The 72,089-nt window shown below is 49.1% G+C and overlaps 1 protein-coding gene and 1 long non-coding RNA gene across 2 annotated transcripts in view; one reads left to right on the forward strand and one right to left on the reverse strand.

The window, feature by feature from the left end:
• Positions 1-1,680: 1,680 nt before the first annotated feature.
• Positions 1,681-29,858, reverse strand: LOC140723401 (uncharacterized). The gene is made up of 3 exons (XR_012097886.1): positions 29,751-29,858; positions 29,079-29,128; positions 1,681-1,770 (listed from the first exon to the last, which is right to left on the reverse strand). It is a non-coding gene; the product is annotated as an uncharacterized lncRNA (long non-coding RNA).
• A 39,939-nt stretch (positions 29,859-69,797) lies between these two features.
• LOC140723403 (kinesin-like protein KIF9) overlaps positions 69,798-72,089 on the forward strand; it is a 17,564-nt gene continuing 15,272 nt past the window's right edge. Inside the window, 1 exon segment of the mRNA XM_073037979.1 lies at positions 69,798-70,134. Coding sequence (XP_072894080.1) covers positions 69,798-70,134 — 337 coding nt within the window.

Consider the following 72,089-nt stretch of genomic DNA (forward strand, 5'->3'; position numbering starts at 1 on the left):
AGTGAGCTGATACACAGCCCAAGTGGTGGGAACACTCCAGGAAGCTGGACCTCTGCTTCAGACTCCACGAGGACCCAAGGTCAGAGTGCAGTCTGAGTGACTGTGGGAGTCCTCTCAGTGACTTTGGATTCTGTGAATTTCTTTCTCTGAAGAGATCTGGGTCATCAGACTGACCCTCCTCCTAACGAAAACGGAGCCCCACTGTGACATAAACTCTGATCCTACCTTTCAACCAGCCTGAGGTCCACCCAGAGCAGCGACCCCGTGGAATGACTTTATCAGGAATCTTCCATCCGCCGGTACTGAAATAACAACCAGAGAGACAGTACCTGAACTGAAGTTGTTTATTCACCCACAGAGAGACCAGGATTTGGGGCCGTATTCCTCTGACCATCGAGAAAATGTGCAAACTCCACAATGACCACAAACAAAGTCAGCCTACCAAAAGTAGTGGATATGGCCCGGTCCATTACGGGGAAAAGCCCTCCCAACCATTGAGCACATCTACACAGAGTGCTGTCACAGGAAATCAGCACTCATTGTCAAGGACCCCCACCATTCAAACCATACTCTCTTTTCTCTGCTGCCATCAGGAAGGTGGTACAGGAGCCTCAGGACCTATAGTACCAGGATCAGTCATCAGCCTCTCGAACCAGAGGGGATAACTTCACTCGCCGCATCACTGAACTGTTCCCACAACCTATGGCTCACTCGTCATCTCATGTTCTCAACATTTATTGCTAATTTATTATTATTATTTTCTCCTTTTTGTATTTGCATAGCTTGTAGTTTGTTTTTGCACACTGGTTGTTGTCCGTCCTGTTGGGTGTGGTCTTTCATGATGATATTCTGCTTTTTGGATTTACTGTGTATGCCCACAAGAAAATGAATCTCAAAGTTGCATCTGATGACATACATGTACTTTGATAATAATTTACTTGGAGCTTTAAATATTGAACCCATTTCACAGGAGCTGTGGCATGGCAGCACTGAACAACGTGGCACCATATTACACAATCTCCCTCACTGCTGAGTTTCTCACTCAACAACTCTTCATGTTCACAAGAAAGTCTGCCGATGCTGGAAATCCAGAACAACACACACAAAATGCTGGAGCAAGTCAGCAGCTCAGGCAGCATCTATGGAAATGAATAAACATTTTCGGGATGAGGCCCTTCTTTAGGACCGGTAAGGAAGTGGGAAGATACCAGAATAAAAAGGTGGGGAAAGGGAAGGAGGATATCTAGAAGTTGATCAGTGAAGGTAGGTGGGTGGGAAAGGTCAAGGGTGGGAGAAGAAAGAACCTGATAGGAGAGGAGAGTGAACCACATGAGAAAGTGTAGGAGGGGGGCACCAGGGGACCAGGGAGAGGTGATAGGCAGGTGAGGAGCATTAAGAGGAATAGGAGAGGGGAGGGGGAGGAAAATTTTATTAACCATAAGGAAAAATCAATGTTCAAGCCATCAGGTTGGAAGCTACCCAGATGGTATACAAGGTGTTGGCACAAGAGGAGGCCATGGACCAACATGTTGGAATGGGAATGGGAATTGGAATTAAAATGTTGGGCCACTAGGAAGTTCTGCTTTTGGTGGATGGGACGGAGGTGTTCAGCAAGCAATTCCTCACGTTACCTGTTAAATCTGTACCATTTTTCGCGAAGATGTTTGTCAGTCTTGAATCGACCGGTGCATTGAGTTTCATAGCAATTCGTGCTCCTCCAGTGCTGATCCAGGACAGTGGGTTTTTTACACGGATCACCAGAATCTGCAACTGAGGGACAGAAAGACATTCAGTCTTAGTGTAAAATTCACCTCATGAACTTCCCCAAACATCCGTCCCTCACTTCCAATGTCCTTGGAGCATGGTGGCATAGTGGCCAGCACAACATTTTACAGCACAGGCGAACTGGGTTCAATTACCGCTGCTGCCTATACGGATCCAGTTTGTACGTTCTCCCCATGACCGTGTGGGTTTCTTCTGCGTGCCCCAGTTTTCTCCCACAGTCCAAATACATACCTGTTGGTGGGTTAATTGGCCATTGCAAATTGTCCTACGATCAGGCTAGGATTAACTCGGGGGATTGCTGGGCGGCGTGGCTCAAAGGGCTGGATAGGCATCTCAATAAAATAAATGATTTTTGTCTCCAACCAACAATAACATCCACCCCCCCCCCACCCCCACCAAAGCAAACTCTGGGACAATTCCATCTCAGTGTTTAGCCCAGGCATGGGCAAACTACGGCCTGGGGGCCATATGCGGCCCGTTAAGCTTTTTAATCCGACCCGCAGAACTTGATGAAATTATATTAATAAACCTTGTTAACGTTTTTTTCCCCGCAATTCTGGCGTTTTCGCCACAACAAAACTAAATCCAGACTTTGATGCGCTGGCTAAAAAGGGAGACCAACAACACTGTTCCCACTGAAATTAAAAATAAGTTTCTTCGTTGTGTTATGTAAATAATGCATTTGAAAATATTTTTTTCAATAAGCCTTACATGTTACATGTCATTTCTGTTAAGTGATGGACATGAGTAGTGCGCAGGTGCACGTACGTTCTCAAAATAAAAAATGCGCTCCAGATCAAATAACGCGCTCCGCATACTGGCGCGCTGTCACTGTTCTGTCCTTGTGCTGGTCGTTGTTGAGTTTTGGCATAGGGGACAATTGAATAAGAAGGAGCAGGACAAGTAGACCTGCATCTCCTACCGTTTTTGAAATAAAGACAGTCAGGAGGAGAGTGATGATGATAATATCTTGAAGGATAACAGAATTTTCAGTGCTTTAAAATAATAACTGTTACTATTTAAAAAAAGCTGTATTTTATTCATTTAATTTTCAGTGTTTTAAAAGTCATTTCAATAAATAGCTAAATACCATGGGACTTCAAAGACAGATATTTTGTTGTAATGCATTTGTTCATTTTCAATTGAAATTAAAGCACATGTTTTCTACATATCCCATGATATTTTATTTTCTCTTATGAGGTGTATTACCAAAACACTCCGTCCATCTGCTCCTGGTCCGGCCCCCCTGTCAAATTTTAGAACCCTTTGTGGCCCACAAGTCAAAAAGTTTGCCCACCCCTGGTTTAGCCCCTTCACTCCTGACCGCACACAGGAGTAGATCATTCAGCCCATCAGATCAATACAGGCTCCCAACTGAGCAATCCCAGTGGTCCCTCTGTCTCCAAAACTCAGTTAAATGGCACTTTGTCTTTTTTAACTATTTCCTTGAAACTTCAGCTTATTGGGGCAGTCATTTATTTAGGCCAAGATGTTCTGATCCTGATGTGCCCCAGTTAACCGGAATCCACGGTACATATTTCTTATTGTAATTTATTGTCTGTTTTATGAATGGCACTGCACTGCTGCCACAAAACTACAAATTTCACATTTCTCAGTGATTCTGATTATGAAAAGATTCAAACTGACCGGATCCAAAAACTCTGGGCTAAAGTAAACCCATGCATGGTTACCAGCCTAATAACAATCCCATTATCTTCAGGACAGAAGCTTACCATTATACATATAAGGTAAAGGTCAAAGTTCAAAGTAAATTTATTACCAAAGTACATTTTTGTCACCATATATGACCCTGAGTTTTGTTTTCTTGCAGGTTTACTCAGTAAATCTATTTGCAAACTTCCATTCCTCCGGAACCATCCCAGAATCCAGTGGTATTTGAAAGATTATTACTAATGGCGGCACAATCTCTTCAGCAACATCTTTCAGAACCCTGGGGTGTAGTACATCTGGTCCAGGTGACTTATCGACTTTCAGACCTTTCACGTATCCAATCACTTTATGCAGTCCAGTGTAGGTCTGTAGTCTAGTGTAGTTGTGTGACTTTTTTCTTCTTTGTGTTGTTTTTTACGTAGTTCAGTCTAGTTTTTGTACTGTCATGTAACAACATGGTCCTGAAAAACGTTGTCTCATTTTTACTATGTACTGTGCCAACAGTTATGGTCGAAATGACAATAAAAGTGACTTGACTTGACTTCAGCCCCACATACTACATGGCATCTCTCTAACCCTCTCTCACCACTCCGCCCCCCCCCCCCCTCCACCGTTCTGTCTCACTTTCTCTCTCACCACTATTCCAGGAACTCCTCTCAGTTCTGTTAGTGGGTAAATTTGCATTTGTGGGTGAATTTGCATCTGTGGCTTTCAATATGTGACACCTGCGTGTGTGAAATGAACAGTCCATTGTTCTCAATCTGTGTGTTTTTTGTTGCTTTGATTTCCTGTTGTTTGCCTCCCACCCTTCCGAAAGAGTGGAGTGACATTAACAATTTTCCATTCCTCCCAAACCATCCCAGAATCTAGTGATTGTTGAAAGATCACTACTGATGCCTCCACAATCATTTCAGCTACCTCTTTCAGAACCCTGGGGTGTAGTCCATCCGGTCCAGGTGACTTATCGACTTACAGACCTTTCACCTACCCAAGCACCTTCTCCTTCGTAATAGCAACTACACTGACTTCTGCCCCGACACAGTCGAATTTCTGGTAAACTGCTAGACTCTTCCACCATGAAGACTGATGCAAAATACTTATTCAATACATCTGCTATTTCTTTGTTCCCCATTACTACCTCTCCAGCATCATTTTCCAGCGGTCAAATATCCACTCTCACTTCTCTTTTACTCTATATATTTAAAATAATTTTTTTGATATTCTCTTTTATATATTTAATCTTTTCTCTCCTTGAGACTTGTTCCTTTATAACAGCTTCCCAATCCTTTATCATCCCATTATTTTTTGCTCTGTTACACACCCTCTTGCTTTTATGCTGTCTTTGACTTCGCTTGTCAGCCACAGTTGCCTCATCCTACTTTTGAACTACAAAAGTACTTCTTCATCTTTGGGATGTATCTATCATGCACCTTCCAAGTTGCTCCGAGAAACTCCAGCCATTGTTGTTCAACCCTGCCTTCAGCTGCTGCCTGTGTGGAATTTGCCCATTTCCGCTCCCCCCCACGGTTTCCCCCAAGTAATCTGGTTTCCTCCCACATCAGGAGGTGTTGATAGGAATGTGGGGAGACCAGGTTATAGGGAAATTAGTGGAGGAGTGGAATTGCTCCTTGAGCTGGCGTGGGTTTAATGGGTTTAACAGCCTCTTTCACTGTTGGAAGGAAAGTGCTTCTCAACTACCCCTCTTCAATACACCTGCACCTATTCTTTCACTCACAATTACCCTCCCAACCACCTCACCAATTACACTGGCATAACTGACCCACACCAGTCTCAATTCACCCTGCCCATCTGCCCTAAATCAGTTAGCTCATGCCAAATACCATTTAAACAAATACCCCATCTCAAATGTCCCTTCTCAACAGCCCAACCTAAATGCCTACACTTATTAACCCAGGACAAATGCCCCAGCCTTTCTGCAGCATTCAAAATGTCATGCTTCAAATACTTACCATCCTACCAATTCAGATTACCACTACAAATGCCCGAAACCAAACGCAACTCCCAAGCCACCCCACAACTAGTAGTAATAGTGCAATCACATGATGAGTATGATGTTCTCCTAAGGGTTTGTGATGGAGAGAACACCTGTGCACGACTTTGTTTAATGCGGTGAGGCTGATGCACAGGGTCCTTGACAGATTGAGGGGTCAGAGTCCAATGTATGGAATGCAAGATGACTGGGGACCCTTCACTGCCATTGTGATGTGACATCTTCCACCAGCTCCACCGTTGAGGTCTGGGTTGCATTGTTCTTTGTCTGGAACCTATCCCTTGACCTTACCACCATAGGTGAACCTACTGGTAGCTCAACTCCAGATGGCATCGCTCTTGGGATCTCAGAAACTCACAAGCCTCTCCAGCACGACACATTGACAAATCTCAGAGAAGGATCCCGCTAATAATCCACCCAGATGATAACCACCCAACATCTCATCTCATGGAACCTAGCTACCCCGCCCCAATCGTCCAAATTCAACTCTTGACCTAAACTACTTCCAGAGCACCATCAAGAAGGCAACTCTTGCGAGCAGCTCCAATGGAAACCATCAAGTACTCCCATTTCAGTCACTACAGCTAAGAACCACAACTACATCTAAGGTCTGTACAGTTAGTAACATTGCTTTAAGGCGATTTTTAAAATCTATCGCTACTTCAAGTTGAACGGCCTCTGGTCACTGTTGCGGTTCCCTTTAAGGCAGCAGAAGAGAGGATGCCCTGCTGGTTTAAAAGTTCCTCTAAGGAAGCTTTCGATTACCAATCCCCATCACCTTGCTGGCAAATGTAAAATCGAAGATCTCAGAGCTAGATCGCTGTATCAAAGGACATTAGGACCAGTTGTGTTTTTTGTTTCACAGCATCTTGGTTAACCTCTTCCATTCTGGATGCAGCAATACAGCTTGATGGCTTCACAATTCACTGCTAAGACAGGACTGCTGAGACTTTCAAAGGCAGAGGAGCTGGAGTACGCTTCATGATCAACTGCTTGTGGTGTACAAGCATTGCAGTGCTGTCCCAGTCACACTCACACTCACACAACCTGGAACATCTCGCGATCAAGTGTTGTCCATTTTATCTGCCGTGAGAGATTTCAACAATCATCTTGGTAGTGCTGTAAATCCCACCTCAGGACTGTGTCAAACAAGCTCTAGATAAACTGAACAATGCAATAACTGGGAATGAAACATTGCATCCTGATGCCTTCCCTACCATTCTGGGGAATTTTAAACAAGTCATCTTGAAAAGGTCTCTAAATAATTATTACTAACAAATTGCTTGTAGCACCAAAGGAACCAACACACTGGTTCACTGTTACACCACCATCAAAAGCTCTTGTTGACCATTCATCAATGAAACTAGATAAAGACACTCACTATGCAACTCTTAATTAACCAAAGCTTATGCTTTATTGTCTCTGCACAAACAAGAAGCCCAGGCCAAAAACTAAAACATGAATTCTACTGTTCCCTTTGTACCAATACTCACCTAGACCACTTTTCCTATTTATAACACAGAAATAAGGGAATTCCATTGGCCAGATGGTCATTCCTTCTTCTCCCAGCCCCTGGCATGGGAGTTCTTCCTTGTGATGGTTAATTTCTGGAGTTAGCGCCACTTTGTATTTGAAGCCTCTGCTTACCATTCCTTACCAGTTCAAATGTTGCATTTCAGTGTTATTGGCCATGGGTCATCTGACTGACCAGTAACACCTTCTTATTGGCTCTAGTCCAAGTAAGCATCCATTTTCTGCCCCCATCTGGTAATTTATGGCTCTTTGCTCTAAATCAGTTACCAAACCAGTAACCAGCTCAAATCACTCAGGGCAGGCACAGACACCATCATTCACAAACCTGCAAGTTACATCTGATCGAAGAACACCTCACAAATAACTTCTTATTTGGAAATTATCCCTAGTCCAGCAGATTACCTGGAGCATCATTGTGTACATTTTAAAACACTGATCCAACCAAGCAAAAATAGTTCACAAAATGGAGGATGCAGAACAACTTCACAAAATGGTGGCCTCCATTCCTTCGGCTTCATGACAACAACAAAGAGAATCAGTTTATCTGCTTCCACTGTCCTTGACCTATTCGAGTTTGATGTCTTCTTCCGTATTTTAATTCCTCCATGGCCAACATGGATTTTGGAAAGTCCTGGCTGTACTTCTACTCCGAGTATAGGCAGCAACTGAAGACTGTAGCACCAGTAATGAGGACCAAGAAGATATGGACAAGGGAGGTGTAGGAGCAGTTACAGGACTACTTTGAATTGGTGGACTGGACTGTATTTAGGGATTCATCTTCGAGTCTGAATGAGTACACCACAGCTGTCACTGACTGCATTAATACTTGTATGGGTGAATGTGTGCCACAAGAACATACTGTACATACCCAAATCAAAAACTGTGGGTGAACCAGAAAGTTCATAGTCTGCTGAGGTCTAGAACTGTAGCATTCAAGTCCGGCGACCCAAGTCTATACAAGAAATCCAAGTACAATTTGTGGAGGGATACCTCAAGAGCAAAGGTACAATTCCAAATGGGGTTGAAAGCCGAATTGGCTCCCTATCAACTCTGGCAGGGTTTGCAGGCCATTACTTCCTACAAAGCAAAACCTAACATCATGATTGGCAATGATACTTCAGTTCCAGATGAGCCCCACACCTTTTTAAGTATGCTTTGAAAAAGAGAATAAAAACTGCAGGCACGAAGATTCCTGCAGCACCTGGTGACTTTGTGACCTCTGTCTTGGAGGTGAACGTCAGGCTGTCTTTCAAGGGGTGAACCTTCATAAGGCAAGAAAGGGCTCTGAAAACTTGAGCCAACCTACTGGCGGGGGTGCTCAAAGACAACTGGCAATCTCTCACTGCTACTGTCAGAAGTTCCCACCTGCTGGAGTTAACTCCTGTCTCAACAAGGACCTGGACCCACTGCAATTTGCCTATTGCCACATAGGTCTATGACAGACGTGACTCTTCACACAGCTGTCAGTCACCTGAACAATAGAGATACTTATGTCAGAATGCTGTTTATTGACTACAGCTCAGCGTTTAACATGGTCATTTCTACAACTCTGATCGAAGATTATTGGAGTATAAAAGTATAAACTTTAACTATGAAGTCAGTTATTTGCAATGCATGTACTCAATTTAGTAGAATGAAATCTTAGGAATGTAGAGGTAACTAAAGAGCTAAAGAAATGTAGATTAGAACATTGCTCAGTTCTGAGTTTATTATTTGCTATGCATGTACCCAATTTGGTAGGAGACTGCAGTCTGAAGATGACAATGGTGTGTTAAAGAAAGGTAGCTAAGAGATGTAGATTAGAACATTGCTCAGTTCTGAGTTTATTATTTTCTATGCATGTATTCAATTTGGTAGGAGACAGAGATCTTAAAAATGTGGAAGACAATGGTGTGTTAACGAGAGGTAGCTAAAGAACTAAAGAAATGTAGATTAGAACATTGCTCAGTTCTGAGTTTATTATTTGCTATGCACAGTGTACGTGCAGCACGTGTAAAATGCAACTAGAGTTTGCTTTAAAAGCTGCTGTGTCCCGAGGATCAGTGACTAGCTCAATGACTGTCTCAGCTTTGATTTGCAAATTAAAGTTTAATCCTTCTTGAAGAATCTTCTGCGTCTCTTGGTCATTTGTAAAGCACGAAAAACCACGACAAGATTCACTAGGATGATTCCTGAAATGCAGGGACTAACATATGAGGAGCGTTTATCGGCTCTTGGATTGTATTCATTAGAGTATAGAAGAATGAGAGGGGATCTCATAGAAACATTTCGAATGTTGAAAGGGTTGGACAGAGTAGATGTGGAAAGGCTGTTTCCCTTGGTGGGTGAGTCCAGGACAAGAGGTCACAGTCTTAGAATTAGAGGGTACCCATTTAAAACAGAGATGAGGAGAAATTTTTTTAGCCAGAGGGTTGTGGATTTATGGAATTCATTGCCACATACAGCTGTGGAGGCCCAATCATTGAGGGTTTTTAAGGAAGAGATTGACAGGTATCTGATTAGTCAGGATATCAAGGGATATGGGAAAAAAGCCGGAAATTGGAACTAGACAGGAGAATAGTTTAGCTTATGGTGGAGTGGCGAAGCAGACTCGATGGGCCGAATGGCCTACTTCCATTCCTTTGTCTTGTGATCTTGTGAAAAGCTCCAGAACCTGGGCCTCTGCAAATGGATCCTCAACTTCTTAACCAGAAAACCACAATCTGTGAGGATCAGAAATAACATCACCTCACTGACAATCAAACACTGGTGCACCTCAGGTGTATGTGCTTAGCCCACTGCTCTGCTCTCTCTAAACCCATGACTATGTGGCTTGGCACAGCTCAAATGCCATCTATAAATCTGCTGATGATACATCTACTGTTGGCAGAATTTCAGATGCTGACGAGAGGGCATACAAGAGTGAGATTTATCAGCTAGCTGAGAGGAGTTGCAGCAGCAACCTTGCACTCAACTGCAGTAAGACCAAAGAACCGATTGTGGACTTCAGAAGGAATAATATGTGGGAACACATACCAGTCCTCAGAGGAATCAGAAGAGGTAAGAGTGACAGCTTCAAGTTCCTGGGTGTCACCATCTCTGAGGATCAATCCTGGACCCAACATATTGATGTAGCTACAAAGAAGGCACAGCAGCAGCTATATTTCATCAGGAGTTTGAGATTTGATATGCCAACTAAGCACCTGAAAAATTCTACAGATGAACTGTGGAGTATATTTTAACTGGCTGCATCACTGTCTGGTACAGGATGGTGGGGGGGGGGGGATAGGGTGGGGTGGAATACTGCAGAGGATCAAAATAAGCTGCAGAAAGTTGTAAACTCAGTCAGCTCAATGATGGACACCAGCCTCCATAATATCCAGAATATCTTCAAGAAGCGGTCCTCAAAAGGGCAGCATCCATCATTAAGGACCCCATCACCTAGGCCATGCTTTCTTCTCATTGCTACCATCGGGTAGGAGGTACAGAACCCTGAAGGCACACACTCAGTAATTCAGGAACAGCTTCTTCCTCTCTGCCATCTGGTTTCTAAATTTTCATCACACCCATGAACACTACATCACTACTCGACTTTTTACACAACTTATTTAATTATATGAGTGAGTGAGAGTTCGAGAGAGAGTAGGGAGGGAAGAGAGAGAGGGAGGAGAGGGGAAGAGAGAGAGAGAGGAGAGAGGAGGGAGGGAGAGGGAGGAGAGAGAGATTCATGTCAAAGTTAAAAACAGATCTCTACAAAGTGATCAAAATTAATTACAAACATAAAACACAGAATAATTGATTGTTTCAGTATTCAACCCCTTCAAGTCAGTATGCACCTTTGGCAGCAATTACAGCCTTGAGTCTGTGTGGATAGGTCTCTATCAGCTTTGCACGTCTGGGTACTGCAAGTTTTTCATCTGTACAAAACTGCTCAAGCTCTGTCAGATTGCATGATGATCATGAGTGAACAGCTCTTTTCAAGATCAGCCACAAATTCTCAATTGGATTGAGGTCTGGACTCTGACTGGGCCACTTCAGGACATTGACTTTGTTGTTTTTAGTCCATTCCTGTGTAGCTTGGGCTTCATGCTTGGGGTCAGTGTCTTGCTGGAAAACAAATCTTCTTCCAAGTCACAGTTCTCTTGCAGACTTCATCAGATTTTCCTCCAGGATTTCTCTCTATTTTACTGCATTAATTTTGCCCTCTATCTTTACAAGTCCTTCAAGGCTTGCTGCAGAGAAGAATCCCCACAGCATGATGCATCACCACCATGCTTCATGGCAGGGATAGTGTTTTTGATCATATGCAGTGTTTGGCTTAGCATTTAGTTCAATGGCCAAAAAGCTCAATTTTGATTTCATCAGACTATAGAAACTTCTTCCATCTGACTTCAGTGTTTCCCATATGCCTTCTGGCAAACTCTGGCTGAGATTTCATGTGAGGTTTTTTTTTTCCAACAGTGGCTTTTGCTTTGCCACTCTCCCATAAAGCTGTGATTAGTAAGGCACTTGGGAACAGTTTTACTTGCAGTCTCTCCCATCTCAGCCTCTGAAGCTTGTAACTCCTCCAGAGTTGTCATAGATCTCTTGGTGGCCTCCCTCACTTGTCCCCATCTTGCACAGTCACTCAGTTTATGAGGATGGCCTGCTCTAGGCAGATTTACAACTGTTCCATTTTCTTTCCATTTCTTGATGATTGACAACTGTACTCCAAGGGATATTCAGTGACTTGGAAATTTTCTTGTATCCAACTACTGACTTGATTTCAATAACCTTTCCCGAAATGCTTGGAGCATTCTTTTGTCTTCATGGTGTAGTTTCTGCCAGGATACTGACTCACCAGCAACTGGACCTTCCAGATACAGGTGTATTTTTACAACAAGCTACTAAAAAACCTTGACTGCACACAGCTCACCAAAAACAGATATCCATTTAACTAATCGTTTAACTTCTAAAACCAATTGCGGCACCAATGATGATTCGGTGTGTCATAGTAATGAGGATGAATGCTTATGCAATCAATTATTTTGTGTTTTATATTTATAATTAATTTAGATCACTTTGGAGAGATCTGTATTCACTTTGACACAAAAGAGTTTTTCTGTTGATCAGTATCAAAAATTCCAAATTAAATCCACTGTAATTCAACGTTATAAAACAATAAAATATGAAGATTTCCAGGGGGGTTGAATACTTTTTATAGGCACTGTATATTTATTGTATTTCACTTTTGTTATGCATTGCATTATACTGCTGTCACAAAGACAACATATTAAACATTATTCTAACTATTGTCTCACTCCCAATGGTACAACCCAACTGCCCTACGGAACTGAACCATCACAGGGCAGAACCACCTATTTCTCTACTGTGTAACTGTGGTTTGATGGTGATGGCTCTCATTACCTCATCCCAACTGCTGCACCAAATCTGGTCCAATCCAGTTAACTGACCAACTAAAATTTGCCCCAACCCAGCATCCCCTCCCCCAAATATTTCACTCCTCTGTGGGGGGGGGGGGGCAGCACAGAGTGTAGCCAATAGACAATAGGTGCAGGAGTAGGCCATTCGGCCCTTCTAGCCAGCACCACCATTCACTGTGATCATGGCTGATCATACACAATCAGTACCCCATTCCTGCCCTTTCCCCATATCCCTTGACCCCGCTATCTATAAGAGCTCTATCTAACTCTCTCTTGAAAGCATCCAGAGACTTGGCCTCCACTGCCTTCTGGGGCAGAGCATTCCACATATCCACCACTCTCTGGGTGAAAAAGTTTTTCCGTATCTCAGTTCTAAATGGCCGACCCCTTATTCTTAAACTGTGACCTCTAGTTCTGGACTCACCCATCAGCGGGAACATGCTTCCTGCCTCCAGCGTGTCCAATCCCTTAATAATCTTATATGTCTCAATCAGATCCCCTCTCATCCTTCTAAATTCCAGTGTATACAGGCCTAGTCGCTCCAATCTTTCAACATATGACAGTCCCGCCATTCCAGGAATTAACCTTGTGAACCTACGCTGCTCTCCCTCAATAGCAAGAATGTCCTTCCTCAGATTTGGAGACCAAAACTGCACACAATACTCCAGGTGAGGTCTCACCAGGGCCCTGTACAGCTGCAGAAGGACCTCTTTACTCCTGTACTCAATTCCTCTTGTTATACTGTTATCCAGCCAGAAGAACTGCTGCCATGGTACAAGAGCCACGGGTTCAATACCGACCCCAGGTGCTGTCTGTGCGGAGTTTGCAGCTCTCCCCGTAGTTACGTGGCTTTACTCCAGGTGCTCCCGTTTCCACCCATGCTTAGAAGGTTAATTGGCCACTGTAAATTGCCCCTTGTGTGTGGGTGAGTGGGGGTAAACGATGAGCAGCGATGTTCCACAGGGATCAGAGCTGCAACGTCTGCTGTTTGTGACATTTGTAAATGAGTTGGATGGTGGGTAGGTGAGCTTATTAATCACCACGGAGACAACACAAAAATTGGTGGCGTTGTGGTTAGTGAGGAAAGTTGGCATTGGATTCAGCAGGCTACAATGGAGTTGGAAATGTGTGCAGAAAAATGGAGACAGAATTTAATCTGGATAGGTGTGACGTGCTGCACTTGGGGAGGTCAAATATAAGTGGAAAATATACAGTGAATGGCAGAGCATTGACGTACAGGAGGATCTTCGGGTGCAAGACCATAACTCACTGAAAATGGTAACTTGTGGAAAAGATGGTCTGCCATACAGAAACTTCAACAGCTGGGAGCTTAAGTATAAAAGCTGTTCAGTTGTGTTGCACCTGTACAAAACTTTGGTTAGCCATATTTGAATCAATAGTGCACAGTTCCCTGAAAGAGGCATCACAAGTACAAAAGGTGGTAAAGAAGGTGACAGAGGAGACTGGAGCTGCTGGCATCAGGAGCATCGTAGCAGAAAGAACCGTCAACCTTTCGGCTTGAAACCTTGCATTAGGACTGAGGCTGGAGAAGGAAGATAGCCAGTATAAAGGGAGCAGTGAGACAGGCACCAGTAGGTAAGAGATAGAAGACAAAGAACCTGCATGATACATTTGCCATGGTGGAAGCAGATCTGTAACTCTGAAGTTTTTATCAATTTATAACTTTTGTAAAATGTCATGTGACAAAATGGAATCTATGCAATTCCAGTGACTGGCTGGTTTCCTAGTTTGTTTGGATGGAAGTTTATAGGAAGCTGCGTCCGCTTAATGACGAGGGATGTGTGTTTAAAATCAGGGGGATGTAGTTTACGGAATGAGGAGTCTGGTTTATGACTTGGGGTGAATATATGTTTTATGATGAGGGGTGTGCTTTGTGACAGGAGATGTGTTTTTTTCCCAAAACTACTTTATTCTGGAATACTTCAAAATAAAGTTATTTACATAGAAAAAAACATTCGTTAAATCTGAGTCCTTATACAATAAATAGTCATTTATAATAAATTATGCGTTGGCTCGCTGTTCCTATTCAAGTTAAAGATGTTTACAATAAACCATTCATTGACTCAAACTTTAGGCAAGGATTAAAGACTTATTTCCAATAAAATAAAAATTATTAACAATAAACATCCAGGCGTTGACTTGCATTCCTTTACCGAAGTTTCTTTACGGTCTATACATCTCCAGCCACTCCTGGGGCACCATGTTGCCTCATCTATCCACACCCCTGATGAGGGGTATTCTCCTCCCCACCCGACCCCTCCCATTCTTGCAGGTGATGAACTTTAAACTGTGGTCCTTCCCCAACAGCCCTTCGCGGTGGCTGTGCCAAGCCTGAGTGCATCCCTCAGCACGTATTCCTGCAGGCAAGAATGCACCAGCTGGCAACACTCAGCCACGGACAACTCCATGTGCTGGGAGACCATCAGGTTCTGGGCTGACCAAAGAGCGTCCTTCACCGAGTTGATGATCTGCCAGCAGAACCGGATGTTTGTCTCCATGTGCTTCCCTGGGAACAGCCCGTAAATTACTCAGCTGCTGGGCATGAATCTTGACACCATCCCTTCCATCCTCCTCCACACCTTTTTCGTGAACCCAATGTGTGCAAAGAGGTGAGTCACTGACTCCGCCTGATTGCAGTCCTCCCGTGGGCAGCAGGGTGTGGAGACGATGTTCTGGGCGTACAGGATGGATCTGACTGGGAGGTCCCCTCTCACCGCCAGCCAGGCGAGGTCTTGGTGCCTGTTGGTGAGGTCTGGCGATGAGGCAATTTGCCAGATGAACTGGACAGTCTGCTCAGGGAACCACCCCACTGAGTTCATCTTGTCCTTCCCCTGCAGCGCCTGCAGGGCATTACGTGCCGACCACTGTCTAATAGCCTTGTGGTCAAAGGCATTGACCTAGAAGAACTTGTCTACTGGGGCACTGTGTGGGAGTGGGGCTAGACCTATCCTTCGCAGCCAGGGTGACAGGTAGAACCTGGGCATGCAGTGGTACCTTGTGCCCACGTATCTGGGATCCACACACAACCTGATGCAGTCACACATGAAGCTGGCCATCAGGGTGAGGGCGACATTGGGGATGTTCTTGTCCCCATTGTCCAGGGACTTGTGCATGACGGGGGAGATGTGTGGTTTACGACGGGAGAGGTTTACCTTATGGTGGGAGGAAGTTTTGACAACAGAGGAAAAATGGGGGAGAAGCATGTAAAGACAAAGTGACTGATTTAAGAATAAATGGCTGGAATGAGTGACGTTTGCAGGTAACAGATGAAATTACATTATGGAATGGAACAATCTAATTCACATTCTCTGTAGAAAATATAAAAGTTGTCTATTCGAGCGATCAGATTGAAGATGTTTTCCCAACGATAACGTCTGAAGTAGCTTCCCTTGCAAGGAAAATAATGAAATGTCCCTCTGATTGGATCCAGTCCGAATTTGTCGTAGTTTACTACTGTATATCAGAAGACCCAGCTGAACGGTATACAACGCCATGGTGAAAGGAGTGATGTCATCAGAGGTGGAGTAAACAAAAGGCACGAGATGATGGCGTCTGATGGAAAAGGAAGTTGGAGCACAGAACAAGATGAGGGAGATGTGGAGGGCAGATGGGAACAGTGAGAGGAGGAACCCAGTAAGCTGCGTGTGTGGTTAATTCACAGTTGCAGAAGGTAGGGGGTGGAGAAACCCGGGGTTGAATGAGCATAGGAAGTACATGGGATGATGAGAAGGAAGCAGAAAGGACAGTGGGGTAACAGATATCCAAATATTCGAGAATTCATGTTGGAATACAGACTACCGAGGTCAAATATGAGGAGCTGATATCCTAGTTTCTGATGGACTCACCCAGACACTAGAAAAGGCTGAGAACAGACAGGTCAGTGTGGGAAATGAGAAGGGATCGAAAATGGTTTAAAACTGAAATCCGGAGAGGAGCTTGTAAAAAGGTCAGAGTCTCTTCTATGTATCACCGATCTGTCACATCCAGGGCACTGAATGCAATAAATAAGGTTGAAAGAGCTGCATGTGGATTTTTGTCTCACCTGCAGGGACTCTTCAGGAGTCTGGATGGAGTCAGAGAAACATATGTGAGAACTCCTATGACTGTATGAGAAAATCGCATTGGTGAGGGGAACAACAGGTGACCTAAGCTGAGTCATGGAGAAAATTATCCCCCTGCAAAGCAGAAAGGAGTGGGAGGGAAGTAATGGAGCAGCTGGCGGAGGCTGTGAATTCTAATATGCCAGATCTGCAAGTTATTGAGGAGAAAAGCAAGGGTAAAAGGATAGGGTTATAAACCCTACACCGAGTGTGGGAATGAGGGGTAATGTGTGTGAGGGTCCTTCAGACACAGTGTGATAGGGATAGAGATGCTGCACAGAGAGTGGGAAACAGGAGTAAAGTGTGTGAGGGTCCCTCGGATACAGTGGGGTAGGTATAGAAACATAACTCATAGTCTGGGAATGAGGGGTAATGTGAGTCAGCGTCCCTCAGTCTCAGTGAGATAGGGATAGAGACCTTACACCGAGTTGGGAATGAGGGGTAATGTGTGTGAGGGTCCCTCGGACACAGTGTGATAGGGATAGAGACCCTACACTGAGTGTGGGAATGAGGGGTAATGTGTGTGAGGGTCCCTCGGACACAGTGGGAGAGGGATAGAGACCCTACACTGAGTGTGGGAATGAGGGGTAATGTGTGTGAGGGTCCCTCGGACACAGTGTGATAGGGATAGAGACCCTACACCGTGTGGGATTGAGGGGTAATGTGTGAGAGGGTCATTCGGACATAGTGTGATAGGGATAGAGACCCTACACAGAGTGTGGGAATGAGGGGTAATGTGTGTGAGGGTCCCTCGGACACAGGGGGATAGGGATAGAGACCCTACACCGAGTGTGCGAATGAGGGTAAATGTGTGTGAGGGTAACTCGGACATAGTGTGATAGGGATAGAGACGCTACACCGAGTGTGGGAATGAGGGGTAATGTGTGTGAGGGACCCTCGGACACAGTGTGATAGGGATAGAGATCCTACCGAGTGTGGGAATGAGGGGTAATGTGTGAGAGGGTCATTCGGACATAGTGTGATAGGGATAGAGACCCTACACAGAGTGTGGGAATGAGGGGTAATGTGTGTGAGGGTCCCTCGGACACAGGGGGATAGGGATAGAGACCCTACACCGAGTGTGCGAATGAGGGTAAATGTGTGTGAGGGTCCCTCGGACATAGTGTGATAGGGATAGAGACGCTACACCGAGTGTGGGAATGAGGGTAAATGTGTGTGAGGGTCCCTCGGACATAGTGTGATAGGGATAGAGACGCTACACAGAATGTGGGAATGAGGGGTAATGAAAGTGAGGGTCCCTCGGACACAGTGGGATAGGGATAGAGACCCTACACCGAGTGTGGGAATGAGGGGTAATGTGTGTGAGGGTCCCTCGGACACAGGGGGATAGGGATAGAGACCCTACACCGAGTGTGCGAATGAGGGTAAATGTGTGTGAGGGTAACTCGGACATAGAGTGATAGGGATAGAGACCCTACACCGAGTGTGGGAATGAGGGTAAATGTGTGTGAGGGTCCCTCGGACATAGTGTGATAGGGATAGAGAGGCTACACCAAGTGTGGGAATGAGGGTAAATGTGTGTGAGGGTCCCTCGGACATAGTGTGATAGGGATAGAGACGCTACACCGAGTGTGGGAATGAGGGGTAATGTGTGTGAGGGACCCTCGGACACAGTGTGATAGGGATAGAGATCCTACCGAGTGTGGGAATGAGGGGTAATGTGTGAGAGGGTCATTCGGACATAGTGTGATAGGGATAGAGACCCTACACAGAGTGTGGGAATGAGGGGTAATGTGTGTGAGGGTCCCTCGGACACAGGGGGATAGGGATAGAGACCCTACACCGAGTGTGCGAATGAGGGTAAATGTGTGTGAGGGTCCCTCGGACATAGTGTGATAGGGATAGAGACGCTACACCGAGTGTGGGAATGAGGGTAAATGTGTGTGAGGGTCCCTCGGACATAGTGTGATAGGGATAGAGACGCTACACAGAATGTGGGAATGAGGGGTAATGAAAGTGAGGGTCCCTCGGACACAGTGGGATAGGGATAGAGACCCTACACCGAGTGTGGGAATGAGGGGTAATGTGTGTGAGGGTCCCTCGGACACAGGGGGATAGGGATAGAGACCCTACACCGAGTGTGCGAATGAGGGTAAATGTGTGTGAGGGTAACTCGGACATAGAGTGATAGGGATAGAGACCCTACACCGAGTGTGGGAATGAGGGTAAATGTGTGTGAGGGTCCCTCGGACATAGTGTGATAGGGATAGAGAGGCTACACCAAGTGTGGGAATGAGGGTAAATGTGTGTGAGGGTCCCTCGGACATAGTGTGATAGGGATAGAGACGCTACACCGAGTGTGGGAATGAGGGGTAATGTGTGTGAGGGACCCTCGGACACAGTGTGATAGGGATAGAGATCCTACCGAGTGTGGGAATGAGGGGTAATGTGTGAGAGGGTCATTCGGACACAGTGTGATAGGGATAGAGACCCTACACCGAGTGTGGGAATGAGGGGTATTGTGTGAGAGGGTCATTCGGACACAGTGTGATAGGGATAGAGACCCTACACCGAGTGTGGGAATGAGGGGTAATGTGTGTGAGGGTCCCTCGGACATAGTGTGATCTGGATAGAGACCCTACACCATATATGTCAAACTCAAGGCCCGCGGGCCAAATCCGTCCCGCGGTGGAATTATCTTTGGCCCGCGAGATAATATCTAATTACTATTAAAGCTGGCCCCAGTAATCGAAGCGCCTATGGCGTATGATATGGCTAATGCTGAGTTTATTCAGGTACCAGGTTTTCAGGGTTTTTAGTGTTTATTCGGCAGTCTTGCTCGGCAGTCTTCTTCATAAGAAACGGAATTTGTAAAGTGAAACACTTTGTAGTTATAGCAGAGACTGAGACACATGAGAGCAGGCTGAAAAAACGGAGGCAACGAAAGCTGCGTTCGCACGCATCCGACTGATCCGGCCCGCATGAAGCTGCATTTTGCTCAATCCGGCCCGTGACCTAAAATGAGTTTGACACCCCTGCCCTACACCGAGTGTGGGAATGAGGGTAAATGTGTGTGAGGGTCCCTCGGACATAGTGTGATAGGGATAGAGACCCTACACCGTGTGGGATTGAGGGGTAATGTGTGAGAGGGTCATTCGGACATAGTGTGATAGGGATAGAGACCCTACACAGAGTGTGGGAATGAGGGGTAATGTGTGTGAGGGTCCCTCGGACACAGGGGGATAGGGATAGAGACCCTACACCGAGTGGGAATGAGGGGTAATGTGTGCGAGGGTCCCTCGGACATAGTGGCATCGGGACAGAGACCCTACACCATGTGGGAATGAGGGGTAATGTTTGTGAGGGTCCCTCAGACACAGTGTGATAGGGATAGAGACCCTACACCATGTGGGAATGAGGGGTAATGTGTGTGGGTCTCTCGGACATAGTGGCATCAGGATAGAGACCCTACACCGTGTGGGAATGAGGGGTAATGTGTGTGGGTCTCTCGGACATAGTGGCATCAGGATAGAGACCCTACACCATGTGGGAATGAGGGGTAATGTGTGTGTGGGTCTCTCGGACATAGTGGCATCAGGATAGAGACCCTACACCATGTGGGAATGAGGGGTAATGTGTGTGGGTCTCTCGGACATAGTGGCATCAGGATAGAGACCGCACACCGTGTGGGAATGAGGGATGATGTGTGAGGGTCCCTTGGACATAGTGGCATCGGGATAGAGACCCTACACTGTGTGGGAATGAGGGGTAATGTGTGTGAGGGTCCCTTGGACATAGTGGCATCGGGATAGAGACCCTACACCGTGTGGGAATGAGGGGTAATGTGTGTGGGTCCCTCGGACATAGTGGCATCGGGGTAAAGACCCTACACCGTGTGGGAATGAGGGATGATGTGTGTGAGGGTCCCTCGGACACAGTGGCAACGGGATAGAGACCCTACACCGAGTGTGGGAATGAGGGGTAATGTGTGTGAGGGTCCCTCAGACATAGTGGCATCGGGATATAGACCCTACACCGAGTGTGGGAATGAGGGATGATGTGTGTGGGTCCCTCGGACATAGTGGCATCGGGGTAGAGACCCTACACCGTGTGGGAATGAGGGATGATGTGTGTGAGGGTCCCTCGGACATTGTGGCATCGGGGTAGAGACCCTACACCGTGTGGGAATGAGGGATGATGTGTGTGAGGGTCCCTCGGACACAGTGGCATCGGGATAGAGACCCTACACCGAGTGTGGGAATGAGGGGTAATGTGTGTGAGGGTCCCTCAGACATAGTGGCATCGGGATATAGACCCTACACCGAGTGTGGGAATGAGGGATGATGTGTGTGGGTCCCTCGGACATAGTGGCATCGGAGTAGAGACCCTACACCGTGTGGGAATGAGGGATGATGTGTGTGAGGGTAACTCGGACATAGTGTGATAGGGATAGAGACCCTACACCGAGTGTGGGAATGAGGGTAAATGAGTGTGAGGGTCCCTCGGACATAGTGGGATAGTGATAGAGACCCTAAACCAGGGGTGGGCAAACTTTTTGACTTGTGGGCCACAAAGGGTTCTAAAATTTGACAGGGGGGCCGGACCAGGAGCAGATGGACGGAGTGTTTTGGTAATACACCTCATAAGAGAAAATAAAATATCATGGGATATGTAGAAAACATGTGCTTTAATTTCAATTGAAAATGAACAACTGCATTACAACAAAATATCTGTCTTTGAAGTCCCATGGTATTTAGCTATTTATTGAAATGACTTTTAAAACACTGAAAATTAAATGAAAATACTGCTTTTTTTTAATAGTAACAGTTATTATTTTAAAGCACTGAAAATTCTGTTATCCTTCAAGATATTATCATCATCACTCTCCTCCTGACTGTCTTTATTTCAAAAACTGTAGGAGATGCAGGTCTACTTGTCCTGCTCCTTCTTATTCAATTGTCCCCTGTGCCAAAACTCAACAACGACCAGCACAAGGACAGAACAGTGACAGCGCGCCAGTATGCGGAGCGCGTTATTTGATCTGGAGCGCATTTTTTATTTTGAGAACGTACGTGCACCTGCGCACTACTCATGTCCATCACTTAACAGAAATGACATGTAACATGTAAGGCTTATTGAAAAAAATATTTTCAAATGCATTATTTACATAACACAACGAAGAAACTTATTTTTAATTTCAGTGGGAACAGTGTTGTTGGTCTCCCTTTTTAGCCAGCGCATCAAAGTCTGGATTTAGTTTTGTTGTGGCGAAAACGCCAGAATTGCCGGGAAAAAAACGTTAACAAGGTTTATTAATATAATTTCATCAAGTTCTGCGGGCCGGATTAAAAAGCTTAACAGGCCGCATATGGCCCCCGGGCCGTAGTTTGCCCATGCCTGCCCTACACCGTGTGGGAACGAGGGGTAATGTGTGTGAGGGTCCCTCGGACATAGTGGGATAGTGACAGACACCCTACACCGAGTGTGGGAATGAGGGGTAATGTGTGTGTGGGTCCCTCGGACACAGTGGGATAGTGACAGACACCCTACACCGAGTGTGGGAACGAGGGGTAATGTGTGTGAGGGACCCTCGGACATAGTGGGATAGTGACAGACACCCTACACCGAGTGTGGGAACGAGGGGTAATGTGTGTGAGGGTCCCTCGGACATAGTGGCATCGGGATAGAGACCCTACACCGAGTGTGGGAATGAGGGGAAATGTGTGTGAGGGTCCCTCGGACACAGTGGGATAGGGATAGAGACCCTACACCGAGTGTGGGAATGAGGGTAAATGTGTGTGAGTGTCCCGAGGTCACAGTGGGATAGTGATAGACACCCTACACCGAGTGTGGGAACGAGGGGTAATGTGTGTGAGGGTAACTCGGACATAGAGTGATAGGGATAGACACGCTACACCGAGTGTGGGAATGAGGGATGATGTGTGTGGGTCCCTCGGACATAGTGTGATAGGGATAGGGACCCTACACCGAGTGTTGGACTGAGGGGTAATGTAAGTGAGGGTCCCTCGGACACAGTGGGATAGGGATAGAGACCCTACACCGTGTGGGAATGAGGGGTAATCTGTGTGGGTCCCTCGGACATAGTGGCATCGGGATATAGACCCTACACCGAGTGTGGGAATGAGGGATGATGTGTTTGGGTCCCTCGGACATACTGGCATCGGGGTAGAGACCCTACACCGTGTGGGAATGAGGGGTAATGTGTGTGAGGGTCCCTCGGACATAGTGTGATACGGATAGAGACGCTACACAGAGTGTGGGAATGAGGGGTAATGTGTGTGAGGGTCCCTCGGACATAGTGGGATAGGGATAGAAACCCTACACCGAGTGTGGGAATGAGTGGTAAAGTGTGTGAGGGTCCCTCGGACACAGTGGCATCGAGATAGAGACCCTACACCATGTGGGAATGAGGGTTAATGTGTGTGAGGGTCCCTCGGACACAGTGTGATAGGGATTGACACCCTACACCGAGTGTGGGAACGAGGGGTAATGTTAGTGAGGGTCCGTCGGACACAGTGGGATAGGGATAGAGACCCCACACCGTGTGGGAATGAGGTATAATGTGTGTGAGGGTCCCTCGGACATAGTGGCATCGGGATAGAGACCCTACACCGAGTGTGGGAATGAGGGGAAATGTGTGTGAGGGTCCCTCGGACACAGTGGGATAGGGATAGAGACCCTACACCGAGTGTGGGAATGAGGGTAAATGTGTGTGAGTGTCCCGAGGTCACAGTGGGATAGGGATAGAGACCCTACACCATGTGGGAATGAGGGGTAAAGTGTGTGAGGTTCCCTTGGACATAGTGGGATAGTGATAGACACCCCACACCGAGTGTGGGAATGAGGGGTAATGTGTGTGAGGGTCCCTCGGACACAGTGGGATAGGGATAGAGACCCTACACTGAGTGTGGGAATGAGGGATGATGTGTGTGAGGGTCCCTCGGACATAGTGGCATCAGGATAGAGACCCTACACCGAGTGTTGGACTGAGGGGTAATGTGTGTGGGTCCCTCGGACATAGTGGCATCGGGATAGACACCCTACACCGAGTGTGGGAATGAGGGGTAATATGTGTGAGGGTCCCTCGGACATAGTGTGATAGGGATAGAGACCCTACACCGAGTGTGGGAATGAGGGGTAATGTGTGTGAGGGTCCCTCGGACACAGTTGGATAGGGATAGGGACCCTACACTGTGTGGGAATGAGGGATGATGTGTGTGAGGGTCCCTCGGACATAGTAGCATCGGGATAGAGACCCTATACCGAGTGTGGGAATGAGGGGAAATGTAAGTGAGGGTCCCTCGGACACAGTGGCATCGGGATAGAGACCCTACACCGTGTGGGAATGAGGGGTAATGTGTGTGGGTCCCTCGGACATAGTGTGATAGGGATAGAGACGCTACACAGAGTGTGGGAATGAGGGGTAATGTGTGTGAGGGTCCCTCGGACATAGTGGGATAGGGATAGACACCCTACACCGAGTGTGGGAATGAGGGGTAAAGTGTGTGAGGGTCCCTCGGACATAGTGGGATAGGGATAGAGACCCTACACCGAGTGTGGGAATGAGGGGTAATGTGTGTGAGGGTCCCTCGGACATAGTGGCATCGGGATAGAGACCCTACACCGAGTGTGGGAATGAGGGGTAAAGTGTGTGAGGGTCCCTCGGACATAGTGGGATAGTGACAGACACCCTACACCGAGTGTGGGAACGAGGGGTAATGTGTGTGAGGGTCCCTCGGATACAGTGTGATAGGGATAGAGACCCTACACCGAGTGTGGGAATGAGGGTAAATGTGTGTGAGGGTCCCTCGGATACACTGGGATCGGGATGGAGAACCTATGCAGTTAGATGGAAGTACTTTATGTTGGCATTATTGTGAGCACTGATATGGTGGGTTGAAGGGCCTGTTCCTCTGCTGTTTTGCTCTACGTTAGGACTATCTCGAGAATAAAAGATGCAATCGATGTAGGATTATGGTAAATGGGTGGCTAAGGGTGCGAATCAGTGGGCCGAAAGGCACGTTTCTGTGCCTTATATCCCAACATGAGAGCAACACTCCCACCTCGGGAGAAACAGGGAGTTCAGAATTGGGGGCTTCAGGTTCTGCAAGGCAGATCAAAAACAAATCAAGTGGGCAGAATCAGGGAGCATGGGAACAGGGACATAAGGGAGTGGCCACGAGATCAAGAACAGGGGATCTGGGCTTTGACAGGCAGCTTGGGAATGGGGGCGTCAGGGATTTGTAAGGAGAGTGAGGACAGTGCATTTGAGCAGTGACACAGCCTACGAACAGGGTCCTTGGTGTGGCAGAGAGAGCTCGTACAGAGGATCTGAGCAGTGATAGTGAACCTGGGATCTGGTGCCTCGGTGTGGCAAAGAGAGCTCGTACAGAGGATCTGAGCAGTGATAGTGAACCTGGGATCTGGTGCCTCGGAGTGGCAGAGAGAGCTCATACAGAGGATCTTGGCAGTGGCAGGGTGTCTGTAAACAGGGGCCTCGGGGAGTGGCAGAGAGAGCTCGTACAGAGGATCTGAGCAGTGGCAGGGAGTCTGAAAATAGGGGCCTCAGGGAATGGCAGGGGGAGCGAGATCAGAGGAACTGGGCTTTGACAGGGAGCTTTGGAACAAGTCAGCAGTGAGAGCAAGAACTGAGGAACTGGCCAGTGACAGTGAGCCGGGGACCAGAGGCCTGCAGAGTAGAACGGAGCTTGGTATTTGCTTGACCTCAGCAATCCTAAGACAAACGAGCAGAATTTGGCTATTTTACCTTTCCAATCTGCTCCACCATTTCATCATGGCTGATATATCATCCTTCCGAACCCCATTCTCCTGTCTTCTTCCCATAACCTTTTACACTCTGACTAACCAAGAACCTACCAACCTTCGCTTTCAATGTACCCAATGACGGCCTCCACAGCCTCTGTGCTAATGAATTACGCAGATTTACCACCCTCTGGCTAAAGAAATTCCCCCTCATCTCTGTTCTGAGAGACACCACTCTGGTCCTAGACTCCCCGTAACAAGAAACATCCTCTCCACATCCACTCTATCTCTGGAACTGTGAAGCAGGGACACTAATTTCAGCTCCATCATCCAACTCATCTGTAATACTGTATCTCTGTAATGCTAGTGTATTTGAGAAAACTGAGGAGAGTGCATCCTAAAGACAGTGACGCAGTAGCACAGCTGTTGGCCTGACTATTACAGCACTGAAACCAGGTTGAATTCTGCCACTTTCTAGAAGGAGCCTCTATGTTCGCCCCATGGCCCCACAAGTCTCCTGAGTGCTCTGGTTTTCTCCAAGACCCTAAGGACATATGGGTTAGTAGGTTACTTGGTCACGTGGATATAATTGGGCAGTGCAGGCTCTTTGGGCCATGAGGGCCTGTTACCATGCTGTATCTTGAAATAGTCGAAACTTCCTCACCTCTCAGGGTGAAAGTAAAAATGCAGGAATGAATGCACTGCAAACTCACACACTTTAAGTGCAATGGACAATTAAAATTATATGTAACGCTTAAGCGACGGGCTGGTATATGTCTAGGGGGAAAATTCCAGCCACTCACCAACCCCGCCTCCCATATATCCAGATGCTGTGGAAAACAAGTTAACACAGCATCGCACACTCAATATCAAGCTCACACCGGATACAGTGATAGAATATACTTTAAGGACTTTACTAGAACTAAGTGATTACTAACGATACAGTATATATGAAGGAAAAGAAAATAAAGAAAAAGGCGCCAAAACTTATCAGAGTTCAGTCAATTTAGTGCACATCGTTGGAGCTCAACCATCGAACCGTTCGACCCTTCTTCGCTCTCCTTCGACCTCCACAACCTTGCACCTGGGACCACCCGAAGTGGTCAACCAAGCAATGTGGCACACGTCCACCTTCTTCGGCGTCTTCTTCCCGACTCTCGAAAAGACCGCAAAATCCCAGCGCCCATACCCACAAGAAAAAAAATAACATCCAACCCCATTGGTTAACAAATGAATACAATCCCCGTTATCAGCAATTCTAAACCTAAACAGGCTGCGAGAAGCTTCGAGAATGCTCTGCCAGACAACTCTCTCTCACCAGTTAGCATAACAAAGAAGCAGTTTTACTTTTAACAAACAAAGAAGCCATTTTGATTAACATACGCAGTACATATATATGGAATAGTTTAAATGAAATAGCCCTGTTTGAGTATGGCCTATCAGATTTCCTTCATCCCCTCAACAGCACAGGTCACTCTCAAACCGTGTCCAGGAACACTGACACCTCCTTTCCCTGGCTCCTCCCTTCGCCTGACCCAGCCGCTGGTGGGCCTGCTGCAGTTCCAGCCACACCTCTGCATGACCATGATGTCACCCAACACTGACCCTGCCTCAGTACATCTCCCACCGCTATTCTCAACCATGCTGTTGTCACCTCAGGCATGATTCCCCATCGCCCACCAACGCGCACCCCGCACCCCCCCCACCACAAACTCCAGTCCATGCATAAAACTGTCCCCGATTACCTTCACCCATCATCCTGTGATCAATTACCTGGATAACTAATTATTCAGCTGAAAGAGAGTCAAACTTTATTTTACATCTCAACACTGTGATCGCCTCCAAACATAGACATCCCTTTAACTCCACCTTCTCAGTGTTTTCTCTTCATTTTAACCTGTGTCTTCTTCCTCAGCCTTCAAGCCTGAAATTCTCTGCTGTAACCTCTCTGCCTCCCTATCTCCCTCCACTCCCTCGTGTTGTTTTACCACACCAGATGCCCAGACAAGTGTTAGATTACCAGCTCTAATACCTTGTGTGTCTTGGGTGCCAAATTTTGTTTGATAATGTCTCCAGCAGGTGGCGGGCCTACCAAAGGAGGTGTAAGGCACTCCCTCCCTCCGCTTGCCTGCAGGTCACCTTCGGGCAAGGTGTAGCACCTGCTTAGCTCCCTCCCCACCCTGACCGGGGTCATATGAAGCCAATGAAGCAGGTGGATGGTCGTAGGGGCAGCGATGCATATCACAAACTCTGGTTATGTGACCTCGGAAGCCAGGCAGACAATCTCTGAAAAGTATTGATAATGGCTGCGGTCACCAGAAGACGGCAATGGCAAACCAGTTCTGTAGAAAAGCTTGCCGAGAGTAATCATGGTCATGGAAAGATCACGGTTGCCCACATCATACAACATGACACATAATGACTAAACAAATGTTCCTGAGATCCCTTCAGTGCTTTTTCCCCCAACCTCAAGTGGCACTGAACTATTACCACTGCCCCTCTGCAACAATAATAAAACCTACTTCCTCTTACTGTCAAAGCATATAGTTCACCCCCGTTGGAAAAGGCACTGAACAGACATTTTGGTATTGCCCCCTGCAATGGATGTTCACTTTCACTGCCAACCTCAGCTTTCTAACACAGCAGCTTTATCTTTCCAAAGGGCCAGAGTTGTCTGCCACAAAGTTAAACTTCTAATCAATATCCCTTGCTCGGCTTCTTGTTGTGAACAAGTAAACAGCGGGACCTTGTCGGTCCATGTTCAATAAATGTAAAACAATGGCATTATATTCATTAGTATAAAACCAAGCAACAGCAACTAAGTTATTTGCATCGCTGTGATAGAGATCAAGGAAGGATCCAGACCGGGTTTATTTTCTCATTTAGTACATCAAACAATGAGTACGATCAATCAATCTTTGGATATTTGTCTACTCATAGAGTCAGTCCTCACAACAATCTTTTTGGGTGTCTGGCATCTTTGTTCCCAGAAACCTTTAGACCACCAGTGTGAATTAATTTGTCCCAGCAAATGTATCTGAAAAACTATCACATGCAGATAACGTCAACTAGTACAAGAACAGGATAAATATTAGAAAGCAGTGCAGGTTGTTAGGAATGCAAAGGAGAATGACAGAAAGAACTCAAACTTATTCCTCGATCTTCGATTCCTGTGATAGACAACTCACCCACCAGCTACTCGTTGGTATCTTCTTTTAGTTCATAAGAATTGTGCACATGTTTGGAAATCCTTTGTAAATATTTTGGAATTTGAAAATCTTTTATAAATCAGAAATCCTCTGCGGGTGCTAAATGTGTGTTAAGCACTATTTCTCTAAATGTAAACGTGCACCATTAAAAATAAAATAAACTGTGTGTAAACTACTTCGCTAGCTGGAACTATTTGCTCCTTGGTGGTGGGGGGGGGAGAGGGACCTACTACCACAAGTAGTAGGTATTGGCAGCTAGACCTCACCACAGAGTCTGGACAGGGAAATAAACTAGTCTTTGAAGAGTAGGCTGATGCAGTATAACCTTCCTGTAGTGAGGGTATCAGTAGTTACCTATATCAGTGAACCCAACGCCATCACACCCTCTGCAAAAATAATAAAATCTACCTCACTGCACACAGTTAACCCCAGTAAAGTGTACTGACAGACACGTTGGCACTGCTCCTCTGCACAAATAACAATAAGTCAAAAAGTACATCCCCTTTCTCCATACAGCACGCAGTTGACCTGTATCGGCACGGACTAGAAGGGCTGAGATGGCCTGTTTCCGTGCTGTAATTGTTATATGGAGATTACTCACCCAGGGAACCCAGAATCAGAAGCAGAACCCTCATTTTGCCTGGTGACATTCTGAAAATCAAAGAGAAAATAAAATCAGAGGGAACTGAGTCACTGAGGGTCAGCGCAAGTTTCAAACCTGGACAGGAGCTGAGGACCAAAACGATCACCCCCGTGGTGGCTGAGATACATCTCTCTTACTAGTACTTTATAGACCTTCACTGAAACCTTACAGAGGTGTGATTCCCCCTCCCCACTCTCTCTCTGGGACCCTGCAGACAGGTGAGATCTCCCCCTCTCCCTCACTGCAATGCTACTAACAGAGGCAAAGTCTTCCACCTCTCCTCTCTCAGTGTGAGTATAGACATTTAGGGAGGGATGGGTTGGGAGGGAAAAGAGGGAAGCTCCATTTTCTTTCTTTTACTTAATGAAGACCATTTCATTACTGCTTGCTTTCCATGTACATAATCCTTCTCCCTCTCTGTTACTTACACACACACACACACACACACACACACACACACACACACACACACACACACACACACACACACACACACACACACACACACACACACACACACACACACACACACACACACACACACACACACACACACACACACACACACGTGTTAAAACAAGGGGCAAAATTCTGAGTTTGATCAGGGCTCAGAAATGATCACTGGCTTACCCAAGTCCTGGGGCGAGGTGTCAACGTGTGAGATAGAGGAAGGTGGGATGGTGGGACCACTTCCACACTATCCAGCTCGGTTGGTGAGTGGCGTTAGGCTCGGCGACAGCTCACTGACTACCTTATAAGTCGGTTTCCTGAGCGACTGGTGGGAGGGCTTGATGATGGCACTGGGTGTGTGAAGGAAAATATGCAAAGCAGGTAACATGCAACATGCACAAAATGCTGGAGGAACTCAGCAGGCCAGGCAGCATCGATGGAAAAGAGTAAACAGCCGAGACCCTTCATCAGCACTGGAGAAATAAAGATGAAAAGTCAGAGTAAGAAATTGGGGGGAGAGGAGGAAGAAACACAAGGTGATAGGCGAAACCAGGAGCAGGGAGAGCGGTGGTGAGCCACCCACCGACTGACCCAGATACTGTGTAAGTGGTCCCACCTTCCCACCTCCTCCATTTCACACATCGACACCACCTTCTGAATGAAGAAATAACTCCACAGATTCCCTTCAAATATTTCACCCTTCACCCTCAATCAATGACATCTAGTTCTACCTAACTTGCTTGCAATAAATTCCACTGCCATTTTCAGTCTTTTTTTTCGCTGGTCAATCTTTGATAGTCTCCCTCACTGTCCACTATGCCCCGAGTTTCGGTTGCATCTACATATTTGCTGATCCAGTTTACCACATTATCATCTATATTAGTGATTGCTATGCTGAACAACAGACCCAGATCTCTGCAGTACACCATTAATCACAGGCCTCCAGTCAGAACGACAACTATATACTACATCCCATTCTCTGGCTTCTCCCGCTAAGCTAATCCAATTGACTGCTTCATTCTGAACCTTCTGGACCAGTCATGACCTACCATGCAAAAAGCCACATTGACTATCTCCAGTCAAGCAATGTCTATCCAAGTATTTACATACTCTGTTTCTTAAAATACCTTCCAATAATTTACCCACTACTGACATCAGGCTCACCGACTTATAATATTCTTAGAGCCTAGCTTGAGCAATGGAACAAAATTACCTATACTCCGATCTATCAGTGCCTCACTCGTGGCTAAAGATATTTTATATTTCTCTGCCAGAGATCCTTCAGCTTCCTCCCATAAGGTCTAAAGGGACATTTGTCAGGCCCAGGGGATTTAATTTCCCTCAAAGCAGTCAGCACCTTGTCTTCCATAATCCAGACATAGCCCATAATCTCACTACTCTTTTGCCTCATTTCTATAGTCTGTGCCTGTCTCCGAAGTAAATGCAGATGCAAAAAAATTTTTAGGATCTGCCCCATCTCTTTCAGCTCCATGCACAAATGACCACGCTGATCTTCAAAAGGACCAATTTTGCCCTTTGCTATATTTTTGCCCTAAGTACATCTGTGGAAGCCTTGGAATTGTCCTTCACTTTGTCTCACAGAGCACACTTATACCCTCAGCTCTGGAGAACTCCCATCCACTGCCACAAATCTCATAGCTCCCTTACCCCTGTTCATTTCTACCTCCTACCCAAGATCCGCAAATCAGACTGTCAGGTAGGTCTATTTTCTCTGTCTGCTCCTGCCCCACTGAACTCATGACCTCATACCCCGATTCCATTCTATCCCCCCCCCCCCCCCCCTTGGTTCAATCCCTTCCCACCTACATCCGCTCTCAGTAACTTTCAATTCCCTGGCCCTAACTGCCTCATTTTCACCATGCACAATACATTTCACAATGCAAAGGGTAGCCATGTTGCACCCGTGTGGGCCCCAGCTATGCCTGCCTCTGTTGTTGGCTACACAGAACAGTCTATGTTCAAAGCCTTCCCTGGTTATCCTCCCCAACTATTCCTCTGCTCATTGACCACTGCACTGGTGCTTCTTCATGCACCCATGCTGAGCTCATCGATTTCATCAACGTTGCCTATAACTTCCACCCTGCCCTTATCTGTGGAGTTCTCTGCCCAATGAAGCAGTGGAGGCTGCCTCAGTGAATATATTTAAGACAAGGTTGGATAGATTTTTGCACGGTAGGGGAATTAAGGGTTACGGGGAAAAGGCAGGTAGGTGGAGATGAGTCCATGGCCAGATCAGCCATGATCTTATTGAATGGTGGAGCAAGCTCGACAGGCCAGATGGACGACTCCTGCTCCTATTTTGTATGTTTTTAAATTCACTTGTTCATCTCTGTGTTACGTATTCGGGCAACAATAATATAGATGAGTTAGACAAGGGGTTTTATAACGAATAACACGTTTATTAAACACTGATAACAAACCCCCTTCAAATGTAAACAAACCCAAACAATGACCCGAAACCAGCTGCTGGCAGCTGAATCAAACAGTTCTTAATAGCGTTGCAGTCCCAAACAGTCTTTAAAGCAGTATTGAAAAGAACTCAGTTCTCTAAAGCGAATTGCCGAATGAAAACAGTTCAAAGAACGATATGCCGACGGTTCAAAAGCTCACGGTACTTTTAAAAGGAGAGACTTTTTAAAGCGATTTAAATTCTCTTCCACGTCGATGTCCTTCGATTCCCAGCGTCGAACTCCCACGTCGAATTTTATTAAATATAACAACTTAAAGTGACTGACCTCTCTTCCACACTATTCTCAAACCCTTTCTGGTCATCCCAGGGGTCAACAGCGAGAATAGTCAACGAAATCCTTCCGAATGAGGATCACACAAGGTCGAAGTCAATCCATCGAAAATCGATTTTTCTTGATCTCCAAACTTCACTCTCCATTAGCAAAGAAACCGTTGGCTCTGACCTTTTAAACTTTAGGCATTATATAAAACTTCATTTTTAACTAAACTGCGTCATCACATTAAATCACACAGTAACATGAAGTCATCTTGGCAAATCCAGCCACGAACTGCCCCACCTGACAGGGTGGGTCTTCCTTTTATACCCTGTAGAAAAAACCTGTCACATGACCTCTACTGGCGGGAAAATGACATCACTCCACCATTACCTCATGTCCAGTATAACTTCAACCCCAGTCACGTGACAAGGGTACCACTGTCACGTGTCACGGGTACGTAACACCTCCCTCCAAAAAAAACATTTTTGGTCTGACAAGAACAAAAATTTTAACAATTACTTACAAGAAAAAAAAACAAATGTATAAATCATATAACATACACAATATACAATACAGTAGGAGTGTTACAATAAAAAAAAACCACTCCAAAAAAAAACATTGTACATTCAATATCGAGATAGACAATCAGCAACCACATTATCTTTACCTTTAATATGAGTTATCACAATATTGTACTCTTGTAACATCAAACTCCAATTTAACAATCTTCTGTTTTTGTTTTTCATCTTACTCAGAAAAACTAACGGATTATGATCAGTGTAAACAATAAGTGGTTTTTGAGTTGTACCAACATATACCTCAAAATATTCCAAAGCTAAAACAAGAGATAACAATTCTTTCTCTATTGTTGAATAGTTTCTTTGATGCTTATTAAATTTCTTAGAAAAGTAAGCTACTGGATGATCAACCTCATCACCCTCATTCCTTTGCATCAATACTGCTCCCGCAGCTTCATCACTAGCATCCACAGCTAATGAAAAAGGTTTTTCAAAGTCAGGTGCCTTAAGCACAGGTTGTTCACATATCATTGTTTTCAATTTTTCAAATGCTTCCTGACAAAACACTGTCCACACAAACTTTACATTCTTCTGCAGAAGGTTAGTTAATGGAAGGGCAACATTAGCAAAATTCTTACAAAATTTTCGATAATATCCTACCATTCCCAAAAACCTTCTGAGAGTTTTTTTCCCCGTCGGAGTGGGAATTTCCAAAATTGCCTGAACTTTTGCCTGAACAGGAGCTACCTTACCTTGACCCACAACATAACCAAGGTAAGTCACAGTAGCATGTCCAAATTCACTCTTGGCTAAATTAATAGTCAAGTTAGCTTTTGAAAGCTTTTCAAACAATTTCTCCACCGCAATAATGTGTGCTTCCCAAGTATCATTTCCTGTCACTAAATCATCAATATAAGCATCAGTATCTTTCAAACCCTGAATCACAGAATTAATCATCCTCTGAAAAGTACCTGGGGCATTCTTCATCCCAAATGGAAGAACATTATACTCATATAACCCAGATGGAGTTACAAATGCAGAAATCTCTCTACCTCTGTCCGTTAACGGAACACACCAATACCCTTTCAATAAATCAATCTTTGTAAGGAACTTTGCTTTTCCAACTTTATCTACACAATCATCTACTCTAGGAATTGGATATGCATCTGTTTTCGTTACAGCATTCACCTTTCTATAGTCCGTACAAAACCTAATACTACCATCAGGTTTTGGCACCATAACACATGGCGAACTCCAATTCGAGTTAGAATGTCTAATAATATCATTCTCTAACATGTATTCAATTTCTTTCTCAGCAAGTTCACATTTTTCCATGTTCATCCTATATGGATGTTGTTTAATAGGTTTAGCATCTCCAACATCTACATCATGTGAAGCTATAGTAGTCCTTCTCGGAACATCTGGAAACAAATCCTTATACTTAAAAATCAATTCCTTCATCTGTTGTTTCTGCTCTAGCTGTAAATGTGCTAATTTCTCATCCATATTTCCCAAAATAGTCGAATTAGGTAACCTAACAGAAACAATGTTAGATTTAGAATGAAAGTCAGATGAATCATCTATCATGTTCCCAGTTAAATCCAACTCATTCTCACTAACCACAACAGTCACAGTATCAGATTGTTTCTCAAAATATGGTTTAATCATATTTATGTGGCAAAGTTGTGTTGACCTTCTACGATCTGGAGTTTTTATTACATAATCCACATCATTAACTCTAGACACAATTTCATAAGGTCCATGAAATCTAGCTTGTAAAGGATTTGTCTGCACTGGGAAAAAAACCAACACCTTATCTCCAGGCTTAAACATCCTCATCCTAGCTTCCTTATCATACCAAGTCTTCATTTTCTCCTGAGCCAACTTTAAATTTTCCTTGGCTAAGCTACAAGCTCTATGTAACCTGTCCTTAAATTTCAAAACATAGTCCAACAAATTAGTATGCACTTCCTTACTAATCCACTGTTCCTTCAATAAAGCTAAAGGTCCTCTAACTCTATGCCCAAACACAAGTTCAAATGGACTAAAACCTAAAGATTCCTGTACCGATTCCCTTACTGCAAATAAAAGTAAGCTTATACTCTCATCCCAGTCACTTTCATTCTCCACACAATATGTCCTAATCATATTCTTGAGAGTAGAATGAAACCTCTCCAAAGCACCTTGCGATTCTGGATGGTACGCAGACGAAGTAATTTGCTTAGCTCCCAATTTATAAACTATCTGTTGAAACAATCCAGACATAAAATTACTACCTTGATCAGTTTGTATTTCCTTAGGCAATCCAAAATAAGTAAAGAATTTTATAAGAGCCTTCGTCACAGTTTTAGCTTTTATATTCCTAAGTGGTACTGCCTCTGGAAACCTAGACGAAGTACACATGATAGTCAACAAATACTGATAACCAGTTTTTGTCTTTGGTAATGGACCAACACAATCTACAATAACTTTAGAAAACGGTTCACCAAATGCTGGAATAGGTTGTAATGGAGCTACTGGTGTAACCTGATTTGGTTTACCCACAATTTGACAAGTATGGCACGTCTTACAAAACATCGCCACATCTTTTCTTAAACCAGGCCAGTAAAAATGTTTTAAAATCTTGTCCACAGTTTTCCTTACCCCTTGATGTCCACCTAAAGGCACACTATGAGCTAAAGTCAAAATCTCATTCCGATAAACTTTAGGAACAACTACCTGATAAACAACATTCCATTCCTCACTTGCAGGAATTGTAGGCGACCTCCACTTCCTCATCAACACTCCTTTTTCCAAGTAATATCCTACTGACACCTTCTCAATTTCACTACCTAGTAAAGCTTGTTCCCTTAATTTTACAATCTCAGGATCTCTATTCTGCTCTGCTATCATTTCCTTCCGAGACAGAGATAAATCTTCATAGTCAAACTTACTCCCAGAATCTTGTTCAAACAACGAAGGTAAGAAAGTTTCTGACACATCCTCAAAACTCAAATCCTGAGTTGAACAGTCATGAGTAACAACCTCATTCTGCACATCAATCTTTTTAGCCATAGCTCTAGTCACAACACAAGAAAAATCTGTGTTAGAATTCACCTCAGGTACCTCTGATTCCATTGTCAAATGCACTTCAGGAAAAACTTGTCCACCTGCCAAGTCATTACCTAACAATAAAGAAATACCCTTCACAGGTAAGCTATGCTGTAATCCTACCTTAACAAATCCTGTAACTAACCCTGACTTTAAATTTACTTCATGTAAACGTACAGGCATAAAATCACTTCCAACACCTCTTATGCAATTCACCTCACCAGTATCACTCTCTTCATTAAACTTCAACACACTATCTAACATCAGTGATTGAGAAGCTCCAGTATCCCTAAGAATCTTTATTAGCACCAGAGTAGATCCTTCTTTCAAGGATACAAACCCTTCAGTTATAAAATGATCATATCCCTTTCTAACTTTGTCAGACTCTAACAAATCCTCATTTGTGTTTACCAAACCCTGTAACTTTACAGGTGCTTCAGTATGTTGCACACAAGCATCTGGAACTGCTTCCTTCTCTTTCTTTTTCAATTTGAAACAGTTAGCTATTACATGGCCAGGCTTCTTACAATAGTTACAAATAAGACCAAACTGTCTTTCCTTCACAGGTTTTCCTTCCTCCTTACCTCTCTCATTAACCTCTAATTTAATTTCTGATTTACCTTGAGTCTCCATATTATTTTTCCTCTTAAAAATTCTACCCTGAGGAAATTTATTCTTATGGATTAAAACATACTCATCAGCTAATCTAGCACAGTCCTGCAATTTATCAGTATCCCTCTCATTTAAGTAGGTCCTTACTTCAACAGGAATGCTTCTTTTAAATTCCTCCATCAAAATCAGCTCTCTCAATGTATCATAGTCCTCATTTACATTTTTAGAAGAAACCCATCTCTCAAAACACATAGCTTTATCATAGGCAAATTCCACATAAGTCTTTTCCACAGACTTTTTCAAACTCCTGAATCTTTCCCTGTACGCTTCTGGGACCAATTCATACGATTTGAGAATATTTTCTTTCACAATATCATAATCTAATGCTTGCGCAGCAGTTAAAGCTGTGTAAACCTGTTGTGCCTTGCCTTTAATCACACTCTGTAATAACACTGACCATTTATCTTTCGGCCACTCTAACATCCGAGCAATAGTTTCAAAATGTTGAAAATATCTTTCCACTTCTGTTTCACTAAATGGAGGGACCAATTTAATTTCTTGGCTAGCAACAAACGGTTTTTTAGAATCAGCAGACTGTTCCTCAGACCTTAATTTCTCCATTGCATATTCAAAATCTCTTTGCTTTTGCTCAATTTCCAATTTACACCTTTCTAACATCATTTGTTCAATTTGCAACTGCATCTCCAGATTACTTATTGGAAACGATTCTAAAATCGATTCTTCAAAATGACCCGAAGCCACAAAATGTGATGCGATCTTTCTCTGTATTACAGCTTTTGATGTAGTTGGCAAGATCCCTTTAAGATGCAAACGATTAGCAAGTTCAGAGACTTCAGTTTTTTTCGCCTTCGCTAACAAATCCGCGACTGGCGAATCCAGAAACTCATCAATATTCATCGTTGCCGAATACCACTCACAAGCCAATCAAACAAAAAAAAACCGAGCAATCCCCGTTACCAAAACACCGATTCAAAATTCAAAAAACTTTTTAAACTCAAATAATTCAATTCCGAACGAAGCCCCCATAATTATGTTACGTATTCGGGCAACAATAATATAGATGAGTTAGACAAGGGGTTTTATAACGAATAACACGTTTATTAAACACAGATAACAAACCCCCTTCAAATGTAAACAAACCCAAACAATGACCCGAAACCAGCTGCTGGCAGCTGAATCAAACAGTTCTTAATAGCGTTGCAGTCCCAAACAGTCTTTAAAGCAGTATTGAAAAGAACTCAGTTCTCTAAAGCGAATTGCCGAATGAAAACAGTTCAAAGAACGATATGCCGACGGTTCAAAAGCTCACGGTACTTTTAAAAGGAGAGACTTTTTAAAGCGATTTAAATTCTCTTCCACGTCGATGTCCTTCGATTCCCAGCGTCGAACTCCCACGTCGAATTTTATTAAATATAACAACTTAAAGTGACTGACCTTCCTTCCACACTATTCTCAAACCCTTTCTGGTCATCCCAGGGGTCAACAGCGAGAATAGTCAACGAAATCCTTCCGAATGAGGATCACACAAGGTCGAAGTCAATCCATCGAAAATCGATTTTTCTTGATCTCCAAACTTCACTCTCCATTAGCAAAGAAACCGTTGGCTCTGACCTTTTAAACTTTAGGCATTATATAAAACTTCATTTTTAACTAAACTGCGTCATCACATTAAATCACACAGTAACATGAAGTCATCTTGGCAAATCCAGCCACGAACTGCCCCACCTGACAGGGTGGGTCTTCCTTTTATACCCTGTAGAAAAAACCTGTCACATGACCTCTACTGGCGGGAAAATGACATCACTCCACCATTACCTCATGTCCAGTATAACTTCAACCCCAGTCACGTGACAAGGGTACCACTGTCTCGTGTCACGGGTACGTAACATCTGCACCTCCCCCTCCTTTCTCGATCTCTCTGTCTCCACCCCTGGAAACAAACTGTCAACTGACACCTTTTATAAGTCTACCGATTCCTCCAGTTATATTGACAATACCTCTCCCTGCCCTATGTCCTGTAAAAATGTTTTTCACTTTTCTCAGTTCCCTTGTCTCCACCATAGGACATCAGAATTGGCCTCCTTCTTCAAAGAATGTGGTTTCTCTCCCTCCACTATTGACGCTGCCCTCACCAGTATCTCCTCTAATTTCCATACAATCGCGCTCGCCCTATCTACCCGCCACCTTGAGTGATAGAGTTCCTCTTGAACTTGCTAACCATACCATCAGCCCCCACATCATCCTCTGCAGCTTCCACCACCTCCAAAGGGATTCCACCACTAAACATATCTTCACCTCCCAACTCCTCTCTGCTTTCTACAGGGATCACTCCCTCCACAATTCCCTTGTCCATTTGTCCCTCCCAGCACTTATCCCTGCAAGCGGCCTAAGAACTACACATGTTCATATACCTGCTCCTTCACCTCCATTCAGGGCCCCAAACAATCTGTCCAGGTGAGGCAACACTTCACCTGCAAATCTGCTGGGGTCGTCTATAGTGTCTGGTGTTCCTGATGCAGCCTCCTCTACATCGGTGAAACCTGACGTAAATTGGGGGAACCACTTCACCAAGCACCTCAGGTCCACCCACCATAAGTGGAACTTCCTGGTGACCCAACATTTTAATTCCAACCTGTCAGTCTATGGCCTCCTCATGCTAAGACGAGGCCCATCTCAGGGTGTAGGAGCATCACCTTATATCCGTCTGGGTAGCCTCCAACCCGATGGCATGAATATCGATTTTTCCTTCCGATAAACCCCTCCCCCTTTCCTCGATTCCCCATTCTGATTTTGTACCCATCTATTGCTTCCTTCTGATGCCCCCCTTCCCTTTCTCCTATTTCCACTCTCCCCTCCTGTCAGATTCCTTCTTCTCCAGCCCTTGACCTTTCCCACCCACCTACCACCTTACAGCCAGCCTCCTTCCCCTCCCCCACTTTTTATTCTGGTGTCTTCCCCCTCCCCTCTCAGTCCTGCAGAAAGATCTCGGCCTGAAACCTTGACAGTGTACTAATTTCCATAGATGCTGCCTGACCTGCTGAGTTCCTCCAGCATTTTGTGTGTTGCTTCTTCTTTTATCCATCCTGATTTATTATATTTCCTAAACACCTCATTTGATCCTAACTGCCTATACCTGATATGTGCATCCTTTTTCTTTATCAGTGCCTCAATATCCCTCCATGACTAAGGTTCCCTAAACCTGTTAGCCTTGTCTTTTATTCCTATGGGAACATGCATTTTCTGTGCTGTCAATATTTCATTTTTGAAAGCCTCCCGCTTGTCAATACTTCCCGTGCTGGAAAAACAACCTATTCCAATCCATGCTAGCCAGATTTCATTAGCTCCATTAAATTGCGTAACAAATTTCTGTGTCCATCTCTCTCTGTACTACGTCCCCACCCTATTCCAGTAACTCCTCTCAGCGCTTTCTCTGGGTGAATTTGCATCTGTGGCTTTCAACACATGATACCTGTGTGAGTGAAATGAACAGTACTGAGTCTGTGTGTTTCCTGTTGCAAACATGGTGTCAGAACAAGACAGGATTAAACTGCACAGTGTTTCTATTCAAACTCCAGTGGCTACAGAAAGCAGAGTAAATTACTATAAAACCATGATATAGGAGCAGAATTAGGCCACTCACCCCACCATGTCTGCTCTGCCATTCCATCATGGCCGATTTATTATCCCTCTCAACCTCCTTCATCTGTCTTCCCCTCATAACTTTGATGACTAATCAAGAACCTATCTGCCTCTGCTTTAAATATACCCAATGACTTGGCCTCCACAGATTTCTGGCAATCAATTCCACAGATTCACCACCCTCCGGCTAAAGAAATTCCTGTTCGTCGCCATTCTAAAAGGACGCCCCCACATTCTGAGGCCATGCCCTCTATTCTTAGACTTTCTCACCACAGGAAACATTCTCTCCACATCCACTCTATCAAGGCCTTTCACCACTTCAATGAGGTCACCTCTCATTCCTCAGAATTCCGGTGAATACAGGCCCAGAGCCATCAAACGCTCTTCATATGACAAGCTATTCAATCCTGGAATCATTTTCGTGAACCTCCTTTGAACCCTCTCCAGGTTCAGCACATCCTTTTTAAGGGGCCCAAAACTGCTCACAAAACTGCAAGCAAGGCCTCTCCAGTGCTTTATAAAGTCTCAACATTACATCCTTACTTTTATATTCTAGTCCTTTTGAAATGAATGCAAACACTGTATTTGCCTGCCTCACCACAGACTCATCCTGCAAATTAAACTTTAGGGAATCCTGCACAAGAACTCCCAAGTCCATTTGCACCTCAGTTTTTTGCACTCTCTCTCCATTTAGATAATAGTCAACCCTTTCATTTCTTCTGCCAAAGTGCATGACCATACACTTCCCGACACTATTCCATCAGCCATTTCTTGGCCCATTCTCCTAATCTAAGTCCTTCTATAGCCTCTCTACTACCTTAAAACTGCACGTCCCCACACATACCTTCTTATCGCCCGCAAACTTCGCAACAAACCCATCAATTCCATCATCCAAATCATTGACACATATCATAAAAGGAACAGACGCAGACCCGTGGAAACGCTAGTCACCAGCAGCCAGCCAGAAAAGGCCCACATTATTCCCACTCTTTGCCTCCTGCCAATCAGCCACTACTGTATCCATGTAGAATCTTCCCTGTAATACCAAGAACCTTCTCTCTAGTAATGGTAACTTCACACACTTCATGACCCCTGACACCTGGAACTTCCACCATACCACTATTGTCTTGCACCGTGAAGACTGATGCAAAATACTTATTCAGTTCATATGCAATTTCATTGTCCCCCATTACTACCTCTCCAGCATCATTTCCCAGCAGTCTGATATCCACTCCCACCTACCTTTTACACTTTATCTGTCCGAAGAACCTTTTGGTATCCTCTTTAATATTACTGGCAAGCTTACTTTTGTATTCCATCTTTACCTTCTTAATAAATTTTTGTTGCCTTCTGCTGGTTTTTTAAAATGTTTCCCCAACCCCCTAACTTCCCACTAATTTTTGCTCTACTACAAGCCCTCTCTTTGGCTTTTATGCTGGTTTTGACTTCTCTTGTTAGCCACGGTTGTGTCATCTTATCTTTAGAATACTTATTCCTCTTTGGGATGGATATATCCTGTGCCTTCCGAATTGCTTCCAGAAATTTCAGCTACTGCTGCTCTGCTGTCATCCCTGTCATTGTTCTTTATCAACCAATTCTGGCCAACTCCTCTCTTGTGCCTCTGTAATTCCCTTTACTCCACTCTAATACGGATACGAGGAGATGAGGAGGAATGTTTTTTGCCAGAGGGTGGTGAATCTGTGGAATTCATTGCCATAGAAGGCTGTGAAGGCCAAGTGATTGGGTACATTTAGAAGTGGAGGTTGATAGGCTCTTGATTAGCAAGGGTGTCAAAGGTTATGGGGAAAAGGCAGGAGAATGGGGTGAGGGGGGGTAACAAATCAACCAAGACAGAATGGTGAAACAGACTCAAGGGGCTGAGTGGTCTAATTCTGCTCCTATGTTTCATGGTCTTATTATACATTGAGTGGCTAAATCTAAGAGGAGAGTTAATAGCTCTGTTGGATAGAAGATCCTTCGGATCAAAGTCTACAGCTCCCTGAAGCTGGCAACACAAGTAGGTAGGTTGATAAAAGCAAAGCCTACACTTACCTTCGTCAGTCAGGGTGCTGAGTTTAAAAGTTGGGAAGACATGTTGCAGTTGGAAAATCATTGGTTCCGCCACTTTTGGAATATTGTGCGCAGATCTGGCTTCCACATTACAGGCAGGTGGCGCAGAAGGGGCTCACCAGAATACTGCCTGGATTAGAGAATATTAACATTAAGGAGAGGTTGGACAAACTTGGATCATTTTCTCTGAGGTGTCGAAGGATTAGAGGAGATGACAGGATGATTTGTCTTTGTTCTGGGGTGGAATACAAGAGGGCACAGCTTTAACATGAAAGTTTAAAGGAAATTTATGACGATTGCTTTTTCAAGGAGTGGTAGGTCTCTAGGACATGGTGGTTGGAGAGGTAGCAGAGCAAACAGATACTGTGGCGTTATGCAAGAGACTTTTGAACAGGCATCGGCAGGGAATGGACCATATGCAGGGAAACGAGGCTAGTTTCGCTTGGCATCATTGTTGACATCAGCATTGTGGGTCGAATGGCCTGAAACTGTCCTGTTCAGTGTTTTGTGTTCCAGACACCCCCACGATGGGAAAATAATTCATATTACCTACTCTACCACCTCATAACTTACTGTCATACCCAGTGAGGAAGGATGCCCAAGGATACAGAGCAACACCAATCAGTTAAAAAGGCTGAGCGGAGGGTGGCAAATGGACACCCTTAATACAGACACTCAAGCTTCTCCACTTTCAGGAGGTAATTCATTAAGCCATACGGATTGGAAACAGGCCACTCAGCATACCAAGTCCGTGAGAAAGCCATCTCGGATCAGTGTCTGCACTAACGCGGTACCTTCCCTACCACTGACGTTAGTATCACACTTCCATAATAGAGTCATAGAATACAGTGGCACAGAAACAGACCCTTCACCCATCTAGTCCGACCTGCACCCGGACCATTTCTTTCCATACCCCTCCCATCCATGTACCTACCCAACACAGATCTTAAAATGTTAAAATCAAACCCACAACTTGCGCTGGCAGCTCGTTCCACACTCTCACCACTCTCTGAGTGAAGATGTTCCCCTTAAACATTTCACTTCCAACCTTAACCTACGACCTCTAGTGGTAAACTCACACAACCTCAGTGGAAGCTTGCTTACATTCACCCTATCTATACCCCTCATGATTTTGCGTACCTCCATCAACTCTCCCCTCAATTGCTCAACCTCTCAATTACCTGCCGAGGGGCAGCAAGCTCTCACTACATTTTTGTTTTATTTTTCGCACCATTCTCTGTAAACTCTGGCGGCTGTTGAAAGTGAAAATCCCAGATGATCAGCGATTTCCGAGACACCAATGTCAACATAGCGTGCCCACAACTCGCAAACCCTAACCCATATACGTCTTTGGAATGCGGGAGAAAACCAGTCTACCCGGACAAAACCCATGCAGTCACAGGGGAAAATGTACCGTACGTACTCCTTATAGAGAGCAGCAGTAATTGAATCTGATATACTCCATACAGACAGCAGCGGTGATTGAAGTTACACCTGGCACTGCAATAGCTACCCACTAGGTTACTGTGCCTCTCTGAGGTAAAGAAAGCATGCAGCAAACAACGCTTTACAGTACAGGGGTTTATACGTTCTGCCCGTGACCACATTGGTTTCCTCCGGGTGCTCCAGTTTCCCCCCACAGTCCAAAGGTGGCCCAGTCATCGAAAACTATCCCCTGATTAGGCCAGGATGAAATCGGGGGATTGCTGGGTCGCATGGCTCAGAGAGCCATTTAATTCACGCTGTATATTAAATAGACTCGCCTTCGTTGATTGAGGTATTGAGTATCGGAGTTACGGCTGTATAAAACTCTGGTCAAGCCACACTTGCCCTGGTCACCCCATCACAGAGGGGGCAGAAGGGGTCACCAGGACGCCGCCTGTATTAGAGGGCATGAGTTGTAAGTAGAGTTTGGAGAAACTTGGGATGCTCTCTCTGGAGTGTCGGAGGCCGTGGAGACCTGATAGAGGTTTATAATAGACAATAGAGGTGGTGTTAGAGATTGTGGTGGCATTAGCAATGATCTTTCAAAAATCATTGGACTCTGGCATGGTGCCGGAGAACTGGAAAATTGCAAATGTCACTCCACTCTTTAAGAAAGGAGGGAGGCAGCAGAAAGGAAATTACAGAGCAGTTAGCCTGACCTCTGTGGTAGGGAAGATGTTGGAGTCGATTGTTCAGGATGAGGTTATGGAGTACTTGGTGACACAGGAGAACATAGTACAAAGTCAGCATGGTTTCCTTCAGGGAAAATCTTGCCTGAACAACCTGTTGGAATTCTTTGAGGATAGTAGGTTAGATAAAGGGATGCAGTGGATGTTATATATCCACTGGTGCAGAGCCAACAACCTGTCTCTGAATGTGAATAAAAGAGATGGTTACATGAGGAAATCTGCAGATGCTGGAAATTCAAACAACAACACACACAAAATGCTGGTGGAACGCAGCAGGCCAGGCAGCATCTATAAGGAGAAGCACTGTCGACGTTTCGGGCCGAGACCCTTCGTCAGGACTGACCGAAAGGAGAGATACTAAGAGATTTGAAAGTAGGAGGGGGAGGGGGAAATGCAAAATGATAGGAGAAGACCGGAGGGGGTGGGATGAAGCTGAGAGCTGGAAAGGTGATTGGTGAAAGTGATACCGAGCTGGAAAAGGGAAAGGATCATGGGATGGGAGGCCTAGGGAGAAAGAAAGGGGGGGGGGGGAAGCACCAGAGGGAGATGTAGAACAGGCAGAGTGATGGGCAGAGAGAGAGAAAAACAACTAAATATATCAGGGATGGGGCAAGAAGGGGAGGGGGGCATTCCATTCCCATTCTGATATGTCTATCCATGGCCTCCTCTACTGTCAAGATGAAGCCACACTCAGGTTGGAGGAACAACGCTTTATATACCAGCTGGGTAGCCCCCAACCTGATGGCATGAACATTGACTTCTCTAACTTCTGTTAATGCCCCTCCTCCCCTTCTTACCCCATCCCTAATATATTTAGTTGTTTTTTTTCCTCTCTCTCTGCCCATCACTCTGCCTGTTCTACATCTCTCTCTGGGGCTCCCCTCCCCCTTTCTTTCTCCCTAGGCCTCCCGTCCCATGATCCTTTCCCTTCTCCAGCTCTCTATCCCTTTTGCCAATCACCTTTCCAGCTCTTAGCTTCATCCCACCCCCTCCGGTCTTCTCCTATCATTTCACATTTCCCCCTCCCCCCTCCTACTTTCAAATCTCTCACTATCTTTCCTTTCAGTTAGTCCTGACGAAGGGTCTCGGCCCAAAACTTTGACTATACTTCTTCCTATAGATGCTGCCTGACCTGCTGAGTACCTCCAGCATTTTGTGTGTGTTGCTTTGGATTTCCATCATCTGCAGATTATCTCGTGTTTGTGAGTCTTCTCCTGCTCCTATTTCTATGTTCTGACATTGTACAAGATGTTGGTGAGGCCAGATTTGGAATACTATGCTCAGGTTTAGTCACACTGCGACAGGAACAATATCATGAAGCTGGACGGAGTGCAGAGGAGATTTACCAGGATGTTGCCAGGACTCGTGGGACTGAGTTATGGACAGAGGGTGAGCAGGTTGGGACTTTTTGTTTTGTCCCCACTGGAGTGTAGGAGAATGAGTGGTCATCTTATAGAGGTGTAGACAATCATGAGGGACATACACTCAGTGGTGGAGGGGTCTCGGGAGGTAATTCTAGAGCAGAGGGTCATGGTGGACAGTGTTGTAGAGATTAATTCAGGATAATAGGGGCAGGGATGGGACAGCAGTGATATCTCAGTGGGGAGTGAGACCAGAGGAAATGTTCACCCTCCCAGTCTCAGCTCCATCTCTCACCTCAGCCTGGTTTCCATCTGTTGTTCGATGTTCCCCTGTGGCTCCTCACCAGACGTTGCCTCTGCCTCTGACACGGAGAGTCCATCGCTCTCAGTCTGACACCTTCCTGTAACAGACCCGTCATCAGTGGACTCTGACCATTGGGACTCTGCCCACCTCAGACTCGTCCCTCACCCTTGGGAGCTCCCTCTCAACACACCGTCCCTCACCCTCGGGAGCTCCCTCTCAACACACCATCCCTCACTCCCAGGAGCTCCCTCTCAACACAGTGTCCCTCACCCTCGGGAACTCCCTCATCCCAGACTATACTGGAGCTCACTCAGATCCATCCCTCACCCCAGAAAGCACCCTCATGTCAGACCCTTCCACTGCTTCAGAACTTCCCTTAATCTGAGGAGCTCCTAAAGCCTCAGAACCCCATCCATGATCCCTCACCCCAAGATCCCCTCTAACCTCAGGAGCTCCCTTGTCATCAGACCCTCCCCTCTACCTCAGAACCTCCTTCAATTACCATAAGCTCCCTCACCTTCAGTAAAACCCTTAGCTCAGACACTTCCTCAAGCTCAATTCGACCCTCAGCATCAAACCTCTCACCCCAAAACGCTCACTGCACCACAGGAGCTCCCTCATTCTAGATGCAGACCTCAGAGCTTGTGGTAGGTTCAGAGGTGAGGGAGAGCCGGAGAGGAGGGAGCTTTGGCCACAATGAGGATCCATGTGTCTCTGCAGATTCTCAGCCCCCACAGGAGTTGAGGTGGTCGTCTCCCTCAGTCTGTCACATCTTAAGGAATTCCCTCACCTCAGACCCTCCCTTTGTTTGCACACTGGTCAGGTGAGCTAAGCAATGACTCCGGGTGCTCCCTCCTTCCCTTCCCACCATCCCTCTATCCCTTTCCCCTTATTCCCCCCCCCCTCTACCTTTCATGAAAGAGGGACCTAAAGGGGATGATCAAGGTGGCTGAAGAGGAATACGGGAGGGAGCTGGAGAACAAGCTTGGGCAGAGGAGCACCAGAGGTGTGGAGAGGCACGAGAAACATCACTGGCTTCAATCAGCCGAGCTGTCGAGCCTCAGAATCAGTGAATGAGTTAAACCAATCCTTCAATAGCTTTGATAATTGCCCTCCTGTGCACACACCCCCCTCAGCACAGCAGTCCAGGTGCCGAGGCACCCAATCCTCCCTCAGCACCAACTCCTCCCCCCTCCAGTTCAACACGTAGATGAATACAGGCCACCACTGTCTACCATCCACACCTCCACATACCTACCACTAGTGTCACCACTAATCCACCCCACCCCACCCCACCCTCCCCGGCCATCGCAGACTCTCCGTCAGTACTGAGCAGGCGAGAAGGTCTCTGGGGAAACTCGGACACGGCAAGGCACAGGGACCGGATGGTGTGAGCCCCACGGTCCTGAAGGAGCGTGCTCAGCGGCCGTGTGGAGATCCCCAGCGCATCTTCAATCCGAGTCTCGGCCTGGGAAGGGTCCCGGCTGTGTGGAAAGCATTATGTGTGGTCACGTCACCCAAGAAGAGCCGACCAAAGGTATTGAATGACTACCGTTCAGTGGCCCTGACCTCACACATCATGAAGACCCTGGAGAGGCTGCTCCTGGCTCACCTCCGACCCCGGTCAGACCAGCCCTCGACCCTCTGCAGTTTGCCTACCAGGAGCACACTGAAGCTGGCGATGCCGTCATCTACCTGCTGAACAGAGCCTACTCCCCTTTGGAGAAGCAGTGCAGCACGGTGAGGATCGTGTGTTTTGATCTCTCAAGTGCCTTCAACACCACACAGCCCTCGTTGCTGGGGGGAGATCGGCACTTCCCTTGTGTCCTGGATAATGGACTCCCTGACTGACAGACCACAGTTTGTGGGGCTTCAGAGACTGGGTCCCTTCCTGTTTACCCTGTACACCTCAGACTTCAGATACACCACTGAGTCGGGTCACCTACAGAAACCCTCTGACTCGGCAATAGTTGGGTGCATAAAGAGAGGACGTGATGATGAACACAGGACCTCGGTGGTGGACTTTGTCAAACGGTGCGAGCTGAATCATCTGCAGCTCAACGTCAGCCAGACAAAGGAGGTGGTGACGGACTTCAGGAAGACCGAGCCTGCACTGCTCCTGTTAGTACTGATGGGGAGGGCGTGGACGTGGTGAGGTCCGACAAGTGCCTGGGGGTGCACCCGGGTGACAGACTGGAGCGGAGCCCCAACACGGAGGCCGTGTACAAGAAGGGCCAGAGTCGCCTCTACTTCCTGAGGAGGCTGAGGACCTTTGGAGTGTGCAGGCCTCTCCCTCACATGTTCTACCAGTCTCGTGTCGCCAGGACAATCTTCTTATGGTGGTGTCCTGGGGCAATGGCGCCAACACGGGGGATGCCAACAGGCTCAGTATACTGATTAGAAAGGCTGGCTCTGTAACAGGAGTAAAACCGGACACACTGGAGACTGTGGCAGGACAAAGGACCCTCCGGAAAATCCTGGCGATTCTGGACGATGTTTCTCACCCTCTGCAGGCCACCCTGGCTGAACAGAGGAGCACTTTCAGTGACAGTCTAGGACAACAGCGCCGCTCCAAAGGGCGCTCGCTATGTGACGTCATTCTCACCCTCGGCCGCGAGGCTCTGTAATGAGTCAACCGAGAGCAGGGGAAATGATGCCCCTCCTGTTGGACTACTGAAGGTAACATTTTCAATTCTTTCTGCTTCTCGTCTAATATTTGCACATCTGTGTGTGCACTTGTAATGCTACTGTGACACTGAAAAATCCTTTGGGATCAATAAAGCATCTACCAATTTTTCCATCTCATGTCAGTCCCCTTCTCTCTCAGTCCACTCTTCCTCCCCGTCACACCCTCCATCTATCTCCCCTCCAGCACTTCCTCACCCTCGTTCCTTCCTTCCTTTCTACCATATTTCACACCAAACAATCCTTCCCTCCCTACGTCCCTCTCCACACAATCTCTCTCTGTCTCTCCTCCAATACAAACCACCCTCCCATCACTGACCCACAATCCTTACCAAACCTCAGACTCCCTACGCCACAGACCCTCACTAAACAGGGGACACTCCCTCACCTCAGACCCTCCCCTCGAGACCCTCACTAAACACCGGTCACTCCCTCACCTCAGACTCTCCCCGAGACCCTCACTAAACACCGGACACTCCCTCACCTCAGACTCTCCCCGAGACCCTCACTGAACACCGGACACTCCCTCACCTCAGACTCTCCCCCCGAGACCCTCACTAAACTCCGGTCACTCCCTCACCTCAGACTCTCCCCGAGACCCTCACTAAACACGGGACACTCCCTCACCTCAGACCCTCCCCGAGACCCTCACTAAACACCGGTCAATCCCTCACCTCAGACTCCCCCCGAGACCCTCACTAAACACCAGTCACTCCCTCACCTCAGACTCCCCCCGAAACCCTCACTAAACACCGGTCAATCCCTCACCTCAGACTCTCCCCGAGACCCTCACTAAACACCGGTCAATCCCTCACCTCAGACTCTCCCCCCGAGACGCTCACTAAACACCGGTCACTCCCTCACCTCAGACCCTATCCCTTCCCTCCGAGACCCTCACTAAACACCGGTCACTCCCTCACCTCAGACTCTCCCCCCGAGACCCTCATTAAACACCGGTCACTCCCTCACCTCAGACCCTATCCCTTCCCTCCGAGACCCTCACTAAACACCGGTCACTCCCTCACCTCAGACTCTCCCCGAGACCCTCACTAAACACCGGACACTCCCTCACCTCAGACTCTCCCCCCGAGACCCTCACTAAACACCGGTCACTCACTCACCTCAGACTCTCCCCCCTAGACCCTCACTAAACACCGGTCACTCCCTCACCTCAGACTCTCCCCGAGACCCTCACTAAACACCGGTCACTCCCTCACCTCAGACTCTCCCCCCGAGACCCTCACTAAACACCGGTCACTCCCTCACCTCAGACTCCCCCCGAGACCCTCACTAAACACCAGTCAATCCCTCACCTCAGACTCTCCCCCCGAGACCCTCACTAAACACCGGTCAATCCCTCACCTCAGACTCTCCCCGAGACCCTCACTAAACACCGGTCAATCCCTCACCTCAGACTCTCCCCCCGAGACGCTCACTAAACACCGGTCACTCCCTCACCTCAGACCCTATCCCTTCCCTCCGAGACCCTCACTAAACACCGGTCACTCCCTCACCTCAGACTCTCCCCCCGAGACCCTCATTAAACACCGGTCACTCCCTCACCTCAGACCCTATCCCTTCCCTCCGAGACCCTCACTAAACACCGGTCACTCCCTCACCTCAGACTCTCCCCGAGACCCTCACTAAACACCGGTCACTCCCTCACCTCAGACTCTCCCCGAGACCCTCACTAAACACCGGTCACTCCCTCACCTCAGACTCTCCCTGAGACTCTCACTAAACACCGGTCACTCCCTCACCTCAGACTCTCCCCGAGACCCTCACTAAACACCGGACACTCCCTCACCTCAGACTCCCCCCGAGACCCTCACTAAACACCGGTCACTCCCTCACCTCAGACCCTATCCCTTCCCTCCGAGACCCTCACTAAACACCGGTCACTCCCTCACCTCAGACTCTCCCCGAGACCCTCACTAAACACCGGACACTCCCTCACCTCAGACCCTCACTAAACAAGGGACACTCCCTCAACTCAGACTCTCCCCTCGAGACCCTCACTAAACACGGGACACTCCCTCACCTCAGACTCTCCGCGAGACCGTCACTAAACACCGGTCACTCCCTCACCTCAGACTCTCCCTTGAGACCCTCACTAAACACCAGTCACTCCCTCACCTCAGACTCTCCCGCCGAGACCCTCACTAAACACCGGTCACTCCCTCACCTCAGACCCTCCCCTCGAGACCCTCACTAAACACCGGTCACTCCCTCACCTCAGACTCTCCCCAAGACCCTCACTAAACACCGGTCACTCCCTCACCTCAGACTCTCCCCCCGAGACCCTCACTAAACACCGGTCACTCCCTCACCTCAGACTCTCCCCAAGACCCTCACTAAACACCGGACACTCCCTCACCTCAGACTCTCCCCGAGACCCTCACTAAACACCGGTCACTCCCTCACCTCAGACTCTCCCTGAGACCCTCACTAAACACCGGTCACTCCCTCACCTCAGACTCTCCCCGAGACCCTCACTAAACACCGGACACTCCCTCACCTCAGACTCCCACCTCGAGACCCTCACTAAACACCGGTCACTCCCTCACCTCAGACTCTCCCCCGAGACCCTCACTAAACACCGGTCACTCCCTCACCTCAGACTCTCCCTGAGACCCTCACTAAACACCAGACACTCCCTCACCTCAGACTCTCTCCGAGACCCTCACAAAACACCGGTCACTCCATCACCTCAGACTCTCCCCCCGAGACCCTCACTAAACACCGGTCACTCCCTCACCTCAGACTCTCCCCCCGAGACCCTCACTAAACACCGGTCACTCCCTCACCTCAGACTCTCCCCCCGAGACCCTCACTAAACACCGGTCACTCCCTCACCTCAGACTCTCCCCCCGAGACCCTCACTAAACACCGGTCAATCCCTCACCTCAGACTCCCCCCGAGACCCTCACTAAACAACGGTCACTCCCTCACCTCAGACTCTCCCCTCGAGACCCTCACTAAACACCGGACACTCCCTCACCTCAGACCCTCCCCTCGAGACCCTCACTAAACACGGACACTCCCTCACCTCAGACCCTCACTAAACACGGGACACTCCCTCAACTCAGACTCCCCCTCGAGACCCTCACTAAACACGGGACACTCCCTCACCTCAGACTCTCCCCCCGAGACCCTCACTAAACACCGGTCACTCACTCACCTCAGACACTCCCCCCGAGACCCTCACTAAACACCGGTCACTCCCTCACCTCAGACTCTCTCCCCGAGACCCTCACTAAACACCGGTCACTCCCTCACCTCAGACTCTCCCCGAGACCCTCACTAAACACCGGGCACTCCCTCACCTCAGACTCTCCCCGAGACCCTCACTAAACACCGGTCACTCCCTCACCTCAGACCCTCCCGTCGAGACCCTCACTAAACACCGACACTCCCTCACCTCAGACTCTCCCCCCGAGACCCTCACTAAACACCGGTCACTCCCTCACCTCAGACTCCCCCCGATTCCCTCACTAAACACCGGTCACTCCCTCACCTCAGACTCTCCCCGAGACCCTCACTAAACACCGGTCACTCACTCACCTCAGACTCTCCCCCCGAGACCCTCACTAAACACCGGTCACTCCCTCACCTCAGACTCTCCCCCCGAGACCCTCACTAAACACCGGTCACTCCCTCACCTCAGACTCTCCCCCCGAGACCCTCACTAAACACCGGACACTCCCTCACCTCAGACTCTCCCCGAGACCCTCACTAAACACCGGTCACTCCCACACCTCAGACTCTCCCCCCGAGACCCTCACTAAACACCGGTCACTCCCTCACCTCAGACTCTCCCCCCCGAGACCCTCACTAAACACCGGTCACTCACTCACCTCAGACTCTCCCCCCGAGACCCTCACTAAACACCGGTCACTCCCTCACCTCAGACTCTCCCCCCGAGACCCTCACTAAACACCGGTCACTCCCTCACCTCAGACTCTCCCCCCGAGACCCTCACTAAACACCGGTCACTCCCTCACCTCAGACTCTCCCTCCGAGACCCTCACTAAACACCGGACACTCCCTCACCTCAGACTCTCCCCGAGACCCTCACTAAACACCGGTCACTCCCACACCTCAGACTCTCCCCCCGAGACCCTCACTAAACACCGGTCAATCCCTCACCTCAGACTCCCCCCGAGACCCTCACTAAACACCGGTCACTCCCTCACCTCAGACTCTCCCCGAGACCCTCACTAAACACCGGTCACTCCCTCACCTCACACTCTCCCCCCCGAGACCCTCACTAAACACCAGTCACTCCCTCACCTCAGACTCCCCCCGAAACCCTCACTAAACACCGGTCACTCCCTCACCTCAGACTCTCCCCGAGACCCTCACTAAACACCGGTCACTCACTCACCTCAGACTCTCCCCGAGACCCTCACTAAACACCGGTCACTCCCTCACCTCAGACTCTCCCCCTGAGACCCTCACTAAACACCGGTCACTCCCTCACCTCAGACTCTCCCCGAGACCCTCGCTAAACACCGGTCACTCCCTCACCTCAGACTCTCCCCGAGACCCTCACTAAACACCGGTCACTCCCTCACCTCAGACTCTCCCCGAGACCCTCACTAAACACCGGTCACTCCCTCACCTCAGACTCTCCCCCCGAGACCCTCACTAAACACCGGTCACTCCCTCACCTCAGACTCCCCCCGAGACCCTCACTAAACACCAGTCAATCCCTCACCTCAGACTCTCCCCCCGAGACCCTCACTAAACACCGGTCAATCCCTCACCTCAGACTCTCCCCGAGACCCTCACTAAACACCGGTCAATCCCTCACCTCAGACTCTCCCCCCGAGACGCTCACTAAACACCGGTCACTCCCTCACCTCAGACCCTATCCCATCCCTCCGAGACCCTCACTAAACACCGGTCACTCCCTCACCTCAGACTCTCCCCCCGAGACCCTCATTAAACACCGGTCACTCCCTCACCTCAGACCCTATCCCTTCCCTCCGAGACCCTCACTAAACACCGGTCACTCCCTCACCTCAGACTCTCCCCGAGACCCTCACTAAACACCGGTCACTCCCTCACCTCAGACTCTCCCCGAGACCCTCACTAAACACCGGTCACTCCCTCACCTCAGACTCTCCCTGAGACTCTCACTAAACACCGGTCACTCCCTCACCTCAGACTCTCCCCGAGACCCTCACTAAACACCGGACACTCCCTCACCTCAGACTCCCCCCGAGACCCTCACTAAACACCGGTCACTCCCTCACCTCAGACCCTATTCCTTCCCTCCGAGACCCTCACTAAACACCGGTCACTCCCTCACCTCAGACTCTCCCCGAGACCCTCACTAAACACCGGACACTCCCTCACCTCAGACCCTCACTAAACAAGGGACACTCCCTCAACTCAGACTCTCCCCTCGAGACCCTCACTAAACACGGGACACTCCCTCACCTCAGACTCTCCGCGAGACCGTCACTAAACACCGGTCACTCCCTCACCTCAGACTCTCCCTTGAGACCCTCACTAAACACCAGTCACTCCCTCACCTCAGACTCTCCCGCCGAGACCCTCACTAAACACCGGTCACTCCCTCACCTCAGACCCTCCCCTCGAGACCCTCACTAAACACCGGTCACTCCCTCACCTCAGACTCTCCCCAAGACCCTCACTAAACACCGGTCACTCCCTCACCTCAGACTCTCCCCCCGAGACCCTCACTAAACACCGGTCACTCCCTCACCTCAGACTCTCCCCAAGACCCTCACTAAACACCGGACACTCCCTCACCTCAGACTCTCCCCGAGACCCTCACTAAACACCGGTCACTCCCTCACCTCAGACTCTCCCTGAGACCCTCACTAAACACCGGTCACTCCCTCACCTCAGACTCTCCCCGAGACCCTCACTAAACACCGGACACTCCCTCACCTCAGACTCCCACCTCGAGACCCTCACTAAACACCGGTCACTCCCTCACCTCAGACTCTCCCCCGAGACCCTCACTAAACACCGGTCACTCCCTCACCTCAGACTCTCCCTGAGACCCTCACTAAACACCAGACACTCCCTCACCTCAGACTCTCTCCGAGACCCTCACAAAACACCGGTCACTCCATCACCTCAGACTCTCCCCCCGAGACCCTCACTAAACACCGGTCACTCCCTCACCTCAGACTCTCCCCCCGAGACCCTCACTAAACACCGGTCACTCCCTCACCTCAGACTCTCCCCCCGAGACCCTCACTAAACACCGGTCACTCCCTCACCTCAGACTCTCCCCCCGAGACCCTCACTAAACACCGGTCAATCCCTCACCTCAGACTCCCCCCGAGACCCTCACTAAACAACGGTCACTCCCTCACCTCAGACTCTCCCCTCGAGACCCTCACTAAACACCGGACACTCCCTCACCTCAGACCCTCCCCTCGAGACCCTCACTAAACACGGACACTCCCTCACCTCAGACCCTCACTAAACACGGGACACTCCCTCAACTCAGACTCCCCCTCGAGACCCTCACTAAACACGGGACACTCCCTCACCTCAGACTCTCCCCCCGAGACCCTCACTAAACACCGGTCACTCACTCACCTCAGACACTCCCCCCGAGACCCTCACTAAACACCGGTCACTCCCTCACCTCAGACTCTCTCCCCGAGACCCTCACTAAACACCGGTCACTCCCTCACCTCAGACTCTCCCCGAGACCCTCACTAAACACCGGGCACTCCCTCACCTCAGACTCTCCCCGAGACCCTCACTAAACACCGGTCACTCCCTCACCTCAGACCCTCCCGTCGAGACCCTCACTAAACACCGACACTCCCTCACCTCAGACTCTCCCCCCGAGACCCTCACTAAACACCGGTCACTCCCTCACCTCAGACTCCCCCCGATTCCCTCACTAAACACCGGTCACTCCCTCACCTCAGACTCTCCCCGAGACCCTCACTAAACACCGGTCACTCACTCACCTCAGACTCTCCCCCCGAGACCCTCACTAAACACCGGTCACTCCCTCACCTCAGACTCTCCCCCCGAGACCCTCACTAAACACCGGTCACTCCCTCACCTCAGACTCTCCCCCCGAGACCCTCACTAAACACCGGACACTCCCTCACCTCAGACTCTCCCCGAGACCCTCACTAAACACCGGTCACTCCCACACCTCAGACTCTCCCCCCGAGACCCTCACTAAACACCGGTCACTCCCTCACCTCAGACTCTCCCCCCCGAGACCCTCACTAAACACCGGTCACTCACTCACCTCAGACTCTCCCCCCGAGACCCTCACTAAACACCGGTCACTCCCTCACCTCAGACTCTCCCCCCGAGACCCTCACTAAACACCGGTCACTCCCTCACCTCAGACTCTCCCCCCGAGACCCTCACTAAACACCGGTCACTCCCTCACCTCAGACTCTCCCTCCGAGACCCTCACTAAACACCGGACACTCCCTCACCTCAGACTCTCCCCGAGACCCTCACTAAACACCGGTCACTCCCACACCTCAGACTCTCCCCCCGAGACCCTCACTAAACACCGGTCAATCCCTCACCTCAGACTCCCCCCGAGACCCTCACTAAACACCGGTCACTCCCTCACCTCAGACTCTCCCCGAGACCCTCACTAAACACCGGTCACTCCCTCACCTCACACTCTCCCCCCCGAGACCCTCACTAAACACCAGTCACTCCCTCACCTCAGACTCCCCCCGAAACCCTCACTAAACACCGGTCACTCCCTCACCTCAGACTCTCCCCGAGACCCTCACTAAACACCGGTCACTCACTCACCTCAGACTCTCCCCGAGACCCTCACTAAACACCGGTCACTCCCTCACCTCAGACTCTCCCCCTGAGACCCTCACTAAACACCGGTCACTCCCTCACCTCAGACTCTCCCCGAGACCCTCACTAAACACCGGTCACTCCCTCACCTCAGACTCTCCCCGAGACCCTCACTAAACACCGGTCACTCCCTCACCTCAGACTCTCCCCGAGACCCTCACTAAACACCGGTCACTCCCTCACCTCAGACTCTCCCCGAGACCCTCACTAAACACCGGTCACTCCCTCACCTCAGACACTCCCCCCGAGACCCTCACTAAACACCGGACACTCCCTCACCTCAGACTCTCTCCACTCGCCCGAGAACCTCACTAAATACCGGTCACTCCCTCACCTCAGACTCTCCCCGAGACCCTCACTAAACACCGGTCACTCCCTCACCTCAGACCCTCCCCTCGAGACCCTCACTAAACACGGACACTCCCTCACCTCAGACCCTCACTAAACACGGGACACTCCCTCAACTCAGACTCCCCCTCGAGACCCTCACTAAACACGGGACACTCCCTCACCTCAGACTCTCCCCCCGAGACCCTCACTAAACACCGGTCACTCACTCACCTCAGACACTCCCCCCGAGACCCTCACAAAACACCGGTCACTCCCTCACCTCAGACTCTCTCCCCGAGACCCTCACTAAACACCGGTCACTCCCTCACCTCAGACTCTCCCCGAGACCCTCACTAAACACCGGGCACTCCCTCACCTCAGACTCTCCCCGAGACCCTCACTAAACACCGGTCACTCCCTCACCTCAGACCCTCCCGTCGAGACCCTCACTAAACACCGACACTCCCTCACCTCCGACTCTCCCCCCGAGACCCTCACTAAACACCGGTCACTCCCTCACCTCAGACTCCCCCCGAGACCCTCACTAAACATCGGTCACTCCCTCACCTCAGACTCTCCCCGAGACCCTCACTAAACACCGGTCACTCCCTCACCTCAGACTCTCCCCGAGACCCTCACTAAACACCGGTCACTCCCTCACCTCAGACTCTCCCCGAGACCCTCACTAAACACCGGTCACTCACTCACCTCAGACTCTCCCCCCGAGACCCTCACTAAACACCGGTCACTCCCTCACCTCAGACTCTCCCCCCGAGACCCTCACTAAACACCGGTCACTCCCTCACCTCAGACTCTCCCCCCGAGACCCTCACTAAACACCGGACACTCCCTCACCTCAGACTCTCCCCGAGACCCTCACTAAACACCGGTCACTCCCTCACCTCAGACTCTCCCCGAGACCCTCACTACCACCGGTCACTCCCTCACCTCAGACTCTCTCCCCGAGACCCTCACTAAACACCGGTCACTCCCTCACCTCAGACTCTCCCCGAGACCCTCACTACCACCGGTCACTCCCACACCTCAGACTCTCCCCCCGAGACCCTCACTAAACACCGGTCACTCCCTCACCTCAGACTCTCCCCCCGAGACCCTCACTAAACACCGGACACTCCCTCACCTCAGACTCTCCCCGAGACCCTCACTAAACACCGGTCACTCCCACACCTCAGACTCTCCCCCCGAGACCCTCACTAAACACCGGTCAATCCCTCACCTCAGACTCCCCCCGAGACCCTCACTAAACACCGGTCACTCCCTCACCTCAGACTCTCCCCGAGACCCTCACTAAACACCGGTCACTCCCTCACCTCACACTCTCCCCCCCGAAACCCTCACTAAACACCAGTCACTCCCTCACCTCAGACTCCCCCCGAAACCCTCACTAAACACCGGTCACTCCCTCACCTCAGACTCTCCCCGAGACCCTCACTAAACACCGGTCACTCACTCACCTCAGACTCTCCCCGAGACCCTCACTAAACACCGGTCACTCCCTCACCTCAGACTCTCCCCCTGAGACCCTCACTAAACACCGGTCACTCCCTCACCTCAGACTCTCCCCGAGACCCTCACTAAACACCGGTCACTCCCTCACCTCAGACTCTCCCCGAGACCCTCACTAAACACCGGTCACTCCCTCACCTCAGACTCTCCCCGAGACCCTCACTAAACACCGGTCACTCCCTCACCTCAGACTCTCCCCGAGACCCTCACTAAACACCGGTCACTCCCTCACCTCAGACACTCCCCCCGAGACCCTCACTAAACACCGGACACTCCCTCACCTCAGACTCTCTCCACTCGCCCGAGAACCTCACTAAATACCGGTCACTCCCTCACCTCAGACTCTCCCCGAGACCCTCACTAAACACCGGTCACTCCCTCACCTCAGACTCTCCCCGAGACCCTCACTGAACACCGGACACTCCCTCACCTCAGACTCTCCCCGAGACCCTCACTAAACACCGGTCACTCCCTCACCTCAGACTCTCCCCGAGACCCTCACTAAACACAGGTCACTCCCTCAGCTCAGACTCTCCCCGAGACCCTCACTAAACACCGGACACTCCCTCACCTCAGACTCTCCCCCCGAGACCCTCACTAAACACCGGTCACTCCCTCACCTCTGACTCTCCCCGAGACCCTCACTAAACACCGGTCACTCCCTCACCTCAGACTCTCCCCCCGAGACCCTCACTAAACACCGGTCACTCCCTCACCTCAGACTCTCCCCGAGACCCTCACTAAACACCGGTCACTCCCTCAGCTCAGACTCTCCCCGAGACCCTCACTAAACACCGGTCACTCCCTCACCTCAGACTCTCCCTGAGACCCTCACTAAACACCGGTCACTCCCTCACCTCAGACACTCCCCGAGACCCTCACTAAACACCGGTCACTCCCTCACCTCAGACTCTCCCCCCGAGACCCTCACTAAACACCGGTCACTCCCTCACCTCAGACTCTCCCTGAGACCCTCACTAAACACCGGTCACTCCCTCACCTCAGACTCCCCCCGCGAGACCCTCACTAAACACCGGTCACTCCCTCACCTCAGACTCTCCCCCCGGGACCCTCACTAAACACCGGTCACTCCCTCACCTCAGACACTCCCCCCGAGACCCTCACTAAACACCGGTCACTCCCTCACCTCAGACTCTCCCCGAGACCCTCACTAAACACCGGTCACTCCCTCACCTCAGACTCTCCCCCCGGGACCCTCACTAAACACCGGTCACTCCCTCACCTCAGACTCTCCCCCCGGGACCCTCACTAAACACCAGTCACTCCCTCACCTCAGACTCTCCCCGAGACCCTCACTAAACACCGGTCACTCCCTCACCTCAGACTCTCCCCCCGAGACCCTCACTAAACACCGGTCACTCCCTCACCTCAGACTCTCCCCGAGACCCTCACTAAACACCGGTCACTCCCTCACCTCAGACTCTCTCCCTGAGACCCTCACTAAACACCGGTCACTCACTCACCTCAGACTCTCCCTGAGACCCTCACTAAACACCGGTCACTCCCTCACCTCAGACCCTCCCCTCGAGACCCTCACTAAACACCGGTCACTCCCTCACCTCAGACTCTCCCCGAGACCCTCACTAAACACCGGTCACTCCCTCACCTCAGACTCTCCCCGAGACCCTCACTAAACACCGGACACTCCCTCACCTCAGACTCTCCCCAAGACCCTCACTAAACACCGGTCACTCCCTCACCTCAGACTCTCCCCGAGACCCTCACTAAACACCGGTCACTCCCTCACCTCAGACTCTCCCTGAGACCCTCACTAAACACCGGTCACTCCCTCACCTCAGACACTCCCCCCGAGACCCTCACTAAACACCGGTCAATCCCTCACCTCAGACTCTCTCCCTGAGACCCTCACTAAACACCGGTCACTCCCTCACCTCAGACTCTCCCTGAGACCCTCACTAAACACCGGTCACTCCCTCACCTCAGACTCTCTCCCTGAGACCCTCACTAAACACCGGTCACTCCCTCACCTCAGACTCTCCACGAGACCCTCACTAAACACCGGTCACTCCCTCACCTCAGACTCTCCCCCCGAGACCCTCACTAAACACCGGTCACTCCCTCACCTCAGACTCTCCCCGAGACCCTCACTAAACACCGGTCACTCCCTCACCTCAGACTCTCCCTGAGACCCTCACTAAACACCGGTCACTCCCTCACCTCAGACACTCCCCCCGAGACCCTCACTAAACACCGGTCACTCCCTCACCTCAGACTCCCCCCGAGACCCTCACTAAACACCGGTCACTCCCTCACCTCAGACTCTCCCCGAGACCCTCACTAAACACCGGACACTCCCTCACCTCAGACCCTCCCCTCGAGACCCTCACTAAACACCGGTCACTCCCTCACCTCAGACTCTCCCCGAGACCCTCACTAAACACCGGTCACTCCCTCACCTCAGACCCTATCCCTTCCCTCCGAGACCCTCACTAAACACAGGTCACTCCCTCACCTCAGACCCTATCCCTTCCCTCCGAGACCCTCACTAAACATAGGTCACTCCCTCACCTCAGACCCTATCCCTTCCCTCCGAGACCCTCACTAAACACAGGTCACTCCCTCACCTCAGACCCTATCCCTTCCCTCCGAGACCCCCACTATAACCAGACCCTCCTTCACAGACTAACGGCAGGGGCCGGGGCCGGGGCTCGCGCAGTGGGCGGGATGCGCTGACCAATGGCGTAGAGTGATTGGACTTCGCCCCGCGGGCGTGCATGTCTGACCAATGGCGCAGGGCGGAGCTCGGTGCGCGCGCGGTGGGCGGGTGTCCCTGACCAATGGCGGTGGGGATATCTCGGTGCGCGCGCGGTGGGCGGGTGTCCCTGACCAATGGCGGTGGGGATATCTCGGTGCGCGCGCTGTGGATGGTGTCTCTGACCAATGGCGCAGGGCGGAGCTCGGTGCGCGCGCGGTGGGCGGGTGTCCCTGACCAATGGCGGTGGAGATATCTCGGTGCGCGCGCGGTGGGCGGGTGTCCCTGACCAATGGCGGTGGTGATATCTCGGTGCGCGCGCGGTGGGCGGCTGTCCCTGACCAATGGCGGTGGGGATATCTCGGTGCGCGCGCTGTGGATGGTGTCTCTGACCAATGGCGCAGGGCGGAGCTCGGTGCGCGCGCGGTGGGCGGCTGTCCCTGACCAATGGCGGTGGGCGGCTGTCCCTGACCAATGGCGGTGGGCGGCTGTCCCTGACCAATGGCGGTGGGGATATCTCGGTGCGCGCGCGGTGGGCGGGTTTCCCTGACCAATGGCGGTGGGGATATCTCGGTGCGCGCGCGGTGGGCGGCTGTCCCTGACCAATGGCGGTGGGGATAGCTCGGTGCGCGCGCGGTGGGCGGGGTTTTTACCGGGTGGGTTCGCCATTCCCGAAACACTTCTCGGAGGGCGGTGTGCAGGTGAGATTAGGCGCTGGGTTTCAGATGGCGTTTTTTTTTAACGTTTAAAACATTTTTATTGAACAAAAACACTAAACATATGCTAACAAAGGTAGGGAATCACACATAATCAGCAACAAATATATAACTGTTAATTTTAAATACACAAATAAACAAGAAAATCCACTCTAAATACTGTTGGACAGATGGAATGACTCGAAAAGGAGTCACAAAACAGAAACATTTACAGAGGTAACCCGAAACGTTGACAGGTTTGTACAGTCTGTACAGCTTTCTGGTTATGGGAAGTTTTCAGAGTATTAACTTATAGTTTGAAGGCTGACTTAAAAAATATAAATTAAGGTTTCTTATTCCTGTATTTGCATTTATGGATATAAAATTTGCTGTAAGTTAAAAGATTTGTGATAAAGAAATGATCCCTATGAGATTTGGTATTGTTAGTGAACCCAAATAAGACATTTTCAAAACAAAAAGGAAAATCCATATTAATATATTGATCTATAAATTGACAAACATCAACCGAAAATGTTGGTGGTTTCAGATGGTGTTTCTGTCTTTGCAACAGAATTATTAGCAGTCCTCTGGGCCTTATGGTGGATAGAAGACTCACGACCATGCAGGGTTGTCATCTGTTCGGATTCTTCTGCTGCTGCCTTAGAGGCTATAGAAGGGAATAAATCAAAAGCTGGTCCTGACACAGTTACTGAGATTCTATTAGCTTTGCTTAGAGTAAGGAAGAGGGGTTGTGAAGTCAGATTTACATGGACACCTGGGCATGCTGGGGTGGAGGGAAATGAAGTTGTGGAGGGCAATGAAAAGTCTTCCTTACAGAGCGGGCAAGTAGGAATTAGAATACCCTTAGGCAGAGCAGAATTGAGAAGTAAGATTTTTAAAAAAGGTATAGAGAAGCAATGGCAGGAGGATTGGAAAAATGAATTAAAGGGAAGGCATTTAAGGGGGTTCCTTATGTCCAGACTAATCCGCAATTTAGTTTTCGTGGCTCTCAACACTTGATCGCGGTTTTTTTTTCTGCTCAAAAAACTCAACGGATTCGTCTCTAAGTGCAGGTGCTTGGACTCAAAGTGCCGAAGCAGTTTTGAGGGCTTCATTGCCTCATTAGGCAGCCTCTGGGCCCGAACTCCAGCCTCCCACCCGCCCGCCATCAGATGCCTTGGCCAGGTGCGGCTGGTCGTGGGTGGGGTGAGAGGACAAGGTCAGGACCGGAGGTCCCCGAGCCGGGGCCGCGGCGGTCGCAGCGAGCAGTGCGACAGGGCGTGCACCAGCCCTCCTTGTAGGTAGGTAGGATCTATCGGCTGACAAAAGTTTGGCTGGACGGGTGACTTTCAGTAGATCGCAGCGAGGTAGCTGCTCTGCTACTTATGAAACCCTGAGCCCGAATTAGGTCGTCTGCGAATATTTTAGCACCGGGTTCCCCACGAACTTCGGTGTGCTAAACAGGTTTAGAGGGGGTGCCCATCTGTCCGCGCTCCAGGCCAGTAGCAGAGGCACTTTCTGCCGGCCGCGTGAGGCGGCTGGTTACCCAAGGCCAACCAGTGATCCGTGACGTGAGGGTATCGCTGTGTTTAGCCGAATGATGACCTTGCGTGCGTTCAAGTTCAACAGTGGGCGTGACAGGAAATGAGGAAAGGTGCAGCTGACTCATATTGTTTGATATCGCCAAATTACATTGTTTCCTCGCGGCCCGGTGGTTGGGGACCACTGGTCTACGACAATAGTGCACCAAGCCTTTCCTGCTGATCCCAATGGGTTTGAACACTTCCCATTCAATCCCACTGGAATCCTGCCCTTTCCATCCCATCCTACTGTATCCTCACCCTTCCCATCCAATCCCAATGGATCCCCAACAGTTCCAATCCAGTCTTAATGGATTCAACCCTTATGATCCAGCTGTAAAACACCAATCCTTACCATGCAATCCCAATGGACTCAACCCTTCCCATTCCATCCCATTGAATCCTCGCTCTTACAATTCAATCCCATTGAACCCCAACCCTTCCCATTCCATCCCATTGAATCCTGGCCCTTACAATTCAATCCCATTGAACCCCAACCCTTCCCATTCCATCCCATTGAATCCTCGCCCTTACAATTCAATCCCATTGAACCCCAACCCTTCCCATTCCATCCCATTGAATCCTCACCCCTCCCATTCCATCCCATTGAATCCTCGCTCTTACATTTCAATCCCATTGAATCCTCACCCTTCCCATTCCATCCCATTGAATCCTCACCCTTCCCATTCCATCCCATTGAATCCTCGCTCTTACAATTCAATCCCATTGAACCCCAACCCTTCCCATTCCATCCCATTGAATCCTCGCTCTTACAATTCAATCCCATTGGACCCTAACCCTTCCTATTCCATCCCATTGAATCCTCCCTCACCTTCCCATTCCATCCCATTGAATCCTCACCCTTCCCATTCCATCCCATTGAATCCTCACCCTTCCCATTGGACCCCAACCCTTCCAATTCCATCCCATTGAATCCCATTGGACCCCAACCCTTCCCATTCCATCCCATTGAGTCCTTGCTCTTACTATCCAATCCCATTGGACCACAACCCTTCCCATCCAATACCAATGGATCCACAATGCTTCCCCTCTGATTTCCATGGATCCCATCCCTTCCCATTGACTCCCATCGCACACCCTTCCCATTCTATTCCACTGTCGCACCAGGCATGATTATAGCAAACACTCAAAATCTGGAGGAAATCATCAGGTCTGACAGTATCTATGGAAGGGAATAAACAGCAGATATTTCAATAAGTACAGTTAATGTCAGAGAAAAGTATACAATACACCTCCTGAAATTCTATTTTTTCACAAACAACCCCAAAAACAGAGCGACAAGACCCTTCATCGATTCTCGATAAAATGTGAGGGGTTTGACATAAACTACCGATGTTTACAATGATGTCGATTATTTCTGTGCTTTCAGCCTGACTGGTGGTTTCATTGAGTTTGGGTAGGGTGAAGGGCTGGATGGCAATGGTGGTGCTCCTAGGGATGAATACTAAAGGTTTACGGACCCATCGTGATGGGATTGGAAGGATCCAGTTCACAGTCCCATCGTTGAGAGGTGAGTCGGGGTCATTTGGAATGACGGAGGGAACAGCAATGGGGGAGGTTCCTTGGGAATGGGACCAGAGTTGCTGGGGATGAGGTGCGCGTCACCGTGCCTGGGAATGGAGAGAGGACGGGTCACGTGCAATTGCAAGGCATCTTAGGGATTAGAGACGCGTGATGGGGAAATGGAAAAGGGCATTAGGAATGGGGCAGGAGGCTCAATGGGAGCGGGACGGGTCATCAGGAACGGGGGAGGAGTCATTAGGAATGTGGACTGGTCGCGGCCATGGAAGGGGTGGGCTGTCCATCTGTCTAACGGCCCTCGTCCCCGGATAAACTGACAGCCAGAGATTCACTCTGTGTCTGACCCCGGGAGTCTGTGATGGGACGGTGTGGAGGGAGATTCACTCTGTGTCTGACCCCGGGAGTGTGTGATGGGACGGTGTGGAGGGAGTGTGTGATGGGACGGTGTGGAGGGAGCTTCACTCTGTGTCTGACCCCGGGAGTGTGTGATGGGACGGTGTGGAGGGAGATTCACTCTGAGTCTGACCCCGGGAGTGTGTGATGGGACGGTGTGGAGGGAGCTTCACTCTGTGTCTGACCCTGGGAGTGTGTGATGGGACAGTGTGGAGGGAGATTCACTCTGTCTCTGACCCCGGGAGTGTGTGATGGGACGGTGTAGAGGGAGATTCACTCTGTGCCTGACCCCGGGAGTGTGTGATGGGACGGTGTGGAGGGAGATTCACTCTGCGTCTGACCCCGGGAGTGTGTGATGGGACGGTGTGGAGGGAGATTCACTCTGCGTCGGACCCCGGGAGTGTGTGATGGGACGGTGTGGAGGGAGATTCACTCTGTGTCTGACCCCGGGAGTGTGTGATGGGACGGTGTGGAGGGAGATTCACTCTGCGTCTGACCCCGCGAGTGTGTGATGGGACGGTGTGGAGGGATTGTGTGAAGGGAAGCTGTGGAGGGAGCTTCTCTCTGTGTCTGACCCCGGGAGTGTGTGATGGGACGGTGCGGAGGGAGTGTGTGACGGGAGGGTGTGGAGGGAGATTCACTCTGTGTCTGACCCCGGGAGTGTGATGGGACGGTGTGGAGGCCTGGTTACAGTGCAGCATATAACTCTGTGATCCTACGCAACTCATTCCCTCTCCTCCCCCCCTTCTTTTTTCCCTCCTTCTTGTACCCCCTCCCCTTTCATTCCCCTTCTCCCCATCTCTCTCCTCCTCCCTTTACACACCTCGGCACCCTCTCCCTCAACCCTGTCCGCTCCTTTCACCCTATCTTCTCTCCCTCTGCCCTATCATTCCTCTCCTCCTCCCTTTCTCTCAGTTTCCCTAGCTTCCCATTCCCTCGCTCTTTGCTCTCCTCTACCTCTCTCCCATCCTTCCCGATTCTCCTCTCTCCCCTCCGTCCTCCCCATCTCACCCTCTGCCCACCACTCTCTGCTGCCTCCTCATACCCCACTCCCACTTCCTCTCCTACCTCCACTCCCCCTCCCTTTCTCTCACCTTCCCTTTCCGTTTTGCCCATCCCCACACCTCTTTCCCAACCTACTCCACGCCTCACTCCCTGCACTCAATTTCCCTCCCTCAGCCACTCACCCCCCCCCCCCACCTGTACACCCCAACCACTCTCACTCTCTCACTAAATGATCAGATTCTGAACATCAGGACCTCCCGCTTCCATCTTCCGAGAATGTAGATTCTGACCTGACCGCTGTTGTCCTGCTGAGGCTGGACAGGACATCCCCTCCCCCTCTCCACTGCGTACCCCATCAGGCTCTTCAAATCGTTTGTCAGAGGGAGGGCACACAGGTCAGAAAAGGAGATGAGGACTCCGTCCTGGCACCGGTTTCACACCGATGTTGGAGACTGGATCCGGGGCAGTCCTGATGGGAGCAGAATGGGTGGGGGGGGGGGTGAGAAGAGAATTCATACCTTGCATGGGGAGAGCCACGGTAATGCCCCAAAAATGTTTGGTGCCCACACAATGATGATCAGGCAGGTGCCCACAGGGATGTAATGTATTCAGGGAACAGCTGCACTGTTTCTGTCTCCAGTCGTGCCTGGTGCTCGTGCTCGGGATCGTGCCGGGCGGGATGCCCAATCCACATAATGCGCCATTCCTGCCCCCCGGGGGTGCTGGTGCCCATACTGATGGGGGTGCGTGGCCACTGCAATGTGCCGTGGGAGCTCCGTACTGTCCCCATCCTTGAGAGCACTGGTTACCGAGAATGAGGATCAAGTGGGATTGCCCGTTGGATGTAATGTACTGAGAGAGCACAGGGTTTTACCCCTTTTACCGCAAGTAGTCGGTGCCAGCACTGACGATGGAGTTTGGGGGGGGGGGGGGTGGGAGGTACCTGGTGGATGCATTGAGAGAACACCGTACAGATCTCTGCCCCTGGACGCTAGGTGCCTGCACAGGGGGTTCCCGGATGACGTAACATACTGAGAAAGCTCGGTACTTTTCCCCCGGCTGACTTACGAGCCTCCTGCTTCCTGTGTTTGATGTCGTGAGGCTGCAGCTCCTCGGGCTCTGTTATGACCACCTCCTCCTCCTCCTCCTCCGGGTGGAGGAGTGCAGGAGGGGTGGCACCACGGGCGAGTCAGAGTGGGGTGGTCCTTGCCCGATCTCTACTCTTTGAGGGGTTCTCCGTCTGGGTCTCAGGAACAGACGAGGGGACTGGGACATTACTACGGTACCCCATGCTTGATGCGAGGTGGTATTTGACTACTGGTACTGGAAGGTGGCGCTCCACGTGGGGCTTGGGAGCACAGCGCCACGGTGCAATGTGCCAGCTGCACAGCCGCTGAGCGACAAGACCTGCATCGCGTGGTGAAGGCGGCCCAGAGAATTGTCAGGATGGAACTCCCAGGACTGGACACCATCTATTCCAGCAGACTCAGGAGGAAAGCAATCAGCAGAACCAGAGGCACCACACACCCCGGCCACTCCCTGTTTGACCGGCTGCCGTCCAGCAAAAGGTTCAGGACACTAAAAGCCAGAACAAATAGACTGAGGAACAGCTCCTACGCCAGAGCTGTGGCCTCCATCACACCACTCCCACAGAGCAATGACAAACTGTGAGCACACACATGCACACTCAAGGACTCAAATACTCGCACTAATGGCACTTTGTGCATTACTGTGATATTCTGGTGCTGTTGCAACTTATTTTCTGCTTCTTATCTATTTAATACTGTTTTTCTATTACTGTCTTGTTTTTATCTACCGCTTTATTTAACTGCCTGAGAGGAAGACAAACAGAGTTTCATTGTACCTATGTATAATGACAATGAAGATAACTCAATTCAATTCAGTGCTGAGAGACTGATTCCTGAACCTCGTACTCCACATGGGGTTCTCCAGCCATGTGCTGCCCGTGGGGCTTTGCAATGGGCTGCTCGATCACGGGGTCCACCGCTCAGTGTGGGGCTTTGACTTCAGTGCCTAGAACCCCACCCCTGCCTTACTCAGAGGAGGCCTGACCAGTGCCCCGGCCGGGCCACAATTCTTGCCTCCGGGTCCTGCCAGTTCTCCAGCCCGGCTCTCCCCAGAAAGTCTCAGGTCAGACTCCCACGTAGAGGAGATGCTTGTTGCTCTGCTCGAGAGGTCTCATCTCTAGCAGGGAGTCCACCTGCCACTGTCCCACCAGGATTCCGAATTGAATTTCCGTTTATTGTCATTTAGAAACCACAAATGCAATGCCGTTACAAAATGAGACCACGTTCCTCCAGAATGATATCACAAAAGCACAGGACAGAAAAGCGTACACCAGAGAATCCACATGATGTTTGGCAATCCCCAAATCCAGAGTCCGGAGAGGCTGCTGTGTATTAATATCATGCTACCGTCTTAGCGCGTTCCCCGGAAAGGAGCTCCAAACCCACCAGACAAAGCAAGACTACCCAGACACACCAAGTCAGGAGACCAACTCTACCACCCAACAAACCAAAAACTAAAGCTGCAAGACCTACACAAAACCACAGTTACCACATATAGTTATAGTTAACATACAGTTACAACAGTGCAGACAATACCGTAATTGATTTAAAAAAAAGACCATGGGCACAGTAAAAATAATCCAAAGATGTTAAAAGACTATAAGTTCGAAAGGAACCACCATACAGTTTCCACAAGTCCTCAGGATCCCGATAGACTCGTCATTCCACGCCGGCGGCAGAAGGGAATACTGTACCCCGCTATGGACTTCCACGGCACCGCCCGACTCAGCCTCGCAGATGCAGCACACAGTGAAAGCACCCGGACTGCAGGAGACTCCGAGTCCGTCGAACCTCCGAGCCTCCGGCACAGCCTCTCTGAGCACCATCCTCTACCAAGCGCACCACGACGCCCCCGACCACCGGCCACGTGACCCCGAGGACTGTGGGCCTGTTCGGCCCAGCAGAGACCCAGACCTCACAGCAGCAGCAGCAATGAAGAAGGCCTTCCTGGAGATTTCCAGATGTTCCTCTGAGCTCTCACGTCCGTTTTTCATCAGCACGGCACCCCGCTTGTCAAATAACATATCAACTCTGGAGAGGCCGCTGCAAACTGCGTCGCGCCGCCATCTTGAAGCCTTCTGGAGCATTTCGCCCAGTTGATCCCGGCAGAGGCAAAGAAACCTGCTGGCGCCCTTCACAGATCACTGGGATCCGTCACCATCAGGAGCACACCATCGGCATAGGCCGAAAGGAAGGCCTCCAATTCGGGCTCTCACAGGACCAGGAGTGTCCTCCTCCAAAGACATGGAAATGGCTCTGCACAGATGGCGTACAATTGGCCGGACATGGGGCCCCCCCCCCCGACGAACTCCCCTTCGAAAGGGAATGGGCGCCGTCAACGGTCCATTGACGTGGACGAGACTCTCTGCGGCGGAGTACAAGAGGCGAACCCAGGCTGCAAAGTGTGGTCCGAGCCCAAATGCCTGCAGGAGCGCCCAGCAGGAAACTGTGTTCTGCCCGGTCAAAAGAGGGAGAGGCTCTGCTGGTCACCCAGGATCCTGGAGCAGGTGGATGAGATGGACATTTTCCTGAATGGATCAGCCTGGCACTCTGTAGGATTGGTCTGTTTGGATCAAACCAAGATGGCTGGCCATTGCCCGGGTGAAGAACTTGTAGTCCACGCACAAGGGAGAAGACACCAGTTTTTTAAGCAGGCAGGGGTCTCTTTCTTGGGCAACAGGACCACAACAGCTGTCTGCTATGAAGGGGGCATCTCCCCAGTGGCTAGACTCTCCCCTGGGACAAGACTATAGTCAACCCCCAGGACATCCCAGAAAGCCTGAAAGAACTCAACTAAGCCAGGGGGACTTGCACCTCCGGAGTTGCTGAAGGGTTCAGCCCGAGTCAGGGGAGCGTCCAGCCACTCTATGACCTTTGGACTGACCATCAGCAAGTCCTCCCAGACCTCGCTGCAAACATGACTACTTCAAGGGTTCAAAGGCAATGTCAGAGAAATGTATACAATATACATGCTGAGATCTTTTTTTCTTCGGAACCATCCACAAAAACAGAAGAGCGCCCCCAAAGAATGAACAACAGTTAAATGTTATTACCCCAAACACCCCTCCAGCGCATAAGCGGCAGCAAGCAACAATACCCCTTCCCCCCCCACAGGCAAAAATAATAGATTGGCACCCATCACCAAGCACTCAAGCATAAGCAAAGCAACAGCAAAGACACAAGACTTGCAGTTACCCCAAAGACTTCGCGTTTCACCCGGTAGTCGACATACCACAGGCTCTCTCTCCCTAACAAGGGAGGAGTAGGTGTCTCCATTTTCACAGCGAGCAGGGAGATGTAACAAACAACTTGCTGGTTTACGATTTTAAAAGTCTGTTATGATGCTTTTCTTGAGCTCTGTTCTCAAAAATCTGGGCACAGAGCAGATTTTCCGACTCCGAAGACGACACACGGGTCTCCTGTCATGACACCTACCCTTGATCTGCCCGTCTCCGGAGGCCTGAGATCTTAGGCTTCCAAATCCGAGCGGGACTCTCAGGCCGAACCCTTGGCAGTCCTGAACGTGAACAACGGCCAGTCCTGAAACCCTGAGAGCAGGTCCCATTCTCACAAAAAACCATAGTCAGCGTGTAACTCCAGGTCAGGGTCTTCAAAACAACCCTGAAAGGGAAAAATAGAGATATTGAAGACGGAAATAGAGCTGTTTCTGAAGATGCAAGCAAAGGAGTTGCCGTTTAGCGCCATCTTAACTTTGCTCAGCCCCAACCTCTGGAGAGAACAAGGACCCCTTAGAAGGAGCGGACTTCTTTGGAGATTTCATCAGGATCCGTGACGGAGGAGCCATCAGCAGCTAGCGAGTCCACTGGCTGCTTTTGGGCTCCCCACCGCTTCTCCAGCGAGTAGAAGAAGGGTAAGTCGCAGTCCTATTCCTGCAGCATTCGGACCCATGACCTCACATACCTGTCTTGGGACGGCTGAAGCTGCAGATCCCTCAGTGCTTTATTCTCCAGATATTTCGGCTGTAACAAGACCAAGACGGGACTCCAAATCAAACAACTTTCTCTCAAGCCGCTCAGTCTCCGAGCCCCAGCTCATACAACCCTGAATGTACTCCCGACATAGAAATGGGACGTGGGTTTTGCTCACGTCCCTCTTTTGCTTGTCGGCCAGAAGGAACCGCAGTATGCAATTAGAGGATTTGATAAATCAAAGACGGGAGGAGCAGACAAACCAGTTGTCTTTGTTTCTCTCCCCCCCCCCCCGCCCACTCCATTTTGTGGACTCTGAACTGACTCTTGCTCTGGGATAGTCTAACCAGAACAACTGAATGTGGACACGAGGAAATTCAGGTAATGACCTGCGAAACCTGAGACCATCTCAGACAAGTAGCTATTTGTTATGTAAAGGGCGTGGATGTTATTAATGTTGCATTAATAAAGCCCCTTGTTAAATGTATAAAACATGTCTGCATCAGTGTTATCTTGTATTTCCATACAATGTTACATTAGGCTGTTACACATCTATTGTCAGAGAAGTACTTGCATAAATAGGTAAACCGCCTTCATACGAGCAAGGACAGAAAACAGGGCAAAGTG

The sequence above is a fragment of the Hemitrygon akajei genome, unplaced genomic scaffold (assembly GCF_048418815.1).
Source record: "Hemitrygon akajei unplaced genomic scaffold, sHemAka1.3 Scf000112, whole genome shotgun sequence".
Lineage (NCBI taxonomy): Eukaryota > Metazoa > Chordata > Chondrichthyes > Myliobatiformes > Dasyatidae > Hemitrygon > Hemitrygon akajei.